This window comes from Sorex fumeus, unplaced genomic scaffold, assembly GCF_029834395.1.
Source record: "Sorex fumeus unplaced genomic scaffold, SorFum_2.1 ptg000054l, whole genome shotgun sequence".
NCBI classification, from domain to species: Eukaryota; Metazoa; Chordata; class Mammalia; order Eulipotyphla; family Soricidae; genus Sorex; species Sorex fumeus.
Window position 1 is genome coordinate 48571208 of NW_026606111.1, and position 72089 is coordinate 48643296.

The following is a 72089-nucleotide window of genomic DNA, read 5'->3' on the forward strand; positions in this document are numbered from 1 at the left end:
TGGGGCAATAAAATGAACAGAAAATTTCTCAAAGAAGAAATCCGAATGGCAAAAAAGCACATGAGAAAATGCTCTACATAATTAATCATCAGGGAGATGCAGATCAAAATGAGATACCACAATGAGATACCATCTCACACCTCAGAGACTGGCCCACATTCAAAAGAACAAAAGCAACCAATGCTGGCGCAGATGTGGCAAGAAAGGGACACTCCTTCACTGTTGGTGGGAATGCGGACTGGTTCAGTCCTTCTGGAAAACAGCATGTACAATTCTCAAAAAATTAGAACTTGAACTCCCATTTGACCCATAAATAGCACTCCTGGGAATATATCCCAGAGAGGCAAAAATGTATAGTCAAAGTGACATCTGCACTTGTTTGTTCATTGCAGCACTCTTTACAATAGCCAGAAACTGGAAGAAACCTGAATGCCAAAGAACAGATGACTGGTTAAAGAAACTTTGGTACATCTATACAATGGAGTACTATGTAGCTGTTAGAAAAGATGAAGTCATAAAATTTACATACAACTGGTACAATATGGAAAGTATAATGCTAAGCGAAATGAGTTAGAAAGAGAGGGATAGACATAGAAAGATTGCATTCATCTGGGGGATATAAAGTAACAAAATACGAGATTAATACCCAAGAATAGCTGAGATCAGCACCAGGAGCATTACTCCATAGCTTAGAGGCCAGCTGGGCATTCTAGGGGAAAGGGCAGCTCAGATTGAGAGGGAGCACCAAATAAAGTGTGTTTGAAGGATCCACCCAGGAGGGGAGATGCATGTTGAAAGTAGACTATGGACTGAACATGTTTGCCACTCAATGCCTCTTTTGCAGACCACAACACCCAAAAGGAGAAAGAGAACAAAAGGGAATGCCCTGCCACAGAGGCAGGGTGGGATGGGGTGGGGGTGGAGGTGGGAGGGATATTATCCACGGTGGCAGAAAATGGGCACTGGGGGAGGGATGGGTATTTGATCATTGTATAATAGAAACCCAGGCACAAAAAATTGTAAATCTACAACTGTACTTCATGGTGTTTCACTAATAAAAAGAAAAAAAAGGAAAAATATTGGAGCTTAATGATTTGTTCTCATATATTTTCCCTACATGGTATAATTTGGCATTGATCTAGGAAGGCCAGCATGAAAAAGTTGAGGTGTATATCTTAACCACCAATGCCAAAACCACTGTAAGTATGGAACCCAAAGTACAATAGTTAAACTTCAAAATATGTTCGTCAAGGAAATCGGTGGGAATGCAGGGCGAAATGGGTCGTTTGTTGGTCGAGGGATGAAGACACTGGTGGTGTGATTAGAATTGGAATATTGTATGACAAAACTCCATTATAAATGACTTTGTAAATCAAAATTGCCTAAATGTTAAAAAAAGAGAAGTCAAATTATGTAAATATCTCAAGAAAGCTTGTCTTAGCAAATTTTGGCATGGAAAGCATAGCTGGTAGAGAGATGGAGAAAGAAAGGGAGAGTTGAAGGTTGGGAAGAGAATCCTGGATATCATGGAAGAGATGAAAGTTGATCTTAGAAGATTTGGAGCCATCAGAGTTTAGAGAGTTAAATGGTGAGACCATAGCAGTTTAGATACTTAAATAGTGAGATTAGTTTAAGTCATCAGCAGTGTATACATAGAGTTCAAAGACCTCACAGATATTTGGGCTATATTAACTAACTAGGGGACCGTTTTTTTCCTGAAGCACTATTTAAGTATAATGTATTGCCAGAAAGAATGATAAGAAGCTGGTTCTCTTTTTCACAGATTGATACAATAGAGATGAAAACTTTTATACAAAGGAATCTATCACCTTGTCCTGTTGCTCTGCTTTCTTTTCATCATTCCATTCTCCCCCATGACCCTACCTAATCAGGGCTCTCCACATTTCTCAGCAGTGTCACCACATAGTTCAGAGCATGTGTTAACTGCCAGTAGCTCACAGCTCTCATGTTTTACCCACACCCAGGCCAGAGCTATCCTTCTGCAAAAGAAGATGTCTACTGAAGGCCCATTCTTCCATGAAGTGGCAGTCATGGTTTACCTCTTATTAATCATTGTTTACAAATTTCGATGAATGTCACTATACTAGTGACAGGGATTTTCCAAACTAAGGGAAGAATAAACATTTTTCATTAGCCCAAGAATTATGGGCAGTTATTTTCTATCCACTGCAAATAATATATGATAAGTAGTCAACAGCACTGAAGTAAAAACAGGGACATTTGTCAATTTGGTGCCATGACTAATCAGTCTTAGTATAAATATATATTTCTAATAAAAAAAAAGCAGAAGAAAACGAGTTGGTTGCTGGCAAAGAATGCCAAATCTCTGCCAAGAAATCCCTTGAAAATAAAAATTGTGACTATGTACAGAACATGATTGCCACTCAATGCCTCTTTTGCAGACCAAAAGACCCAAAAGGAGAGAGAGAGCAAAAGGGAATGCCCTGCCATAGAGGCATGGTGGGATGGGTGGATGTGTGTGGGAGGGATACTAGAATCCATGATGGTGGAAAATGGGCAATGACGGAGGGATGGGCATTTGATCATTGTATAATCGAAACCCAAGGACAAAAATTGGTAAATCTACAACTGTACCTCATGGTGTTTCACTAATAAAAATTAAAAATAAAATGAAATACAAATTGTTTTGTCTGCCAGAGATCAATAGATGGGAACCTGAGTGAAGGCAAAAGATTAAGTTGGTTGACTTTTATTTTTCCTTGAGTATATAAATTTGATTTTGGAATCAATTTATTTGACAGTTTATCAAGACAGAGAAATTTTCATCACTTCTCTTATTTAAAAGTATAGTGATACACCATATCTCTATCTCACTTTATTTTTATTTCTGATAGTTTGACACAATAGATATGTCAAAATCATAGATAAATGTCAATTATTTAAATACTTTTTGTTATGTATAATTACTTTATAGAACTGCTTAAATTTTAGGATTATGCAGAATCAACATGCATGTATCACATTACACTCACCACTGAAAGGCCTACTCTGTCATTCACCATTGTTCAATTTTTCCACTTTGATTACACCTTTCCTCCTGGTAACTAAATAGTCTTATAGTGCTATAGTTTGTTTTTATTGCTTTGAAAAGATCAAAACTATGCAATTTTCAACATTGGATGAAACTAGAGGATATCATGCATGTAAAGTTATCCTTAAGGAAAGGAACAGATACAGAGAGATTTTTCTCATATATGGGATGTAAAGACACACAGCAAAGTAGCAACAAAGGTTCAAGGGCAATGTAAGGGGAGAACTGATCCACACAATTGAGTCAGGGGATTGGGAGGGAGGGATTCTGGGGGTTTGGGGGAGAGGGAGTGGTTATTTTTTGAGAGAATGAGGAGTGTCATGTTGGAATTATGTGTATGACAAACCATAATTAATTGAATTATAAATCATAGAATATAAATAATGATTTAGACGTTTGTCTGTCCCATTTTATTCTTTTAATTTGTTTTCTCCATATGCTACATATGCATGAACTTGTATGATGCCTATCTTTCTCTGCCTGATTTATGTCACTAACCATAATATCCTCATGTTATCCATTTTTATCAAATAATAAGAAGATTTCACTTCATACAACTGAGTAATATTCCATTGCTTTACCACCTTTCATTTTCAAAATTTGTGGTTTAAAAGATACAAATATTGGTTTTAACATTGCTCTGGTGCTTTAAAATATTTAGTTTAGTGAAGCAAAATGGATTTTATTGAAAAACACTTAGAAACTTGTGAAACAGGTGTAGGGTGGAATGGAATATATGTTCAAGAGAGAACACTCGTTTAACAAGGCAAGCAAAGAGAGACATGGAGAAAGGAAGCACGGTATTTCTTCAAGGGAGAACACAAATTTGAGGACCAAGCCGACTCTGGTAGTTTAGGAAAAAGAACTTGGAGTGGTATGAACTTAACTTGTGCACTTTAGGGGAGAACCTGAGTGACACTATTAGAAGTATGCTCAGGATATCTTAAACGGGAGGCTGCACTTGTAGTGAGAAGGGTAGAGAGTTCTTTCGGGAGATCTGGACTATGGAGAACAGTAATATTATAACATTAATGATAGTATCTTACCGTGGGATTCCAAAAAAATCTTTAACAGTGGCGTAAGAAATGATAACATTCTTAGGTATTTGGATTTCCTGTGGAAACTACTGGGAAGCTGTGTTGACGCTCTGGATGTCTCCAACTGAAACAAGGTCAACAAGTCATGAATGAAAAATTACAAGTTAGATGGATCAAGGATTCTGATCCCAGTGGAAGGCTAGCTTTTGGTTGGACAATTTCTACTCATGGCCTGATGTAGATTCTGATCCTGGGATACGTAACAGACAGGGATCCTCAGAAGTGAAGCCTCTGAGACAGAATTCATTCATGCCAATTTATGGGTTATCAATGTTTGCTCATGGCTGCTACCATTATAGCATGCCATTCAATGGTTTTGTGGTATCAATTTACTGTGTCAATGTAAAGATGAAGTTTCTAAATCAAAGGTAAAAATCTGAGGCCCTCAAGATGATGAATTATGGGGATGGGGGGGGGAGCTGGAGCTATAGTGCAGCAGGTAGGGCATTTGCCTTGCACATGGCCTACCCAGGATAGATTCCCAGCATCCTGTATGGTCCCCCCAAGCACCGTGAGGAGTAATTCCTGAGTGCAGAGCCAGGAGTATCCCCTGTGCATCGCCAGGTGTGACCCAAAAACACACAAAAAAAAAGATGATGACTTACCTTTAGATATTTTGAAGTCAAGTAGAAACAGCCAGAAAACTCCCCAGAAAAGACTTCTCCAGGATCAAAAACATCATCACCTCTAGCGTGAGAGCATACAGAAAATAAGGTTTCCATTTATGCCAAGTTAAAGCAAGCCATACATGATCTTGGAAAGTCTGTCAAAGGAAAGCATGGATTTAGGAAGGATAAGGTGACAACTGGGTCTTATAATATACAAGATATATATTAAAATATACAATATTTTATAATTATTTATATATATTTATTTATATTAAAATATAATATGCATCTTAAAATATACAAGAGAAGCAAAGGTCATGAAGTAGGAGGTAAGGTGGCAATCAGGTCTACTACAAAAAGCATTTTTTAATAAAAAGAGAAAATGTAATGAGACATCAAATAAGACCTTTGTAAATATTTAAGAACAGGGTTATAACTCAGTGATTCAGAATTTGCCTTCCATTGTATGATGATCTGTGATTGATCCTTAGCACTGGAAACAACATTGTTTTTAAGTTTTAATTTCTTTCTTTCTTGCTTGCTTGCTTGCTTGCTTGCTTTTTTATTTTTTGAGTCTTACCTGGCTATGTATAGGCGTTATTTTTAATTTTTTATAAAAGTTATAATTTTACTTTTTTACCTGTAGTTTAAAACGAAATATAAATTATTTTAGAGTAAATATATGTGAAGAAGAATAAAATTTACAGGAACTATTTAGTATTCTTAATGATATTGCAGTCAGAACTTTGAGTATTATGAATGGAGAAAAGAGGCACTATTTTGTTGACGGTTACTCTAACTAGATGTTCTGATGATTATTGGTTCTTTGGGGACACATCCAGTCATGTTCTGGTGCTGCTTTGGCTCAAGGGTCTCTTCCAGTGTTGCTCTATGTTGTGCCAGGAAATGAGTCTGCTTCTTTTACAGGCAAAGTCCACAGTCGTTCCAGTGAGCTATCACTCCAGTCTGAAAGGCTCTTAAGAAAGACTCTCATTTCACAAAATAAGTGGGGAACCTTTATTGCAGATGCTTGTTTAAATTGTTTGGCATGGAACCAGAGACACCAGCTTTCATTCAAAAAGTGGCCAGTGAGATTAATACCAGGAGTTTTGCTCCATGGTTTGGAATCCAGCCACACATTCTAGGGGGAAAGGGAACTCATATAGAGTAAGGAGCACCAAATAAAGGGTGTTTGGAGGATCCTCCCAGGATTGGAGAAGCATTCTGAAAGTAGAGTATAGACCAACATGATTGCCAGTCAATGCCTCTTTTGCAAACCACAACACCCAAAAGGAGAGAGAGAACAAAAGGGAATGCCCTGCCACAAAGGCATGGTGGGATGGGGGGATAGGGGGTGGGAGGGACACTGGGACCCGTGGTGGTGGAAAATGGGCACTGGTGGAGGGATGGGTATTTGATCATTGTACAATTGAAACCCAAGCACAGAAATTTGTAAATCTATAACTATACCTCATGGTGTTTCACTAACAAAAATTAAAAAAATATATAAATGACAGAGAATGGGCACTGATTGAGGGATGGGTACTGGATCATTGTATAACTGAAACCCAAGCACAAAAATTTGTAAGTCTACAACTGTACCTCATGGTGTTTCAGTAATAAGCATTAAAAGAATAAAAAGTGAGGCAATGCATAAAAAAAAAAGTGGTCAGGTACCATCAATGCTGCTGCCCACACCCACACCGGGAGTGACAATGCTATGAGCAAGGGTTTCCATACTTGGATTCTCAAGATAGTGCCCCAGGAAATACTGACACGCAGAAGCATTTTGGACCCAACCTATTATAAAACTTGTTAGAGGTTAATTGATACCAAACAAGAAAATTGAGGACTGTTGTGTAGCTTCTTTGATAATTTATTTTTCTCTTAGTAGCTTGTAGTGGCAGTGGTATATTCTATAATAAACAGGATTGCGTTTTTAAAATGTTGAATGCCTAAGGTATATAAAAGAGGCAAAATAAAATGAGTAAATCTGTACACACATGAACACTTTTGTTGTTTCTTTAGGAATTGCTTGGATGAAAACTGTAGATGGGTAGCATGTATTTAAGTAGCTGGAGATAGGGATCAGGGGTGGTGTGGACTGCAGGGGAGGGTGGAAAAATGGGAAGAGATTATAAGTGTGTGTGTTTATGAGTGCTATTGTGTGAGAATGTTGAGTTTACAAGAATTCATGCATGCATGTGTGAGTAAGAAAGAGAGAGAGAGAGAGAGAGAGAGAAAGATAATGAGTGTGTGTGCATGTATCCGTGTGTGTGTTTTCTTAGAAAAATCCTATATTTCGCCTGAACTACTGTACCAAGTGATGCTATCATTCATTATGAGAATGTAATAAATAAATTTTATTAAATTCAGGTGGTGAAATATGTTGGCCTTTAAGCCCTTCCCCTCCTCCAATTCATCAAATTCTTCTTATAATTTTCATTTACTCCCTGACCTCTTCAGGACTCAATTGGATTCAATCTGCCACATCCAAATTTATCTCTTTTAGAAAAAGTAATTAGATTAAAATATAAATCACACTATTGTTAACATTCAAGTGGGTTCTAATGATAATTAATAATTTCTATTCATAGAAGTACTTATTCAGGCCACACAATAAGGCAAAATTCAGAATATTGGACAGAAGTCAATTATTTCTCAAGCAGAACTAGCTATATTATAGCCATTCTAAAGATGTTAGAAATTTGCAGTCCAGACATTAGAGGTTCATGCTATAAGTAAAATATTTCTTGTTTTCTCACCTGAATCCTATTCTCGATAATAATAATTGAATAAATAAATAAGTGACAGAAATAATTGAATGTCGTTTTCTTCACTTGAAGGTTTTATTCACAGATCTTGTCTCATAAAAATTATTCAGAAAACATTATATTAAACAAACATTCCATGGTGATTAATCAGAATTCTTATGTTTGAAAGTGACAAACTCATACCACACTCATTTTAAACTAAGAAGATACTTGATTCATGTACCTATAAAGCTGGAGTACCCTCTAGGTATGGTTGGGTCCAAAGAGTTGATTTTTATTTATTTACTTATTGATTGATTGAGTGATTGACTGAATCACCATGACTGGTTGACTGAATCACCATTGAGTGATTGACTGAATCACTGGGACATAAAGAGATACAAAGCTGTTCATGAGTAGGTTTCAGTCATACAGTGTTCCAAGACCCATTGCTCCATCAGTGAACATTTCCCACCTACAGTGTCCCCAGTTTTCCCCCTGAAATCCTTTCACTTCATCTCTCTCTCCTCACCCCCGCCCCCTGTCTCTCCCTTTCTTCTACCTATCTACCTATCTACCGATCTCTCCCTTTTGAGGCATCATGGTTTACAAGACAGGAACTGATAGGTTACCATGTTTCTTCCTTTACCTATTTTCACTTCACAGTTCTTTTCCAGCATCATCATTTCCAACTATCTTTGTCATAGTGGTCTCTTCTCGATCCCAACTGCCATCTCCCCCAGCCCATAAGGTAGGCTTCTAACAGTGGACCAATCATCCTGGCCCTTATTTCTACTGTCCTAAGGTATTAATCTAAAGTTATGTTTTTTCATATCCCACAAATGAATGTAATCCTATATCTGTCTGTCTCCTTCTGACTCATCACACTCAGCATGATACTCTTCATGTACATCCATTTATAAGCATACTTCATAACTTCATTTTCACTAACAGCTGCATAGTATTCCATTGTTTAGATATACCATAGTTTCTCTAACTAATCATTGAGAATTCTTGGGCATACAAGTTGTTTGCAGATTCTCACTATTGTGAATAGTGCTGCAATGAACATAGAAGTGCAGATAGCATTTCTGCTGTGTGTTTTGGGGCCTGGGAGTATATTGCCAAAGTGGTATTGCTGGATTCATGGAAGCTCAATTTGTAGCTTTCTGAGAAATACCCATATCGTTTTCCGAAAAGGCTGAACCAATCGGCATCCCCACCAACAGTGAAGAAGAGACCCTTTCTCCCCACTTCCATGCTGACATTGGTTGCTCTTGTTCTTTTTGATGTGTGTCAATCTCTGTGGTGTGAGATATCTCATTGCTGTTTGGATTTGTATCTCCCTGATGATTCGTGATGTAGAAAATTTTACCTCTGTTTTTTGGTCATTTGTATTTATTCTTTGAGGAAGTTTCTGTTCGTTTCTTCTCCTCATGTTTTGGTGGGGTTGGATGTCTTTTTCTCATAAAGTTCTACCAGTGCCATATATATCTTGGGTTATATACAATAAGGGGATAATTGTATGGGTATTGCATAAATAATTTTCCCCCATTATGAGGGCTGTCTTTTTATCATGGTCACCATTTTTTCTGAGTTGCAGAAACTTCTTGGTTTAATGTAGTCTCATTTGGTTATCTTCACTTCCTCTTCCTTGGTCAGTGGTGTATCATTCTAGAAGTTTCCCTTAGCTTTAATGTCATGGAGGGATCTTCCCACATTTTTCTCCATATATCTTAAGAACTCAGGTATGATATTGCGGTCTCTAATTCATTTGATCTGACTTTGTGCCTGGCACTATAAAGAGGTCTGAGTTAAACTTTTTTTGCATGTTGCTGACCAGTTTTCCCAGCAGCACTTGTTGAAGAGACTTCCTTGCTCAACTTCATATTTATTGAGCCTTTATGATACATTAGGTAATAATAATCTGAGGGCCAGCGTCAGGATATTTGACTATATTCCATTGACCTGAGGACTCTCTTTATCTGAATATCATGCTAATTTGATTACTACGACTTTCTAGTAGGGTTTGAAGTTGGGGAAGGTGTTCCCTTCTTCTTTTTACCAAAGATTGCTTTAGCTCATCATGGGAGTTTATTGTTGTGTATGAGTTTCAAGAGGGTTTAATCGATTTTTTTGAAAAATGTTATGGGTATCCTTATAGAAAGTGCATTAAATATTTATAGCGCTTTGGGGTGTATTGCCATTTTGACAGTGTTAATCCTCTCAATCAATGAACATGGGATGTGATTCCATTTCCTCATATCCTCTTTTATTTCATGAAGTAGTGTTTTGTAGAGTGTTTTTGGTATAGGTCCTTAACCTTTTTAGTTGATTCTAGTATACTTGATTTTCTGAGGTTATTGTGAATGGGTTTGTTTTTCGCCTATCTCTTTTTTCTCTTTCATTAATAGTATTTGGGAAAGCCATGGACTATTGGATATTGATTTTGTAATATGCTACTTTAGTAAACAAATCTATTCTTCCCAGGAGCTTTTTGGTAGATTTTTTGGGATTTTCTAAGAATACTATCATGTCATCTCCAAACAGTAAAAGCTTGAGTTCTTCCTTTTTTTATCTGGATGCCCTTGATATCTTTTTCTTACCAAAATCATATGGCAAATACTTCAAGTACTATGTTGAATAGGAGTGGTGAGAGTGGGTAACTTGTTTTGTGCCTGATTGTATTTTGGGAATCTAGCTCATTGATTTTTCTCCAAGCCTTTAGTTTTTCCCCGTTGAGAATAATGCTTGGTGTGGGTTTGTAGTAGTTTGCTTTGACTAGATGGAGGAAAGTACTTTCGACTCCCATTTTGTTGAGAGTTTTTCATCATGAATGGGTGCTGGATCTCATCAAATGCTTTATCTACATCTATTGATATTATCATATGATTTTTGTCTTTATTTTATTGAGATGGTGTATTCTGTTGATTGACTTGAGAATGTTAAGCCATCCTTGCATCCCCAAGATAAACCTACTTGGTCATAGAGTGTGACCTTTTGTTGAGTTTCTGATTTCTCTTTGCTGGTATAATCTTGAGGATCTTTGCATCTGTATTTATCAAAGAAATAGGTCTGTAATTTTCTTTTTTGTGGTTTCTCTGTCTGATTTGAATATCAGGGTGATCTTTTCTCATAGAAATTGTTTGGGAGTATTTCTGTTTCTTCAATTTCCTGGAAAATCTTAAAAAATGTTGGCAGTAGGTCCTCTTGAAAGGTTTGAAATACTTCATTAGTGAATCCATTTGGCCTGGGCTCCTGTTTTTGGGGATACTTTTGATTATCATTTCAATTTCCTTGTAGTGATGGGTTCGAGTTTTCAAAATATTCTTGGTTCAGCCTTGGGAGGTAATTGGAATCCAGTAATTTATCAATTTATTCAAGATTCTCTCATTTCCTGCTTTAAATATTCTCAAAATAATCTCTGATGATCCTATGGATTTTGTAGTTTCTATTATGATGTCCCCCTTTGCATTTCTGATTCGGTTTATTAGGATTCTTTCTCTTTTCTTCTTTGTGAGTCTTGCTAGTAGTTTATTGATCTTATTTATTTTCTCAAAGAACCATGTCTTGCTTTTGTTGGTCTTCTGAATTGTATTTTGGGATTATATCTCATTGATTTCTTCTCCAGGTTTTATTATTTATTTCCTCCTGGCTAGTTTGGACTCCTTTTCTTGGTCATTTTCCAAAATCTTGAGCTGTAAGTTATTTTTGTAGGCCCTTTCTTTCTTCCAGTTGAATTCTGGCGGAGCTATAAACTTTCCTCTTAGAACTGCTTTTGCTCTGTCCCACAAGTTCTGGTAGTTCCTCGTTGTCATTTTTTCTGGAATCTTTTTATTTCCTCTTTGATTTCGTCTCTACATCAATGGTTGTTTATTACTTCCCTCAAATAAAATATTTTCTTGCCAAGTTTTTGTCTGTTTGATCTATTGAGAAGTGAGAAAGTACTGTTGAAATCTCCATCTAGCATTGTGTTGCTATCAATGTTTTTCTTTAAGTCTATTAGAAGTTGTTTTTACGTATTTTGCTGATCTGTCATTAGGAGCATATACATTGAGGAGGGTGAGTTCTTTCTGATGTACAGATCCCATGATCATTAAGAAATGACCTTCACTGTCTCTTATAACCTTTAGCCTGAAGTCCATGTGGTCTGATACTAGTATTGCCACTGCAGCTTTTTGGAGGTGTTCTTTTCTTGAAGAATCATTTTCTAGCCTTTGACTTTGAGCCCATGGTTGCTTTGATTATTCAGATGTGTTTCTTCCAGGCAGCAGAATGTTGGGTTCAGTTTTCTATTTCATCCTGCCATCCTGTGCCTCTGAATTGGTGCATTTAGTCCATTGACATTGAGAGAGATCATTGTGATGGGGATTTTTGCTATCTTTATGTCGAAATTTGGAGTACTTGTGGGGCTTGTCTTAGCTTAAAGTAGCCCTGTTAATTCTTAATGCAACAAAAATATGGAACACTTTACAAGTTGGCCTGTCATCTCTGTGTAAGGATCATGCTAATCTCTATATCATTTCAATTTTAGTATATGTGTTGCCAAACTGAGTATAAGAGCTGATTTTTTTCCCCTATTTTTCTCTTCTGATTTCTTTGAGTGTTGTCCTTACTCACTCCTATGGCAGACAGTGATTCCCAATCTAGGAAGGTATTTCAAAGCAGCTTGAAGTGATAAATTTAGAACATTAATGTCCCAGAAGGAAAAGTATGGTTTTTACCATATTATCTTTTACCATACCCAGGGCATCAGTTTTGCAAAATAATCCTTTTGGAAGATGGAGAATCAGTGTTGTTTAATGCTCTTCCCTGAAATCTTCATTAAGAAAATTAAACTGGAGCCTTTTGCTATTCTCACCTCGGTCCCGTGTACATCTCCAGAAAACGGTGGATGACGTTGTCCGCACCTTGACCACCTTGAAAGTAAGTAGGATTTTTCTCCTGAAGGAAGAGGTGAGAAGCATATTGATGATTTCATTCCACTTTATTACAAGTTCAACTTGAAGGGAAGGTGAGACTCATAAGGCTCCTGTAAAGGACAGAAAAAGGGTCTCAATGTAATTTAATGGCCCAGACACATTAACAACACAGATGACTCAAAGTAACCTGTGTGCATCTTTGTGTGTATAGTGAGTTTTATATCTACTCATAGTGATTCTCAGTCATTCCACATGGGCAAAACAGACCTGTAATTAAAAATCTAGTTCTCTGAGCAGAATGAGCTTTCTTAGGTGATTGAACATGTGTGTAATATTTTATTACTAAGCACATACAACTGTTTGAATGATGTGTACTTTTCGATCAAAATTTAAGTCCAAATATCTCTGAAATGGCAGTCTCCTGATGCCGCACCTGGCTTTCCTCACTGGGGCCCCTTGGAGGGGGTGGGTTGAGTTTCCCTCACCACCCCGAGCAGAGACCTGGCAGCTGAAGATCTCTGCAACCAGCCATAGTTATGCTTAAGACCACTCTCACCACACTTGAAGGAGCCTCATGCATGAAGGAACTGGCAGAGGAACCCAGGTGTGCGGGACCCGGGGCTGAGATATTCAAGACTGCTCGGACCAAGAATGGGCCTCCTCCATCCAGATCCCCCATCTTCCAGTAGCTAAGTGTTACACCCACGGACTGCCTCTGGAGCCATGTAATCCCATCAATGGCCAAGATCCAGATACTGGATCTTGTTGATAAGATAACAACTCATATTGTCCAGTTCTCTTTCTCGGAGAACATGGCAGGTTACCAAGCGTATCTTGCCTACATGGCAGAGACTGGCAAGTTACCCGTGGTGTGTTCTATATGCCAAAACCCAGTAACAATGAAGTATCTCATTTCCCTGACCGTGAAAAAACCTCCAATGTGGCACTTGCTAAAATCTCAGGGCTAGGACGAATGGAGATGTAACTGGTGCATGATACCAGTATTCCTCCCACCATGCCCCCAAACATGCCTTTGTGGCAGGGCATTCTCTTTTGTTCTCTGGGGCCATGGCATGCCAGAGAGCCACTCGTGGTGGGCAACTCATGGTCTTGGCTGGCAGGACGAATGGGCTGGTTTTACCCCTCACCCCCAATCCCACGAGGCCGTAGTTGCCCTGTCACCCTAGCTCATACCTGGCTGTCCAATAATCTCTGAGGTGGTGGGCATCGTGCCGCCAGGGGGGAGAAAGGCAGAAGCGACAAATACCCTTTCCCACCTGAGGGAGAATGGTGCCGTAGCTTAATGCATAGTTTAGTCACTTTTCTGCCAAAAGCCTCTGGGTTCCGAATTGGATCCACGTGCCTCTGGTGCTGTGGTCGTGCCGGATAGCCTCTTGTGGGGGTCAAATCGTGATCTTGGTGGGGCAGAAAGAATGGCTCTATGGCCTACTTTTGGCATGCATCTCCCACCCAGAGCGGGTCCTCCAAATACCCTTTAGTTGGTGTTCTGGCCTCTATCTGAGCTGCCTTTCCCCCCAGCATGTGATGTCGGCTTCCAAGGCCTGGAGCAAACCTCCTAGTCCTTATCACTCTATTCTTGGGTATTAGTCTCTTATTCTGTTACTTTATATTCCACAGATGAGTACAATCTTTCGATGTCTGTCCATATCTTTCTGACTCATTTCACTTACTATGTTGATCCACTTTATGCAAATTTCATGACTTCTTATTTTCTAACAGCTGCATAGAATCCCACTGTGTAGATGAAACAAAGTGTCATTAACAAGTCATCTGTTCTTGGGCACTAGGGGTTTTTTTCCCCAGATTTTGGCTATTGTGAACAGTGCAGCAATGAACATACAAGTGCATATGTCATTTCGGCTGTACTTTTTTGCCTCTCCAGGCTATATTTCCAGGAGTGATATTGCTGGGTCAAATGGGAGCTCAATTTCTAGTATTCGGAGAACCGTTCATACTGTTTTCCAAAACGGCTGAACCTGTCCGCATTTCCACCAGCAGTGAAGGAGAGTCCCTTTTTCCCCACATCCACGGCAACACCGGTAGCTTTTGTTCTTTTGGATGTGGGTCAGTTTCAGTGGTGTGACGTGATATCTCTTTGTTGGTTGTACCTGCATTTCCCTGATGATAAGTGATGAAGAGCATTTTTCATGTGCCTTTTGGCCATTTGGTATCTTCTTTGAGAAAGTTACTGTTCATTTCATCATCCCATTTTCTGATGGGGTTGCATGATTTCTTCTTGTAGAGTTCAACCAGAGCCTTGTATATCATTGATATCAACCCCTTATTACATAGGCATTGGGTGAATATCCTTTCCCATTCTGTAGATTGTCTTTGTATTCTGGTCACTGTTTCTTTTGAGGTGCAGAAGCTACTTAATTTAAGATAGTCTCCTTTGTTCATCTCTGTTTTCACTTTTTTGGCCAGTGGCATGTTATCTTTGAAGATACCTTTAGCTTCAATGTCGTGGAGGGTTTTGCCCACCTTGTCTTCAATGTACCTGATGAATTCTGTTCTGATGTTGAGGTCTTTGACCCATTTTCATCTGACTTTTGTGCTTGCTGTTAGGTAGAGGTTTGAGCCCATTTTATTGCATGTCGCTGTCCAGTTTTTCCAGCACCGTTTGTTAAAGAAGTCTTTCTTGCTCCACTTCACATTTATTGCTCCCTTATCAAAGATTAGATGAACATATATTTGAAGGTGTGTGTCAGTATATTCAATGATGTTCCATTGGTCGGCGGCTCTGCCTTTGTTCCAGTACCATGCTGTTTTAATTATTATCGCTTTGTAGTAGAGTTTGAGGTTGGGGAAGGTGAGGCCTCCCATCGTCTTTGTCCCAAGAATTGCTTTAGCTATTCGTGGGCGTTTGTTGTTCCATATGAATTTCAGGAGTGATTGATAAACTTCTTTGAAGCATATTATGGGTATCTTTATAGGGATCACATTGAATTTGTACAATGCTTTGGGGAGTATTGTCATTTTGACAATGTTAATTCTCTCAATACATAAGCAGGAGATATGTTTCCATTTCTTCGTGTCCTCTTATTTTCTGTTGTATAGGTCCTTCACTTCCTTAGTTGAGGTGATTCTGAGATACTTGATTTTCTGAGGCATGACTGTGAATGGGTTGCTTTCTTCATGTCACTTTCTTCTCTCTCATTATTTGCATATAGAAAAGCCATAGACTTTTGGGTATTGATTTTATAGCCTGCAACTTTACCATATAAATCTATTGTTTCTAGGACTTTTTTGGTAGAGGTTTTAGAATACTCTAAATATAGTATCACATCTTCTGTGAATAGTGAGAGCCTGATTTCTACTTTTCCTACATGACTGCCCTTAATATCTTTTTTTATATAACTCCTATTGCAAGTACTTCCAGTACTATATTCAACAGAAGTGCCAAAATGAATTTTTTTCTTTTTGGGTCACACCCTGCGATGCTCAGGAGTTATTCCTGGTTCATGCACTCAGGAATTACTCCTGGCGGTACTCGAGGGACCGTATGGGATGCTGGGAATCGAACTTAGTTTGGTTGCGTGCAACGCAAACGTCCTACACCCTGTTTATTGCTCCAGCCCCCAAAATGAATTTTTACTAAACATTTTCTATCTGTAAATTTCTATGCTAAGAACAGTGGTATAAACGGTGATATCTGAGTAATTTACAAGTAGATTATGAAGACAGATAATATAAAGAATTTCTTTGTATGAATTTCCAAAATGTGTAGCTTTTATTAAATATGTTAAGAATGAACCGGAGGTCTTGATTATACCATGAAAATGATTTCCCTGTTAGAAGTTACCCTTCTAAAATGCAATAAAGTGACATATTTTGAAAATGTTGATTATTCTTTCATTAATTCAATGAATATTTGTTAGTCTGGGGGTGCAGTGCCTTCAGGAAGTCAACCTGCACCCTCGAGGTGAGTGCATCTACAGTCTAATGGTGCCATCATGCTGCCTGATAACCCCAGATTTCCACTGTGCCTCTGGCTGGATCCCAACACCTTAGGACTAAGTTTCCCAAGAAATTAAACTCCCAAAAGATATGTGGGAGTCATGTTCACAAACCACCCCTGGCTCAGCTATACAAGCTAATGTATTGGTCTTGCATAAGTGACCCATAAATAAATCTTGAAAGAGATCAAAAGTCACAGTTAACCTTGGACCTGCACAGGGCAGAACATACTAGGGTAAATCGGAGGGAGGCAGGTTAGTTTGTTGCCCACGCAACCAGAACTCAGGGCAGCCACTTGCTCCCACAAACCAAAATCTCCACCATGCCCTAGTCTCTTTACATTGACTCAGGATGGATTTCACTGAAATATAACAGCTGAAATTTCGGATATGCGGGTTTTGTGACTGAAATCTCTAGGCTTTCTCTGAGTCAGGATGGGCAGCCCACCCTCACTGCCCTGTACTTATGGAAGCCGCAGCAGTCATGTCCATACCTCAAAGCAACTCCAGCCTTACCTTCCTGATAAAAATACTCAATTCCGGGGCTGAAGCGATAGCACAGTGGGTAGGATGTTTGCCTTACATGCGGCAGACCCGGGTTCGAATATCAGCATCCCATATGGTTCCCTGAGCTCCGCCAGGAGTAATTCCTGAGTGCAGAGCCAGGAATAACTCCTGAGCATCGCCGGATGTGACACCCCCAATAAAAATACTAAATTCCTTGAACAAACATGATGACCTCTTAGTACCTGTATGAAAACAATAATGCAAAAAATTAAAAGGAGAGAGAAAGAATTTAAAGAGCCTGCCATAGAGACAGGCTGGGGGTGGGGTAGGGTGTTGGGGGATGTTGTAGGGAACCAGGGACATTGGTGGTGGGAAATTTACACTAGTGGAGAGAAGCATGTTGGATCGTTGTATGACAGGAAGCAAATTATGAATAGTTTGTAATGGTCTATCTCACAGATATTCAATAAAAATTTAAAAATATATATCCTTAATTGGTAGCTCAGACTATTGATAGAACTTTGAAAACCAGCATATCTATTTTTGTGTTCTCAGTAGGAAAAAAAAATGTTACTCACCTGTGTGCCAATAGCTTGAAGAATGCTAAACCGAAAGATGCATCAATGCTTGTCTCTGGCATGAGTACTGTAATTTCAGGTATGTTATGTTTCAGAATCAGTTCATGGACAAGAAGTCAAGAGAAGCAGTGGCAAAGAGCAACAATGTTGAATGGATAATGTTTGAGGAGCTTGCAAGGGAGACTAAAGATTTGGCATGAGAAGAGGGTAAAAAACGAAGAGTTAAGTATTAATAAGTATCATGACAAAAATGCAAGGGAGGACATTTTTTGGCAATCGTCACACTCTGTTGAGCTTTTGGTGAGGTAAGTATTAGAAAGTATCTTTCCCATTTAGTGGTAAAAAGGTAACTTTGATGGGTGCATTTAAAAAAATTACTTTAATAATTAGAATCACCAAGAGATACACAGTTACAAGGTTGCTCATAATTGAGTTTCAGTCATATAATGTTCTAGCACCCTTCCAGTAAAATGGGGGTGTTTTTGAAGGAATACCCCTGGTGCGAAGACTAGGGCATCTGAATCTTAACACATTTCACCAAATATATGATCTGTACTCACATGATTTACACTGTCTCCCCTGATCTTTGATTTACGTTTTCATGCAATATTTCCTTGTGAAACTCACCAAAAGTGAGGGTCCCTATTTAAGACAAGTACATGTTTCTCTGACATTATATATTTTTTGGTTGCTGAGAGAGTCTCTAAAGCAATGCTCAGGAGGTGTGGGGGCCCCACAGGCAATTCTCAGAAAACGTGTCCATGGTGCTTGGGGTCCTCTGAGGCTATACAGTCTTTGATACTCTGGCAATCAGGTGCTGCTGGGAGTCAAATTGAGAGCATGTGAGACAATTTCCATAAGCACTACATTATCTCCTGCGGCCCTGGGTATTAGATTGATGTCAGCATTCTGAGGTCCTCCCTTTTGTCAGAAAGCAGAGACTTGTGCAGGAGAAATTGGAAGAAACCTTAGGGTTTAGCTAGGTTGACTGAGTAGACGGTGATACCATTAAGATTGGAACATAAAGTAAAAATAAAACAAGAGAAAGATCTAACAATTATAAACAGGGCTATAGTACTCAAAAAGTTTAGAAACAGTCACATTGGCAAGTAGTTTTAAAAAGCATCCAGGAGAGAATATAGTATTGTGAGTGAACGAATCTACTATATGGATTCATCTCATCCTTGAAATGGAAAAGGACAATGTGTTACAGTTACAAATTTACAAATAAGATATATACCATCGTATATTTCATCATATATTTCTGCTGTGTTCCTATGCTTTACCAAGTATTATTCCAATTTTTAAATTTACTTTAATCATTAAAAGAATATTTCTCTATATTAATCTTTTTAATGAAATATTTCATTAAAAACGTTTTTTAAAAAAATTATTTAAAGTGTTTTATTGAAATGTTATTTAAAAAGAAACATATGGGCCACATAGTTAGTGCAATTTGTAGAGGGTTTGTATGCAGCGAATCTGAGTTCAATCCCCAGAATCCTGAGACTTCCAGAAGTGATCTCTGCATACAGAGTCAAAAGTGAGCCCGGAGCACATCTGGGTGCGCTCCCTTCGCCACAAAAAAGGAAGAAAAGAAAAACATATAACTGATACTTGAGTAACATAGAGGTTAAGGTTGCTAATTCCTATATAATTTTTGAAAGCCCCCAAAATTATTAGTTTGCTATTGACCAAGAAGATGTTTTTTTTTTTGAAGATGGTTTTTTAATAGTATTTACTTACATTGTCTAAGTAGTGATATGTGTGGTATAGAAATCTGTGCATTGTGATACATTTTAAAAAATTATAATGCATTTTATAATGGACTTTATAATACATTTGTATTTTATAGTAATAAGTGATAAATTATATTTCTGCTTTTGTGGGGTATTTGGGCCATAGTATGTGGTTCTTGGGACTTCTGACTCTGTTCTCAAGGGTCATTCCTGGTGGAGCCAGCCATTAATTTGGGTTGACTGTGTGCATGGTAATTGCTTTAATCCCTATACTAAGTCTGGGTTCCAATCAAATAAATTATCTGCATATATTTTATACATTCATGGCATACTTTTTCTTAGATTCTTTGATATATCTAGGATATATTGATCATCTTTAGGAAAAGATATTACCTGATTTTTAAATATTTGTAATTTGGGGGGACATTTTAATTTCTCATTTTAATTTGTGCTCTTTGTCTACTAGTGAGCTTGAAAATTGCTCTTGTGTGGTACTACATGGAAAATATTATGCTATGGGGAATGAGTCAGAAAGAGAGGAACAGATATAGAAAGATTGCATTCATCTGGGTAACATAAAGTAACAAAATAAGAGACTAACAACCAAGAACAGCTGTGATAAATATCAGGTTGTTCACTCCATGGCTTAGAGGCCAACTACATTCTCTAGGGGTAAAGGCAGCGCAGATAGAGAAGGGAGCACCCAATAAATGGTGCTGGGAAGATCTGCCCAGGAAGGGAGATGCCTGCTGAAAGTAGTCTAAGGACTGAACAGGATTGCCACCCAATGTCTCTTCTGCAGACCACAGCACCCAAAGGGAGAGACAGAACAAAAGGGAGTGCCCTACCAAAGAGGCAGGGTGGGATGGGGATGGGGGTTGGGAGGGATACTGGGATTGTTTGGAGTGGAGAATGGGCACTGGTGCTGGGATGGGTACCCGATCATTGTATTACTGAAACCCAAGCACAACAACTTGTAAGTCTACAGCTGTACCTCATGGTGTTTCACTAATGAAACAAAAAAAAAAAATTTAAAAAAGGAAATTGCTCTTGTGTTTACTAGTCATTTACACTTCTTTCAATACAGATTATATGATCATGGTTTATGCTTATTTTTTCTATACAAGTTTACTAGCTAAATACTGATTTATTTCACAGCACTGATTTATTAAAAACATTCATACTTTGACTATCATATTAATTGCCAGAATTTGTTGGTTTTACTTGTTTTTTGATCACGTAATTTGAATTTTAAATTTTTCTTTCAGATTCTAAAATTTTGACACAAATGAGCATATGTTTTTCTTTATCTTCTACAGTTTTGAACTGAGAACAACTGTTTGTTTTGTACAAATAAGATACCTGTGCATTTACAAGCAGTAGGGCGTTTGCCTTACAAGCGGCCAACATAGCCAACCTGAGTTCGATTCCCCCGCCCCTCTCGGAGAGCCCGGCAAGCTACCGAGAGTATTCGATTCGCCAAACACAGTAACAACATAGTCTCCAATGGAGACGTTATTGGGCCCGCTCGAGCAAATCGACAATCAACGGGAGGGCATTTACCTTTACCTTTACCTTTATATTTACATTTTAACACATCTCGATTCATCTACAACTTATCATAGTAAGTGTTGTCATATTGAAAGAAACCACCATTTTTTTTTCAATCATATCACTGTAGCACTATGCTCCCTCGATGCATCAATTTGCTCAAGCGGGAACCAGTAACATCTTACAAGAAATTGTGAGACTTGTTGCCACTGGTTTTGGCCTATTGAATACGTCATGGATAGCTTGCTAGGCTCTTGCTATGTGGACGAGATACTCTGGGTAGCTTGCCGGGCAGAGGAATCGGAATCAGGGTTGACCTCCTGCAAGGCAAATGCCCTACCCGCTGTGCTGTAAACGTTATATAAAATATACTAGTAATACCAAATGTTGTTTCTTTAACAGTGCAATATAAACGATTATTTCATAATTTTCTTGATGTGTTAATGAAATACCTAAGCTCTTGAGTATAATGGGAGTATTTTTCTAACACAAGAGTCTGACGAAGGTGAAACTGTTATAACTGTCTTGTAGGATTCCATCTCCCTAGCCTGCTTCATTCTACCTCTCTCTCTATCCAATCCGGTCTTCTTCTTGGGAATCTGACCTCATGATTGGCTAGCCTCTACCTTTCAACTGCCTACTTTATGACATCATTCTCCCACCCATCCAACTACCAACTTGTAGAATCTGGGGTGCCCATGCAATTGTTTGTAAACAAATTTGAATCATCATGGCAAGTGACCAGTGACCAATGACCAATCACCAGCGACCAGTCATCTGTACTGGACCCTTGTGGTCTTAAGCCGCTTCAGTGTTCAGACATACTCTCGTACCGTCTCCTCTTCTCGTCTACCTTTCATCGGTATTTCCTCTTCTCTGACCATGGCAGGTAAAGAATAATACATTTCAACGCTTTTTATTAGATATATCATCCCTAAACTTAGCAGTCAAGTAAAAACAACATGTAGTAATGAAAGAAAGTATTCAAGTAGAATTTTATAAGCCTCATTTTAGCTTGACTTGTACATTTGCTGTGTGATTTTTGACATTGGCTTTCGTTCTGTTATATACAAAGTGCTTTTCCTCATTGATTACATTATATTTTAGAAATGTTTACAAGCTCAAATACACATATATATGTATGAGTGTTGATTCTCTGTGTTTCTTTTTGTTTTTAATAGAGAATTTTACATGATATCCATTGAAAAAATATAAATCAGAGACAGTATTTTGACAGAAACAGAAAATGTATATGCTGTGGAAAACTGTTAATATATACTAGCATGTTTTCTCTGTAATGGTCTCTCCACTTGTATTTATACTTCAGTAGTTTAAATATAGTGCTATTACACAGTAATAATCCTTTATCTTTGAGTTTTCCAATTAAACCAGGTAATAAGAAAATATGGGGCATGGGGATAGTGTGGAGTGCTGAGCGGTAGAGAGGCAAGCCCTCAAAGGTAAGAAAGTTTGGGATCACTTTCTTCAAACATTGACCAATAGAACCAAGACGATATGTGGGAGAATAAAATAGGAAAGAAAGAAAGAAAGAATATGGACGGCGATTATCAAGGAAGGGGAAAACGTTTGGACAGAATGTTGAAGAGAACCAAAGATTTAAAATCAAAAAAGAAAGAATATATATTAAATATGCTGAGATAAATACACTGAGAACAAGTCAAAGCAATTTACTTCAAAAAATGCCAGGACTAGAAAGTATACTACGCCTTGATTAGGGTACCAGTAGGAAAAGCAGTTTATCAGAAAGCCATCCTTGCTGGCTTTTTTCCTTATTATCTCTTACAACACAGTACTTGGTACTTGACAATTTGGAATATAAACAGCTTTAGAGATGATGCTTCCCATATATAGCTAATAGTGGTTATCTAGGGGGGTTGAAGACAATAAATCTTCAATGTTTTTATTACATTCTGGTTTTTAAGTACACGTACAGGCAGCCTGTTAAAATTTTTAAAAAATGGTTTATTCTAACTTGAATCAGGAGAATTGTTGATTCATTTGTGTGGTAAGTAGGTTCCAGGTTAAAGCTGCTTGTCATCTTTACAAATGCTATTTCATGAGATTTTTTCTTCCTACTATGAGAGTATTTTGATAATAGTCAACTTCTGTTTTAGATCCTAAGAGGACATAGAAAAATCAAGTATCACATGTCTAATTACACATTTTTGTCATATTTGTGAATTCTGAGTTTTCCTACATTAAAGATATTTTATTGAATTTTGGTGCTCATTTATTAAACATTGAGAAGAACTTTTTCCTGACTGATAAAGATAATTCTAATCTAGGTGTTGAAAGTAAATTTGTAAAATATTTTATGATCACTTTTTAAATGGTCTTTTGTGTTTCTTGTGTGATAAAGTGAAATCCTATGCTATTTTAACAGGTGTTGTTTGCTGGTTAATATTCAAAGGTATTGATGAGAATAATTTTTTTTGTACTTACGAAGTTTCTTTCTGTATTTTACTCATTTAAAACATTTCTTGACTATGAAATACAATCACGTTTATTCCTATTTTCTTTTTGTTATGTAGTTACTGGTAAATCTTTTCTGTTTGATGGACTGGTACAGTGTGCACTCAAAAATCACCTTTTATTCCATTTTTTGGCTAGCATATTTTTCTAAAATAGAATATACTTTTCATATTGTATATGTGGAACAATTTATTAATAACCTTATTGGACTGTTTTATTTGGTTTTGTTTGAAACCACATCCACTGTTATTCAGGGCTTACTCTTGGGTCTGCTCTCAATAAATTACTGTACTATGCTGCTTGCTACAGATCCCAGATTTCATTGATATCTATACACTTCTTTTTCAGTTCTGTGATACATATTTTTCATTATGTTTTCTTTATACTTCCTCCTATGTAAACCATATGAAATGTAAAAATTATATTCATGTATGCATTATTATTCTTAGAGTTATTAGTAACTACATTTTAGAAAAACAACTTAAGTCACAGAGTTTCAATAAAGTTTTCCTTCCAAAAACATTTCTTGGGAAAAACCCAAGTAGTCAATTTATATGACAGTTCATCAAGACACAGAAATTTTCAGCACTTCTCTTGTTTAAAAGTATAGTGATACACAATATCTCTATCTCACATTATTTTTATTTCTGATAGTTTGACACAAAATATATGTCAAAATCATAGATAAATGTAAGTTATTTAAATACTGGTTTGATTATTTAAAATTACATTATAGAATTACTAGAATTTCATAAATTTTAGGACTATGCAGAATCAACGTTCATGTATCATATTACACTCACTACTGAAAGGCCTACTCTGTCATTAACCATTGTTCAGTTTTTCCACTTTGATTACACCTTTCCATCTGGTAATTAAATAGTCTCATGGTTCTAAAGTTTGTTTTTATTGCTTTGAAAAGATCAAAACTATGCAATTTTCAACATTGGATGAAACTAGAGGATATCATGCATGTAAAGTTAGCCTTAAGGAAAGGAACAGATACAGAGAGATTTTTCTCATATGTGGGATGTAAAGACACACAGCAAGGTAGAAACAAAGGTTCAAGGCCAATGTAAGGGGAGAACTGATCCACACAATTGAGTCAGGGGATTGGGAAGGAGGGATTCTGGGGGTTTGGGGGAGAGGGAGGGTTTATTTTTTGAGAGAATTAGGAGTGTCATGTTGGAATTATGTGTATGAGAAACCATTATTAATTGAATTATAAATCATAGAATATAAATAATGTTTTAGTCGTTTGTCTGTCTCATTTTATCCTTTTAATTTGTTTTCTCCATAAACCACATATGCATGAACTTGTATGATGCCTATCTTTCTCTGCCTGGTTTATGTCACTAAATATAATATCCTCATGTGATCCAATTTTATACAGATAATAAGATTTCACTTCATACAGCTGAGTAGTATTCCATTGATTTACTCCCTTTCATTTTCAAAATTTTTGGTTTAAAGGATAGAAATATTGGTTTAAACAATGCTCTGGTGGTTTAAAATTTTTAGTTTAGTGAAGCAAAATAGATTTTACTGAAAAACACTTAGAAACTTGTTAAACCGGTGTAGGGTGGAATGGAATATATGTTCAAGAGAGAATACTCGTTTAACAAAGGAAACAAAGAGAGACATAGAGAAAGGAAGCACGGTATTTCTTCAAGGGAGAACATAAGCTTGAGGACCAATCCCACTCTGGTAGTTTAGGAATAAGAACTTGGAGTGGTATGAAATTAACTTGTGCACTTTAGGGGATAACCTGAGTGAAACTATTAGAAGTATGTTCAGGAGCATGATAAACTGGAGTCTGCACTTGGAGTGAGGAGGGTAGAGAGTTCTTTGGGGAGATCCGGACTATTGAGAACAGTAATATTATAACATTAATGATAGTATCTTACGGTGGGATTCCAAAAATATCTTTCACAGTGGCGTCAGAAATGATAACATTCTTAGGTATTTGATTTTTCTGTGGAAACAACGGGAAAGCAGAGTGTATGCTCTGGATGCCTCCAACTGAAACAAGGTCAACAAATCATGAATGAAAAATTACAAGTTAGATGGATCATGGATTCTGATCCCAGTGGAAGGCTAGCTTTCGGGTGAACAATTTCTACTGATGGCCTGATGTAGATTCTGATCCTGGGATACGTAACAGAAAGGAGGTAGTGACAGGTATTCTCAGAAGTGAAGCCTCTGAGACAGAATTCGTTCATGCCAACTTATAGGTTATCAATGTTTGCTCATGGCTGCTACCATTATAACATGCCATTCAATGGTTTTGTGGTTTCAATTTACTGTGTCAATGTAAATTTCAAGTTTCTAAATGGAAGGTAAAAATCTGAGACACTCAAGATGATGAATTATGGGGATGCGGGGGGCGGAGCTTGATCTATAGTACAGCAGGTAGAGCATTTGCCTTGCACACGGCCTACCCAGGTTAGATTCCCAGCATCCTGTATGGTCCCCCCAAGCACCGTGAGGTGTAATTCCTGAGTGCAGAACCAGCAGTAACCCCTGTGCATCGGCAGGTGTGACCCAAAAACGCAAAAAAAAAAAAGATGATGAATTACCTTTAGATATTTTGAAGTCAAATAGAAACAGCCAGAAAGTTCCCCAGAAAAGAGTTCACCTGGGTCGAAAACATCATCACCTCTAGCATGAGAGCATACAGAAAATAAGGTTTCCATTTTATGCCAAGTTAAAGCAAGCCAGACATGATCTTGGAAACTTTTTCCAAGGAAAACATGGCTATAGGAAGGATAAGGTGACAACAGAGTCTTAGAGGTCAAATATAGAAGAGAAGCGAGGGTCAAAATGCAGGAGGTACATTGGCGACCAGGAATATTTAGAAAAGCATTTTTTAAAAAAGAAAATGCAATGAGACATCAATTAAGAACTTATTAAATGTTAAAGAACAGGGATATAACTCAGTGAAAGAGCATTTGCCTTCCATTGTATGATGATCTGGGATTGATCCTTAGCATTGCAAACAGCATTATTTTTTAATTTTTAATTTCTTTCTTTCTTTCTTGCTTGCTTGCTTGCTTTTTTGTTTTTTGGGTCGCACCTGGCTATGTATAGGGGTATTTTTAATTTTTAAAAAAACTCATAAATTTACCTTTTTACCTGTCGTTTAAAAGGAAATCTAAAATATTTTAGAGTAAATATATGTGAAAAAGAATAAAATTCACAGGAACTATTTAGCGTTCTTAATGATAGAGCAGTCAGAATTTTGAGGTTAATTGTATGGGTATTGCATAAATAATTTTTCCCCATTATGTGGGCTCTCTTTTTATCATGGTCACCATTTTTTCTGAGTTACAGAAACTTCTTAGTTTAATGTAGTCTCATTTGTTTATCTTCACATCCCCTTCCTTGGTCATTGGTGTTTCATTCTAGAAGTTTCCCTTAGCTTTAATGTCATGCAGGGATCTTCCCACATTTTTCTCCATATATCTTAAGAATTCAGGTATGATATTGAGGTCTTTAATACATTTGATCTGACTTTGTGCCTGGCACTATAAAGAGGTTTGAGTTCATTTTTTTTGCATGTTGCTGTCCAATTTTCCCAGCACCAGTTGCTGAAGAGAGTTCCTAGCTCAACTTCATATTTCTTGAGCCTTTATGAAGGTAAGGTAAAATTAAAGGTCCTCCCATTCTTCGTCGATTTGCTCGAGCGGGCCCAGTAACGTCTCCATTGGAGACTTTGTTGTTACTGTATTTGGCATATGGAATACATCATGGGGAGCTTGCCAGACTGTGCCATGCGGTTGAGATACTCTCGGTAGCTTGCCAGGTTCTCCGAGAGGGGCAGAGGAATCGAACTTGGGTCAGCCATGTTGGCTGCAATTTGCTTGAGCGGGCCCAGTAACGTCTCTATCATGAGACTTGTTGTTACTGTGTTTGGTATATCGAATACATCTAATAGGCTGGAGCTATAGCACAGCGAGTAGGTCGTTTGCCTTGGACGCAGCCAACATGTCCGATGCGAGTTCGATTTCTCCGCCCCTCTTGGAGAGCCCGGCAGGCTTAGAGAGTATCTAGCCCTCACGGCAGAGCCTGGCAAGCTACCTGTGATGTATTTGAGCCTTTATGAAAGATTAGGTAATAATAATCTGAGGGCCAGCGTCAGGATATTTAACTATATTCCATTGATCTGAGGCCTGTCTTTATCTGAATATCATGGTATTTTGATTACTACAACTTTGTAGTTGGGTTTGAAGTTGGGGAAGGTGTTCCCTTCTTCTTTTTACCAAAGATTGCTTTAGCTCTTCATGGGAGTTTATTGTTGTGTATGACTTTCAAGAGTGTTTAATCTATTTATTTGAAAAATGTTATGGGTATCCTTATAGAATGTGCATTAAATCTTTATAGAGCTTTGGGGTGTATTGCCATTTTGACAGTGTTAAACCTCTCAGTGCATGAGCATGGGATGTGATTCCATTTCCTCATATACTCTCTTATTTCGTAAAGTAGAGCTTTGTAGGTTTTTTTTTTGGTATAGATCCTTAACATTTTTAGTTGATTCTAATGTACTCGATTTTCTGAGGTATTATTGTGAATGGGATTGTTTTTCTCTATCTCTTTTTTCTCTTTCATTATTAATATATAGGAAAGCCATGGCGTACCAGATATTGATTTTGTAATATGCTACTTTACTAAACAATTCTATTGTTCCCAGGAGCTTTTTTGTAGATTCTTTCGGATTTTCTAAGTATAGTATCATGTCATCTCCAAATAGTAAAAGCTTGAGTTCTTCCTTTTTTATCTGGATGTCCTTGATATCTTTTTTTTTACCGAAATCATATGGCAAATACTTCAAGTACTATGTTGAATAGGAGTGGTGAGAGTGGGTAACTTGTTTTGTGCCTGATTGTATTTTGGAATTCTAGTTCATTGATTTCTGCTCCAAGCCTTCAGTTTTTCCCCGTTGAGAATAATGCTTATTGTGGGTTTGTGATAATTTGCTTTGACTATATTGAGGAAAGTACTTTCAACTCCCATTTTGTTGAGAGTTTTTCATCATGAATGGGTGCTGGATCTCATCAAATGATTTATCTACATATATTGATATGATTATATGACTTTTATCTTTATTTTATTGAGATGGTGTATTCTGTTGATTGACTAGAGAATGTTAAGCCATCCTTGCATCCCCAAGATAAACCTACTTGGTCATAGTGTGTGATCTTTTGTTGAGTTTCTGGATTCTCTTTGCTGGTATTTTCTTGAGAATTTGTGTATCTGTATTCATCAAGGAAATAAGTTTGTAATTTTCTTTTTTTGTGGTGTCTCTGTCTGATTTGAGTATTAGGGTGATCTTTGCCTCATAGAAACTATTTGGGAGTATTTATGATTCTTCAATTTCCTGGAAAATCTTGAAAAATGTTGGCAGTATTTCCTCTTTAAAGGTTTGAAATATTTCACTATTGAATCCATTCATCTGGGCCAGGGATTCTGTTTGGGGGGATACTTTTCATCATCATTTCAATTTCCTTGGAAGTGATAGGTTCAAGTATTCCAAATCTTCTTGGTTCAGCCTTGGGAGGTAATTGGAATCCAAAAATTTATCAATTTATATAAGATTCTCTCATTTCCTGCTGTAAAGATTCTCAATATAATCTCTGATGATCCTATGGATTTCTGTACTTTCTATTAGGATATGCCCCTTTGCATTTCTGATTTGACTTATTAGAGTTCTTTCTCTTTGTTTCTTTGAGAAGCTTCTCATAGTTTATTGATCTTATTTATTTTCTCAAAGAACCAGCTTTTGCTCTTATTGGTCTTTTGGATTGTATTTTGGGATTCTAGCTCATTGATATCTGGTACAAGTTTTATTATTTCCTTCTTCCAGCCTAGTTTGGACTACTTTTGTTGGTCATTTTCCCAAATCTTGAGCTCTAATTTATTCATGCTGGCCCTTTCTTTCTTCCTGATGAATTCTGGTAGAGCTATACTCTTTCCTCTTAACACTGCTTTTGCTGTGTCCCACAAGTTCTGGTAGCTCGTGTCCTCATTCTCATTTCTTTATGGAAATTTTTATTTCCTCTTTGATTTCTTCCCTAAGCCATCGGTTGTTCATTACTTCCCTTAAAGAAAATATTTCCTTGCTGAGCTTCAGTCTGTTTGATCTATCGAGAAGTGACAAAGAAGTGTTGAAATCTCCTACTAGTATTGTGTTGCTATCAATGTTTTTCTATAAGTCTATTAGAAGTTATTTTTAAGTATTTTGCTGGTCTGTCATTAGGAGCACCTACAGTGAGGAGGGTGAGTTCTTTCTGATGTACAGATCCCATGATCATGAAGAAATGACCTTCACTGTCTCTTATAACCTATAGCCTGAAGTCCGTATGGCCTGATACTAGTATGTCCACTCCAGCTTTGTGGAGGTGTTCTTTTCTTTCTTGAAGAATTGTTTTCCAGCCTTTGACTTTGAGCCCATGGTTGCTTTGATTGTTCAGAAGTGTTTCTTCAGGCAGCAGAATGTTGGGATCAGTTTTCTAATTCATCTTCCCTTTCTGTGCCTTTGAATTGGCACACATTTAGTCCACTGACATTGAGGAGATTGTTGTGATGGGGATTTGTGCTATCTTTATGTAGAATTTTTGTACTTGTGTGGATTTTCTTAGCTTAAAGTCGCCCTGTTAATTCTTCTTGAAACAAAAATATGGATCACTTTACAAGTTTGCATGTCATCTCTGTGCAAGGACCATGCTAATCTCTGTATCATTTCAATTTTAGTATATATGTTACAAAACATAGTATGAGTTAATTTTTCCATATTTTTCTCTTCTTATTACTTTGAGTGCTGTCCTTACTCACTCCTATGGCAGACAGTGATTCCAAATCAAGGAATGTATTTCAAAGCAGCTTGAATAGTTAGATTTAGAACTTTAATGTCCTAGAAAGAAAAATATGGTTTTTACCATATTATCTTTTACCATACCCAAGGCATCAGTTTTACAAAATAATTCTTTTGGAAGATGGTATATGAGTCTTCTTTAATGCCCTTCCCTGAAACCTTCATTAAAACCATTAAACTAGAGCCTTTTGCTGTTGTCACCTCAGTCCCGTGTACATCTCCAGGAAAAGGTGGATGGTGTTGTCTGCAATTTGACCACCTTGAATGTAAGTAGGATTTTTCTCCTGAAGGAAGAGGTGAGGAGAATATTGATGATTTCATTCCACCTTATTACAAGTACAACTTGAATGGAAGGTGAGACTCATGAGGCTCCTGTAAAGGACAGATTAAGGGGTCTCAGTGAAGTTTAATGGCCAACACACATTAACAACACAGATGACTCAAAGTAGCCTGTGTGCATCTTTGTGTATAGTGAGTTTCATATCTACTGAGAGTGATTCTCAGTCATGACACACAGGCAAAACAGCCCTGTATTTAAAAATCTAGTTCTCTAAGCAGAGTGGGGTCTCTGAGGTGATTGAAAAGTGTATAGTAATTTATTACTAAGCACATAAGTACTTTTCGATCTAAAATTAATTCCAAATATGTCTAAAACGACAGGCTCCTGACCCCGCACCTGGCTTTCCTTACCGGGGCCCCTTGGACGGGGAGGGGTGAATTTCCCTCACTGCCCTGAGTAGAGCCCCGACAGCTGAAGACCTCTGCAACCAGCCATAGGTACGCTTAAGACCACTCTGCCCAATCTTGAAGGAGACTCATGCATGAAGGAAGTGGAAGCAGAACCTGTGTAAACACACAAAAAATAAAAGGCTGGCGGTCAGGCCGTTTCCCCACTCCATGGAGGTCGATGGCGATGGTCAGGAGATGGAAGGAAACGGGGGTCAGGCTGGTTGGTCGTGGAGCAGCAGGTTATTACACGGAAGAGATGTATGTCATAGAGGCCTCAGGAATCCTCAAGCACGTGCTGGCACTGAGATCCAGGAAGATCCCCTTATATAGATCATAGAACCTCTAAAAGGGGCATTACAGTGATGTCATCAAAAGGAGTTACAGAAAGAACATTGAGGCAGCAAACCATATATTGTTTCTTTACATCCACATTGTTTCCTTACATCAGCAGGCCAGTAGTAATACTGGCCTCAGGAAAGAAGATACAAAGCCAAACTGAAACCTTCCACAATCACTTTCACAAGCTGCAACCACCTTGATTTGCATCCCAAAGACCAGCCTGGGTAGAGCTGGGAATCTACATCCCAAAGATCAGTCCTGGCTAGCACCTGATATCTGCAGATCTAAGACCAGCTAGGTTTCTGAAAGAAAAGGAAAACTGTCTCAGTATACTGAAATCATTTACTGAAGGTGTAAGGGACAGGCCCAAAATGGACTACCACCAGAATTATTTTAGCTTAGCTTAATAGGAACCTGCATTGCAAAATAACTTGTTTTTCAAGAAACAGGTCTAGATAAGCTTTTTCAGATCTGCTTTATAGGAGCCTGCACTGCAAAATAACTGGTTTTTCTGCCCCTGAGCAAGGAATTCAGATACAGGTACTCGAAGGGTGGGGGTCAGACCAGATAACCGGATATCTCTCACAAGACCCATGTTGCAAGACCCAGGACTGCCTTAAAAACCTGTCAGTTCCTAGGCACCAACCCAAAATGCTGATCTTTAAACTATAGGCTAAGAAGTGATTTACCCTTAATTGGATTGGTTAAGAAAGCATATGTTGTTACAAATCTATTGGCTATGAAATGCGCAGGCTTTGCTGTAACAGCCAGTGAAGGCCTATATAAGATCCCCTTTGAAGAAGTTCGGGGTCTTGCCTCACCTAACTGACCTGCGTGTCTGTGTAGGCGGCTTGACCCTGGCTAGCCAGTCTTACAATAAACCTTGCTTGATGTTTGCAGTCTCTGGAGTCTCTTTGTCGTTAAAGGGAGATCACGATCTGCGCCCCAACAAAGGCAGTTTGAAGGGGAGAAAGCAGTTTCATCCAAGCAGGTCAGGACACACAGGAAAACAGCTTATAGGAGGTCTTTCTCCTCTCCTTGTCCAACCAACATATAAGCATATATAATATTAATTATTTTGTATGGACACAGTAAGAAATACTTTGAGCTTGTAGAATTGCTCTCCTAGGGTCATCTCGATCTCAGACTGCAGTGCTCAGGCAAGATATCTTTCCTATTCCTAGCAGCAGGGCCCTAGTGTTGTCGTTACTTTTGGATCATGACATCATTTGCCTATGATCAACCTCTTAACTTATAGTTAAGAATTGTGGCACCTTGGCCTGGCCCATCGCGATGCCAGGTTAGCACATAACTTACCGGCTTGCCCTGGTAACATCCAGGCCCACGTCGGGACCCTGCCCTTGGGGTGCTAGGAAGTGAGGGCAACTGAGGCTTAAGTTGAGAAGACAGAAGCCCAGGAGTGAATAATATTCAAAGCCAATCAATTCCTAAGTTACAAAGCATATGAATTCATTGTCTTCCTGTATCTATACAAAAGGACATTGCATTAAGGTAAACTGCTCAAAAGACATAAGGAGAGGAGGAAGGCAATAACTTACAGTACAGCTTCAGTGTCTAAGAAGGATGAGACCTTACAAATTGGTTGGGGCAGAGAGCATAGAAGTGGTTACAGACAGACAAAGTAATGGAAGTGACTCGGGAGCACTGTGATGGGTGCAATTGGATAAACCTAAGCCCCGTGTACTTCAACAGAACCCAGGTGTGTGGGACAGGGGGATGTGATCTCCAAGGCTGCTCAGATCAAGACTGGGCCCCCTCCATCCAGATCCCCCATCTTCTAGTAGCTAAGTGTTACAACCACGAACAGCCCCTGGAGCCATGTAATCCCATCAATGGCCAAGATCCAGAGATTGGATATTGTTGATAAGATAACAACTCTTATTGTCCAGTTCTCACTCTCAGGGAACTTGGTAGGCTTCTGTGAGTATCTTGCCCGCATGGCAGAGTCTGTGCTTCTGGTCACTGTTTCTTTTGAAGTACAGAAGCTACTTAATTTAAGATAGTCCCCTTTGTTTATCTCTGTTTCCAGTTGCTTTGCAAGTGGAGTGTTATCTTTGAAGATACCTTTAACTTCAATGTTGTGGAGGGATTTGCCCTTGTCTTCAATGTACCTGAGGGATTCTGGTCTGATTTTGAGGTCTTTGACCCATTTTTATCTGACTTTTGTGCATGGTGTTAGGTAGAGGTCTGAGTCATTTTTTTTTTTTTTTGCATGTAGCTGTCCAGTTTTTTTTGCACCGTTTGTTAAAGAGGACTGTCTTGCTCCACTTCACATTTCTTGCTCCCTTATCAAAGATTAGATGATTATATATTTGTGGTTGTGTGTCAGTATATTCAATCCATTTCCAATGGTCTGCGGCTCTGCCTTTGTTCCAGTACCATGCTGTTCTCATTATTATCACTTCATAGTAGAGTTTGAGGTTGGGGAAGGTGAGGCATCCATCGTTTTTTCCCCAAGAATTGCTTTAGCTATTAGTGGGTGTTTGTTGTTCCATTCGAATTTCAGGAGTGCTTGATCAAGTTCTTTGAAGAATGTCATGGGTATCTTTATAGGGATCACATTGAATTCGTACAATGCTTTGGGGAGTATTGCCATTTTGACAATATTAATTCACCCATTCCATAAGCAGGAGATATTTTTCCATTTCCTAGTGTCCTTTGTTATTTCCTGTTGTATAGGTCCTTTACCTCCTTAGTTAAGCAGATTCCAAGGTTCTTGATTTTTCTGAGGCACGATTGTGAATGGAATTGCTTTTTCATGTCACTTTCTTCTCTCTCATAAGTTGCATATAAAAAAGCCATACACTTTTGGGTATTGGTTTTATAATCTGCAATTTTACTATGAAAGTCTATTGTTTCTAGAAGCTTTTTTGGTAGAGGTTCTAGTATTCTTTAAATAGAGTATGATATCTGCTGTGAATAGTGAGAGTTTATTGCTACCTTTCATACATAAAAACCCTTAATATCTTTTTCTTACCTTATTTCTATTGCAAGTACTTCCAGTACCACCTTGAACAGAAGTGCCAAAATGAACTTTTACGTAGCACTTTCTGTCTGTAAATTTCTATGCTAAGAACAGTGGAATATACAGTGATATCTTAGTAATTTACAAGTAAATTATGAAGACAGATACTATAAAAATTTCTTTGTATAAATTTCCAAAATGTGTAGCTTTTATTAAACATATTAAGAATAAATCCTATATCTTGATTATACCCTGAATATTATTTCCTTGTTAGAATTACCCTTCTAAAATGCAATAAAGTGACACATTTTAAAAATGTTGATTATTCGCTTATTAATTCAATGAATCTTTGTTAGTCTGGTGGTGCAATGCCTCCAGGAAGTCCACCTAGACTCTCAGGTGAGTGCATCAACAGTCTGATGGTGTCTTCATGCTTCCTGATAACCTCAAATTGCCACTGTGCCGCTGGCTGGATCCCAACACCTCAGGACTAAGTTTCCCGAGAAATTAAACTCCCTAAAGATATGTGGGAGCCATGTTCACAAACCACCCCTGGCTCAGCTATACAAGCTAATGGATTGGTCTCGTTTCAGAGACCCATAAACAAATCTTGAAAGAGATCAAAAGCCACAGTTAATCTTGGACCTGCAAAAGGATGAACACACTAGGGTAAATTGAGGGAGGCAGGTTAGTTGGGTGCCCACCCAACCAGAACCCAGTGCAGCCACTTGCTCCCACAATCGAAAATCGCCACCATGCCCTCATCTGGTTTCCAACTTCTCAGGATGGCTCTCACTGAAATATAACAGCTGAAAATTCGGATATGCGGGTTTTGTGACTGAAATCTCCAGGCTTTCTCTGGGTCACAATGGGCATCCCATCCCCACTGCCCTGTACTTATGGAAGCCTCAGCAGTCATTTCCATACCTCAAAGCTACTCCAGCCGTAGCTTCCTGTAAAAAATACTAAATTCCTTGAGCAAACATGATGACCTCTTAGTACATGTACGAGACCCATGATGCACAAAATAAAAAGGAGACAGAGAGAAAGAATCAAAGATCCTGCCATAGAGACAGGCTGGCGTTGGGGGTAGGGTGTTGGGGGATGGCTTTAGGGAACCAGGAACATTGGTGGGAAATGTACACTAGTGGAGGGATGGATATTGGATCGTTATATGACTGGAAGCAAATTATGAATAGATTTGTAATGGTCTATCTCACAGATATTCAAAAAACATTACAAATATATATCCTTAATTTGTAACTCAGACTACTGATAGAACATTAAAACCCAGCATAACTATTTTTGTGTTCTCTGTAGGAAAATAATGTTACTCCCCTGTGTGCCAATAGCTTGAAGAATGCTAAACCCAAAGATACATCAATGACTGTCTTTGGCATGAATATTGTAATTGCAGCTATGCTATGTTTTAGAATCAGTTCATGGACAAGAAATCAAGAGGAGCAAGTGGCAAAGAGCATCAGTGTTGAATAGATACATAATGTTTGAGGAGCTTGCAAGGGAGACGGAAAGATTTGGCATGAGAAGAGGGAAGAAACAGAAGAGTGAAGTACTAATAAGTATCATGAGAAAAATGCAAGGGAGGACATTTCCTGGCAAGTGTCACACTCTGTTGAGCTTTTGGTCAGGATAAGTATTAGAAAGTATCTTTCCCATTTAGTGGTAAAAAGGTAATTTTGATGGGTGCATTTAAAAATTACTTTAAAAATTAGAATCACCAAGAGATACACAGTTACAAAGATGCTCATAATTGAGTTTCAGTCATATAATGTTCTAGCACCCTTCCAGTATAATGGGGGCATTTTTGAAGGAATATCCCTGGTGGGAAGACTAGGGCATCTGAATCTTAACACATTTCACCAAATATATGATCTCTTCTCACATGATATATCCTTTCTCCCCTGCTTCTTTGATTTATGTTTTCATACAATATTTCCTTGTGAACCTCACCTCAAGTGAGGGTCCCTATTTAAGACAAGTACATGTTTCTGGGGCATTACATATTTTTCGGTTGCTGGGAGAGTCTCTATAGCAATGCTCAGGAGGTGTGAGGGCTCCACAGACAATTCTCAGAAAACGTGGCCATGGTGCTTGGGGTCCTCCGAGGCTATACAGCCTTTGATACTCTGGCAATCAGGTGGTGCTGGGAGTCAAATTGAGTGCATGTGAGGCAAGTTCCATAAGCACTACACTATCTCCTGCGGCCCTGGGTATTAGATTGATGTCAGCATTCTGAGGTCCTCCCTTTTGTCAGAAAGCAGAAACTTGTGCAGGAGAAAGTGGAAGAGACCTTAGGGTTTAGCTAGGTTGACTGAGTAGATGGTGGTAGCATTAAGATTAGAACATAAAGTAAAAATAAAACCAGAGAAAGATCTAACAATAGTAAAGAGGGCTTTAGACGTTACTGGGCCTGCTCGAGCAAATCGATGATCAACGGGAGGGCCTTTTCCTTTACCAATCTCCAAAAAAGTTTCAAAATATAATTTTTGACAAAAAAATCATACAGAAGTCCAAATTTTTATTGTTCATGGGATAACTATATTAAAAAGAGAAAAGAACCACAATAAACATACAAGTAAAATGAAGGTACATTTCTTTGGAGTCTTTCAATTATGTATTTATATTAGTATATATACAAGTATAATCTTTAAAAAATAAATTTCAGTTACTATAACATTTTATTGAGTTTTTTATAATTGTAATGTTTTACTGTTAAGATGATATTGTTGTGAACATTTATATCTATTTGTCTACTTTTCTGATTGTTAACTTAAGATCTGATATTAAAAGCTAACTTACTAGGGCTCGAGCCATAGCACAGCTGGTAGGATGTTTACCTTGCAAGCGGCCGACCTGGGTTCAATTCCCAGCATACCATATGTTTCCCTGAGCACCGCAAGGGGTAATTCCTGAGTGCAGAGCCAGGAGTAATCCCTGTGCATTGCGAGGTGTGACCCAAAAAGAAAAAAAAAGCTAACTTACTTATGACTGGGTATGTAGCTCAGGGCTAAAGCACTTGGCTTGCAAATATGAAATTTTGGGTTCTATCCCTCACACTATAGAAAAAAAACCAAAATCACTGACTATGGTTGAAAACATATCTCAGTGGTAAAATATTTGCCTCACATTTGTGAGGTTATGGGTTTGATACCTGAATTTCCATATACGCACACAAAAGCTAATTTACTTAAAGAATATTAAACTGCTTAAAACTAAGTATATATTGCCATACTATTATACAGATTTAATTATCAGTAAAATAACTTGAAAAGGTCTATTTTTAGCATCTTTGCTAGGAAAAGATGTTACCTGATTTTTAAATGTTTGTAATTTGGGACACATTTTAATTTGTCATTTTAATTTGTGCTCTTTGTCTACTACTGAGCTTGAAAATTGCTCTTGTGTTTACAAGTTATTTACACTTCTTTGAATATAGATTATATGATCATAATTTATGCTTATTTTTTCTATACAAGTTTAATAGCTAAATACTGATTTATTTCACAGCACTAATTTATTATAAACATTCATCTTTTACCTATTATATTAATTGACATTAGTTGTATGTTTTCCTTGTTTTTTGATCACTTAATTTACTTTTTATCTTTTCTTTCAGATTGTAAGATTTTCACAGAAATGAGCATATGTTTTTCTTTATCTTCTACAGTTTTAAACTGAGAACAACTGTTTGTTTTGTAAAATAGAGATACCTGTGCATTTAAAATTTCTTCTCATTATTTTTATATTTTAACACATCTCAATTCATCTACAACTTATCATAGTAAGTGTTGTCATATTGAAAGAAACCACCATTTTTTTCAATCATAGCACTGTAGCACTATCCTCCCGTGGTTCATCCATTTGCTCAAGCAGGCACCAGTAACATCTTACAACACATTGTGAGACTAGTTGTTACTGGTTTTGGCCTATCGAATACGTCATGGGTAGCTTGCCAGGTTTTTTCTATGAGGGCGAGATATTCTGGGTAGCTTGCCGGGAGAGGAATCGGAATCAGGGTTGGCCTTCTGCAAGGCAAATGCTGTACGCGCTGTGCTGTAAACGTTATATAAAATATACTAGTAATACCGAATGTTGTTTCTTTAACAGTGCAATAAAATGATTATTTAGTAATTTTCCTGATTTATTAATGAAATATGTAAGCTCTTGAGTATAATGGGAGTAGTTTTCTAACACAATAGTCTGAGGAATTTGAAACTGTTATAACTGTCTTGCAGGATTCCATCTCCCTAGCCTGCTTCATTCTACCCCTCTCTCTATCCAATCCGGTATTCTTCCTGGGAATCTGACCTCCTGATTGGCTAGGCTCTACCTTTAACTGCCTATTTTATGACATCATTCTCCCACCAAACCAAGCACCAATTGGTCGAATGTTGGGGTTCCCATACGGTTGTTTGTAAACAAATTTGAATCATACTGGAAAGTGACCAGTGACAAATGACCAATCAACATTGACCAGTCATCTGTACTGGACACTTGCGGTCTTTAGCTGCTCCAGTATTCAGACTTACTCTCCTACCGTCTCCTCTTCTCGTCTACCTTTCATCGGTATTTCCTCTTCTCTGACCATGTCAGGTAAGGTATAATACTTTTTAAAGCTTTTAATTAGATTTATCATCACTAAACTTAAAAGAAGTCTAGTAAAACCAGCACGTAGTAATGACAGAAAGTGTTCAAGTAGAATTTTATAAGTCTCATTTTAGCTTGACTTTGATATTTCCTGTGTGATTTTAGACATTGGCTTTCTTTCTCTCACATACAAACTGTTTTTCCTCATTGATTACTTTATATTTTAGACGTATTTACGAGCTCAAATACAAACATATATATATTTATATATGTTGATTCTCTGTGTTTTTTTCTTTTAATCGTGTATTTTATAAAATATCGATTGACAAAAGTAAATCAAAGACAGTATTTTTACAGAAACAGAAAATTTAGATGCTGTGGAAACCTGTTAATATATACCCGCATGGTTTCTCTGTAATGGTCTCTCCTCTTGAATTTATACTTCAGTAGTTTAAATATAGTGCTATTACACAGTAATAATCATTTATCTTTGAGTTTTCTATTTAAACCAGGTTATAAGAAAATTTGGGGCATGGGGAAGGTGTGGAGTGCTGAGCGGTAGGGAGGCAAGCCCTCTAAGGTAAGAAAGTTTGGGATCACTTTCATCAAACATTGACCAATCGAAACCAAGACTATATGAGGGAGAATAAAATAGGTAAGAAAGAAAGAATATGGATGGCAATTATCAAGGAAGGGGAAACCATCTGGATTGAATGTTGAAGAAAACCAAGGATTTAAAGTCAAAAAAGAAAGAATATATGTTAAATATGCTGAGGTAAATACACTGAGAGCAAGTCAAAGCAATTTACTTCAATAAATGCCAGGACTAGAAAGTATACAATTCCTTGAGTAGGGTACCAGTAGGAAAACCAGTATATCAGAAAGCCATCCTTGGTGACTTTTTTCCTTATTACCTTTTAGAACACAGTACTTGGTACATGACAATTTGGAATATGAACATGCTTCAGAAATGATGCATCCCATTAATAGCTAATAGTGGCTATCTAGGTGGGTGGAAGAAATAGAATCTTCAATGTTTTAATGACGTTCTAGTTTTTAAGTACATGTACGCGTTGCCTGTTGAAATTTAAAAAAAATGGTATCTTCTATCTTGATTCAGGAGATTTGATTCATTTGTGTTGTAAGTAGGTTCCAGGTTAAAGCTGCTTGTCATCTTTACAAATATTATTTCATGTGATTTTTTTTCTTCCTAACATGAGAGTATTTTGATAATAGTCAACTTCCGTTTTTAGATCCTAAGGGGAAAGAGGAAAATCAAGTCACACATGTCGAATTACATATTTTTGTCATATTTCTTCATTTTGATTGTTCCACATTAAGAATATTTAATGGAATTTTGGTGCTCATTTATTAACATTGAGAAGAACGTTTTCCAGGTTAATAAAGATAATTCAACACTAGGTTTTGAAAGCAATTTTCAATATTTTGTGATCATTTTATATGGTCTTTTCTATTTGTGTGATAAACTGAAATCATATGCTAAGTTTAACACGTGTTGTTTGCTGTTTAATATTCAGAGGTATTGATGAGAATAATTTTTTGTAATTACGAAGTTTCTCTATTTTACTCATTTAAAACATTGCTTACCTATGAAATACAATCAAGTTTATTCCTATTTTCTTTTTTTTATGTAGTTACTGGTAAATCTTTTCTGTTTAATGGACTGGTAAAGTGTGCTCTCAAAAATCACCTTCTATTCCATTTCTTGGCTAGCAGCTTTTTCTAAAACAGAATACACTATTCATATTGTATAAGTAAAAGGCCCTCCCGTAGATCATCGATTTGCTCGAGCGGTCCCAGTAACGTCTCCATTGGAGACTTTGTTGTTACTGTGTTTGGCATATCGAATACTCTCGGTAGCTTGCCGGGCTCTCCGACAGGGGCGGAGGAATCGATGTGGAACAATTTTTTAATAAACTTATTGGACTGTTTTATTTGGTTTTGTTTGAGACCACATCCACAGTTATTAAGGGTTTACTCTTGGGTCTGCTCTCAATAACTTACTGTACTATACAGCTTGCTACATAGCCCAGATTTCACTGATATCTATATACTTCTTTTTCAGTTCTGTGATACATATTTTTCATGATGTTTTCTTTATACTTCCTCCTATGAAAACACATGAAGTGGAAAAATTATATTTGTGTATGCATTATTATTCTTAGAGTTATTTATAAACAACTTAAGACACAGAATTTAAATAAATTTTTCCCTCCAAAAACATTTCATGGGAAAAACTCAAGTAGTCATTTTTGAAGTGGATCAAAAATCAGGGTAACTTTCAATGCATCAACATGATTAAGTCATAAGTGAACCGTACTAGCACATATTCATTGCACAAGTCAAATGGAAACCTGATGATTACAATGGTAATAGTTGTAAAGACCCCAAATGCCTATATTAATGTAAGGTATCTTCCTAACCATTTCTGCATTGTAGTGATCATGCAGAGTCCTGGAAAAAAGTCCACATGCTTAGGTTCCATAACTTGGAAATTCATAAGGGACAGAGAGAGAGTACTGGAGGAGATAAGGCACTTGCCTTGTACACAGCCAATCAGGTTGGACCTCTGTCACTGCATACACTCTTCTGAATGTTACAAGGGGTCACTCAGAGTGCAGAGCCAGAAAGAGCCCAAGAACACTGTAAGTTATTGGTCCAAATTATACTCCATAACATGACCAATAAAAATTATTGGAAAACATGAAGTCTCTTTGTCATTTCTGGCCCTCAGGTTTCTTCTTGTCCAAAGAATGTTACCCATTCTCTTAGACTTCCTAGTTTGGAAAAGCTTCCCTTATAGGAAATAACATATGAATCAATAGGAGAGCCAGCTACAGGCATTGCTAGGGTAAGGAAAAACGATCTGTAACCAAGAAATCCAGATACAGAAAAGATCACCTGGTGGCTCTACAGTTCTGTGTTCATTTGGGAGCACGATACCAAATACACAAAGTGCCAAAATGTTCCAGACTTTGAATCACCCCATATTGTTGGAATTTTGGAAACTCACTTGACTGTTGGTACTAGAAGCATCTCAATGGCTTAAATTTTAAGTTTATATTGTTCCTCTCAGCGTTGAAGGAGATTATTAGTCTCACAGATTTCTTTCATCACCTTATTGTTCCTTACAGAAAAATTTCAAAATCCATCTGTATTTGGAACTTCACATACTCGGCAGCATTCCCTTCCCATGGTGAACTATGCAGCTTCCCTAACAGGAAGTGCCTGCAACTACTCCAGAGAATCTGCTCCAGCTGGTAGTTCTGCTTGGCTCCTGCCCTCAGCCTCTGGCACCTCTTTCCAACCACTGATGGGTAGTGTCTAACTTTACCAACATTTCAGCACAACAATGCTATCTGGAGTGTTTAAACCAGAGTCATATATCCACCTCAGCTGCTTCCTACCCGAGTGTTTTGGAATGGGATATTGCAGGAAGTTTCCATGGGAGACTTTTCTGTGACTGTCCTTGACCAAGACACCGCTGTCTCTTCCATGTCTAAGGCAGCTTGCTATGAGAGAACCCTAGATACCTACAACACGGTGTCTGTGTACCCATCACTTTCTGCCAGTCTTGTTGAGAGAACACCGTCTCGGTATCCATATCAGAGTCAAAGTCTGTCACTTCCTTACCAGGACCGAAGCCAGGTGTATTACAATCATCAAGGAGGTCTGGGAACTCTCCTTTCGGCCTGCAGTCCTATGACTCCATTTCATACACAGGACAAAATGGCTCTGCCCCCCAAGCTTACAGGAACTCATCTAGAGAAATGGTTATTGTGCTGAAGGAGGTCCTGCCCCCAAATAACCAACCTCCAGCCACCTCCTCTGGAATCCACTTCTCTGTGTCTGCTCAACCCATCACAGAATCGAGTTATCAAGGTGAGATAAACTGAGAGAAGGGAAAGAAAACTCAAAAATTGGGGTCAAAGAAGAGGAAAACTGTCCATAGACAGGTGGTATTTAAATACACTGAGATTTTTAAGTTTATGAAATGAAGTTAACTAAACTCAGTTCATGTTTACTCCCCTCACCCATTTTATAGCATATTATTTTCACACTCAACATAAGAGCTCCGAATGCACGTTGGAAGGTATGATAGTATATTGGAAAACTACTTTTCTTATAATGAACTTCAGGAGCACACAAAAGAATGCCACATTTTTTCCCAAGTTATTTCATTTATTTTTTAATTTTTATTAGTTAAACATCATGAGGCAGAGTTGTAGACTTACAAATTATTGTGCTTGCCTTTCATTTATACAATGATGGAGAACCTATCCCTCCACCAGTGCCCATTCTCCACCACCACGGATACTAGTATTCCTGCCACCACCCATACCCCCCATCCCACCCAGCATCTGTGGCATGGAATGCCACATTTTTCACTCTTCTAGTTCAGCAGTCCTCCAGAATTACCACACTAAAAGTTAAATACAAGTCTTAAACTAGTATTTTGTTATTTTCGTAAGAAGTTTCAGAACTCTTATTGTAATGGTACCACTTTAACTTTTCCTTCCATTAATGAGCAGCAAGGTTCTGAATACACTTGTGGTTTAGAGATTCTGTCTCAAATCATGAAACCTAGAATCTGTACTTCAGCACAAATATCATGCTGAAGGAGTGCTTCATTCATACTCTTATTCTATGATATTAACGTCCTTTTATTTTTCTATGAAAGTGAATAAATTGAGAGTAAAATACATTACAATGCTAAGCTCTGTATGGCATTTATTAGTTTAAAAGACTGTAAGTTTTCTTTTAAAAAAAGCTTTTGTTTGGAGGAGGTTGAATCTGTGTCACAGTCCGAAGTGCTCAGGGATTAGTCCTGGGTCTGTGCTAGGGATCACTGCTGAAGATGCTTAGGAGATCATCCGTGATACAAAAGATCTAACGGAGGTCAGCTGTGCGTAGGGCCAGTGCCTTACCAAATGTACTATCCCTCTGTCCACGTCTCTTATTTTTTAAGTTAGTTTACACAGAAACTCTTTCAAATACAAAGAAAACCAAAAATCAACAGCATCACAGGACCAACAGTAACAACTATAACAGTTACCTCCAATCTTCTAGCACAGGGCCTTGTCCATTATCCGTAGAATACTCAGTAACAATGCTTCCCCTATGGCTGGTAGGTGCACAGATGTTGCAGCACTAGGTTTGTGGAGGGAATATCTCATTTTGCAGGGACTGAATTCTTCCTTGGTTCCTTTTTAGTGATGAATTTCCTGGGGATGGAGACTTCCCTGCCATCGCAACCTTCAGGTCAGACATTTGGTTTCACACAAATTTCCGAATTGCCCACATTTGCAGTAGCAGGATTCAAAGACCTTTGAGTAATCCACCACCTGAGATTGGGAAAGTTCCCATAATATCTCCAGCCCAAAGTAACCTGGCGCTGACCCCTACTCCAACTCAGGAACAAAAAGGTATAAATTTTGATCAGATGAACCATGGGCTTTCAAAAGCTCTGGAGACCTACCAGATCCCAGTCGACGTAGATCAATGCAAAGACCTGCAGGTAATGAACACCAGTGACACCATCACTCTGAAGCAGGTGCAAGAAAATTCAAGTGGCACCAAGGGGACCTCCCATGCAAAACGGAAGAACAAAAAGGAGGCTTCTGAGCCTCTTGAGGGAGAACCCAAGGCCAAAATCCAGCCAAAAGTCCGAGATTGCTTGCTAGGGGGAGCGGGGATTGTTCATAATGCTGCAGTCAGTGATAGGTGTCCTGTGACCATTGCCATAACTAACAGCAAACCTCACAAAGCTGCATCCAGCAGGATCAGCAAGACAAAGAGCCGTGGGCAAGAGAAGATAAAAAACACCGGAGAAAAATCTAAGAAATCTAACGAGTGTAAGCATCCAGGGAACAAGGTCAAGGTAGAAGAAAAGCCCACCATTGGCAAGATGAAACACAAGAAAAGTCAACCCAATGCTTGCCAAGATGCTGTTAAAAAGCCCCACCGCTACCTAGGCATACACCTTCTGGATTCTGTCAAAGTTTTTCATGCTCTGGGAAGAAGAGTGATCCAAAACCTGGAATCTCTTCCTCACAGGTCCTGAGTAGCTCAAAGAAGCCTACAGATATCAAGCCACCCACAGCTGTCAAGCCATGGCTAGGTGCTGCACAGGATGGAAAAGTCCTTGAGAAAACGCAGGTCAAAGCTCAGAAACCAAATAGCAGTGCTGAAAAACGCTCATCTCCAACCCAGTCTGAGCTGCCACCTCCTTGGATAGGTCAAATTGGTACCTTTGCCTTTTCTTAACATGGAGACACTGCAAGCTCGACCTGTTCCTCAGAGGCGACAATCTGTGGCCTCACATCATCCTGCTGCAGCTGACCCTGCCAAGCTGGATCTACCAATGCAGCTCAGTCAACTGCTGCCAATTCTTCCCGTTCAACCACTGCATATTTGTCTGGTTCTGCCAAACCTGCTCAGTCCATTTCAACCAAACCATCTCGACCAGGTTTGCATAAACCCAGTAGCCAGCCTATTCGTCACCCTGCAGCTTCAATACCTGCTCCCTACAAGACAGCAGCTGGCACATTTCTCCAGTGGGAGGCTCCTCCTGTCTCTGTGAACAAGCGGCAGTCGCCACCCAAACGTCAGAGTCACTTTCTCCTCCAAGACTTCCGTTTCCAACAGATTCCATGGAGAAAGCCCAATGTTCCCGAGCAAGTCATGTCAAAGCCCATCACCAAAGAGCAGAGAACAGAGCCTGAGGCTATGAAAAGGAAGGTTCAGCAGGAGCGTGAGAATGCTGCCAAGCACACCTCGTTGGGGGAAAGTGCAGTTCTTTATTGAGAGGGAAAAAGCGATGAACATCTCCCTCTACTATGGCTACGTAATTAGAGAGCTGGAATGGTAGGTTCCAATTTATGTACCAGATGGTTGCCCTAGGCAAACACTGAAATGCCATACACCTTTTATTTATTCTAATATATTTTTCAAATTAAATAGATGTAACATAGTTAATTGGTTCTTAATAAAAGTTCAGAATTTTGAGATGCAGTCCACTATGGTTGATTTGGGAGTGGCTGGGGATTGAAGGATTTGATGGGAAAGAATGGGAAGTTAGAGAGAGGAAAAAGAGGGAATAGGCAAGACTCCAAGAAATACAAACTTTGTCCAGGGTTATAAAGCCCATAAGAGGCGAGAAATTGCATGGACCTGAGGAAGATTGGGGTAGGGTCAGAGGAAGAATATAGCTGACAGGGCATTTGCTTTGCAAGTAAGAAGGAATCAGTTCATTTCTTGCAATCTTTTATGGGCCCCAGAGACCCACCCGATGTGAAACTTTAGCACTGAGCCAGGAGTAAGGCCAGAGCACAGTTAAGTATGCCCCATCCCTGTTGTCCTCCAAAAAAAAATGGGAGAAATGGCACAGTCTGCGGTTTTCGGTTAAAAAAATAAATTTGGAATAGGCTGAGGTAGGCAGATGAGTCTAATATGACCAGTAGAAAAGTTTAAATTCTTCCATAGAGGCTGTGTTTACGCCTCATGGTCACCTTTGGAAGATAACCAAATTTGAGACACATCACTAAAATGTTTGGTTGGTCTATCCATAAATGTTGGCTGGGGGATGCGAACACTTACACTGGGTAATAAACCTACCAGATGAGTGATCAACGCCCTCAGAGTCATTCAATGATGACTCTGAACAGTGACAAAGCCAAGAGAACAGTTGCAGCATGAAGCCTGAAGATAAGCTCCTGGGAGATTCAAAATAAGTCACCATGTCCTCGGGCCCTCTGTTCAGCACCCCTAGCTGCATCATTTCACTTATTCCCAACAATATTCATAGTTTTTATCACGGTGACACTTTACTAGCTAGTTTCAACAATGACATCCAGTGCCGATTTAAGTCTTTGGATTTGTAAACTCCCCAAGGTAGCCAAGCCAGCTTTCAGGAAATTTCTGGTGGCGGGAGCTCAAATTATATTAGCTTCAGCGGGCTGGTCTTTGGTCTTCCATGGTCCCTGGTGCCTGTAGGTTTCTCTAAACATCGCTTTAAAATGTAGCTCACACAAGATCCAGCTTTATAAATGGTGTTGTGACTGTGTTGCGGTAGGTACCGTACTAAAACATGTGTCCTAGGTCACCACTTCCAAAGCAGTTGGTACCGGTTGACCTTGAGCCTGGAAGGTGATGGTGGAAAGAGATCATCCTAGGAGAGTTAATGGGGTGATGGATGGATGGAAAGGAAACCGGGAAGAGTAGGGAACTGGAAATCTGGTGATCATCATGGGATAGTTGGTGGATGTTTTTCAAATACGTTAAAATATATTTTGTAAATGAGATTCAAGACTTAATCACTTAATCACTTAACTTCCCGTTAGTCGTCGATTTGCTCGAGCGGGCGCCAGTAACGTCTCCATTTGTCCCTGTCACGTGCTAGTGTAGCCCAATGGCATCTGTTCGCTCCGGGAACATGAAGGGCCTCAAACCGATCGTTCATGATCTTGACGAAGAAGTCTGACCATCTGGTAGGTGGTCGGCCACGCGGTCTCCTGACATCCCGTGGAATCCAATCAGTAACAGCTCTAGTCCAACGGTCGTCTTTAAATCTCATTACGTGACCAGCCCATCTGATTTTCGACACCTTGGCAAATGAGACAGCATCCCTGATCCTTGATTGTCGATGGATGTCAGAACTCCGGATTCTTCTCTCATTTGAGTGAAACGTGATATTCCAAGCATAGCTCTTTCTATTCTTCTTTGGGAGACCTGGATGGCGTTCTCATCTTGTTTGCGTAGGGCCCAGGTCTCTGAGGCATATGTTAATGCAGGAAGAACAGTGGAATCAAAGAGATGTGCCCGGAGCCGAAGGTTCTTCGTCCTCTTAGCTATTTCTTCGACGTTCTTGAAGGCGTTCCAAGCCGCTCTCTTCCTCCTGCGCAGCTCGGGTGCCAGGTCATTTGTCATGTTGACCTCTCGACCTAGGTAGACATAGCTGTTGCATTCGGAGATGGTCGTTCCATTGAGAGCGAATGGGGCATCAGGAACAAGGCTGTTTCTCATAAACATTGTCTTCGTAAGATTCAGCTGTAGTCCTACCTTTCCACACTCACGGTCAAAGTCGGCCAGCATTTGTGCCGCTTGGCTGATGTTTGGTGTTATTAAAACAATGTCATCAGCAAAGCGGAGGTGGTGTAATTGCCGACCATCTATCTTCACTCCCATTCCTTCCCATTCCAGTCGTCGCATGATGTTCTCGAGGGTGGCACTGAAGAGTTTCGGTGAAATGTATCACCCTGCCACACCCCTATCTTGACATCAATGATCACTTCTTTGTAGAATGGTGAGATCCTGGTAGTGAATCCGCAATAAAGCTCAAGGAGGATCCTGTTGTATTGGGCTTGAACGCCCTGATTGGCTAGGGCTTCAATGACCGCTTCCGTCTCAACAGAATCAAAGGCCTTCTCTAAATCAATGAACGTTAAGCAGAGCGGCATCTTGTACTCCCGAGAAACCTCAATAAGCTTGGTTATCGTGTGGATATGGTCGATGGTGCTGAATCCTTTGCGGAACCCTGCTTGCTCGCATGGTTGTCCTTCATCTAATGTTCTGCCAATCCTATTCAGGATGACTCGAGTGAATAGTTTGTAGATGACAGACAATAGGCAGATTGGGCGATAGTTGCCAATGTCATGGATGTCTCCCTTCGTGAACAGTAGTACGGTTCTGCTGGTTTTCCATTGGGACGGAACCTGGCATTCAGACAGGTAGCGAGTGAAGAGCCGAGCCAGTGTATTGATGAGTACTGAGGGCAGGTTCTTCAGGTGTTCAGGTCTGACCTTGTCTGGGCCGGGTGCTGTTTGTTTCTTTACCAACGAAATGGCGTGTCGGATTTCGGAGGGGAGAACATTGGGAAAAACTTACCCATCCTGTGGAATTTGGTATGCTGGCAAGTGGACATGGCTGTCGAAGAGATTTGAGTAGAAGTCATGGATAATCTTCTCCATTGCCGTTCTGGAGGATGTGATGGATCCATCAGGGCGTCGGAGGGCAGTCATCTTGGTCTTATAGTTGGCGAAGGACAGGTGGGCCTTACGAATACTTTTCCCGGCTTCTGCCGCATCTATCAGTACTTCTGCTCTTCTCTCTTTGAGGTCTTCCTTGATCGCATCTCTGCACTGCTTTGCGAGCTCGGACGTTAGCTTGCGGTTGCCTGAGGCATGCGCCAAACCACGCTAGCAAATTAGCTCAAGAGTTTTCGAAGATAGGCGACTTTTTGTGGCTATCTCTCTCTTGGCGTCCCTCGCACATTCATGGAGGTGCTGAACAAGTCGATCGTATTCCTCGTCAATGTTGTCGACAATGGCATCTTCCCATGTTGCCGCAATAGTACCAAAGAGTTCCCAGTTGGTGGTCATTCTGGGAGTTCTCTTTTTGAACTTTGCAGCCCTTTCTCCCCGCTCTGTGAAGTAGAATTTTGCACGAAGGAGATGGTGGTCCGATCCCGTTCGAAATTTTGGGACAACAGCGACATCAGTCAGGCAAAACCATCGATTGAATATGATGTGGTCCATTTCGTTGTGGAATCGTCCACCGGGAGACTCCCATGTCCATCGTTTAGATTCTGCCTTCTGGAACTGTGAGTTACCATGGATGGTCTTGGTCGACATGATGAACTCTGACAGTCTCTCACCCTGTTCGTTCCATTCTAGGCCATGGGTCCCGATGTGAAGTTCTTCAACTGATCTTCTCGGTCCTATCTTGGCATTAAAATCACCCACAATGATCTTGTAGAAGGTGTGGTCTTCTTTATAGAACTTCTCTAGCTCCATGTAGAACTTCTCGATTTCTCTTTCATCATAATGAGATGTTGGTGCGTAGACAACGAAGATAGAAAATGCAGGCAGTGAGCTACATCTATTCAAATGTAAACGTCCGATTCAGGTTGTTAGGCATTCGAATGAATCAATGCTCTTGGCCAAGTTTGTGTTGACAAGGACACCGACGCCTCCAACACCTCTTTTATCGCATGTTCCGAGGAACAATTCTTCTCCAGTGTCAAAAACGGCATGATGAGATTCGTGCCTTCTTGTCTCGGTCAGACCAATGATGTCGTACTTGATCAAGTACGACAAAATACGAAAATAAGATAGCTTCCAAAGAACAGGTTACATATAAGACCGAGATAGCTGATAAGGCTGGCATTCCTTCTGGGCTTTCAATCATACCATTTACTAAATATGTTATTTTCACATCACTTTAGCTGTGGAGAGGAATAGTGAGAAACAAAATGCCACCAGAAAAGCAAACTGGATGACCACCTTCAATAAAAGCCAGGTGGAAGGTGTTCCCATGGATCCCAAGTACAAATATATGTTAACAGGAACATATATTTAACTAACTCTGCTTGGTACCAGTAACTAATTTGTTGAAAATGGGGGGAAATGAACGCAGTTTCTGATTGACCTGAGACTGTCCTGTTAATAGATTTTCCCAGGCAAGGGCAGTTGACTGGCTGGGAACAAAAAAACGTGAAACGTGTTTTGCTACCTTAATGTATGGCTGGAGGGAATTGATCCCAGTAATCTCTCAAAACTAACAAGCTTCAACTCTCTTGAAGTAATGTTGTATTCACTAAGGAAAAAATGTTGGGAGAAAAGTCTGAAATGATGGGAAAAGAGACAATAAGTGCAAAAGGAAGGGCTTGAAATTGGGGTTCCTCTGAAAACAAAGCTTGAAACAAGATCTGGTGGGAACATGGTTTACTGGAAATGGGATCTGAGGAGGAAAAGAGTGATATCAGGGATGTGAACAAGGAAAATCCTAGTTAACGAAGACTTATCTAGCTGACTACCCCATGGGAAACATGGTTCCAAGACTAGCAGAACTTACCAAGTAATTTACTTTAATTTTCTTTCTTATATATGGTCAATTACAACACGTATTCTTAGCCTTTTTCAAACACAATTTGGAGTATTCATTTCTTTCTCAATATTCTGTTCATTTGTGTAAGCATTTTAAATAACTGCTCGATAACAGAATTATTTGATTAGACTTATATTTTACTTTAATGTTTAGTTGAGATTACTGAAAACTAGGTCTAATGTGAAGTTTGTCTTGATTGGTACAAGTAGAAATGGGAGGACTAGGAATGGAATTAGACATTATAGGGTACCACATTCAGTTCCTAATAATACTAGTAAAGGACATTGTCCCAAATAAACTATCGAAAAAGATATTCTTCACTATTTAAACTGTAAATTCAACATTTTCTATATTAAATTAAAATGAATTAATATTCCTGTATTTGGTCTTTTAAAGACATTCCAGGTTGGTTAAGGAAACTAACACTGGGTATGAAATCATAACAACTTAATCATAAAAACCTGATTACTACTTAAGTTTCCACGAATGTCAGTGCTAAGAATTATTTCCCTGGATCTCACTAGTGTACGTGATAGTCATATGAATACACCTGTGTGGATACATCACTGGTATCTAATTTAGAGAATAGATATATAGAGATTAGATCACATAGCTGAGTGTGATCGGAACTTTTCTAGACATTCCCTTTATCACACTCCCAAAGACTTGTACTGATCCTTATGGGTCCATGACTTTTCGTCCTCCCCACTCCCAGAGTCTTTTAAAATTTGGGGTTTGGAGTTGGGAGAGAGAGTGGTGGGAGAGAAACTGGGGACAGTAGCAATGGAACTGTATACTAGTGGAGGTTGGTTGTTAAAATATCCTATGATTAAAACTGAATCATGAAAAGGTTTGTAATATGTGTCTCTTGCAGATTCAATACAAAGACATGATATTTAGTTTCTACCACCGTGACTCACTTATGAGTTTGCTGAAATTTATTTTTATCACCTTGGCTGGGCTCATTACATAGGTGCCTGTGTGGTAAAACATTTTTCATTTTATGCAGACTTAAGAGGCAAAACTAAAAGGGTTGGGACTTCTGGTGGAAGGGGAAAAGAGCACAAAACACCCTGTTGACCACAGCTCAGCAGGGTCAACTAACATGCTTTATGACTGACCTCCTTCACTGATTTCCTCTTTTTAATGTGGAAAAATGAAAAGACTTTTCAGGCTGCCAGAGGGTAGTCCAGTCCAGTTCACACTATTTTCTTTTCGATCAGAATTGTTTAAAGATTATTTGATAAATTTGGAGCTTGATGATTTGTTCTCATATATTTCCCCTACATGGTGTCAGTGGGCATTGATCCAGGAAGGACAGCATGAAAAAGATGAGGTGTATGACTTAACCACCAATGCCAACACTACTGTAAGTATGGAACCCACAGTACAATAGTTAAACATCAAAACGTGTTTGTCAAGGAGATCGGTGGGAATGCAGGGAGAAATGGGTCATTTGTTGGTGGAGGGATGCAGACACTGGTGGTGTGATTAGAATTGGAATATTGTATGACAAAACTCCATTATAAATGACTTTGAAAATCAAAATTGCCTAAATTTAAAAAAAGAGAAGTCAACTTACATCTATATTTCAAGAAAGCTTGTCTTAGCAAATTTTGGCAGGGAGACCATATTTGGTAGGTAGAGGGAGAAAGAAAGGGAGAGATGACAGTTGGGAAGAGAAGCCTGGATATCATGGAAGAGATGAAAGCTGATCTTAGAAGATTTGGAGCCATCAGAGTTTAAAGAGTTAAATGGTGAGAACATTGCAGTTTAGATAGTTAAATAGAGATTCGTTTAAGTCATCAGCAGTGTATACATAGAGAGATTTCAAAGACCTCACTGATATTCAGGCTATATTAACTAACAAGGGAAGCATTTTTTTTTCCTGATGCACTATGTAAGTACGATATATTGCCAGGAAGAATGATAAGAAGTTGGTTCTCTTTTTCACAGATTAATAAATTAGACGTGAAAACTTTTGTACAAAGGAATCTATCATCTTGTCCTGTTGCTCTGTTTTCTTGTCATCATTCCATTCTCCCCCATGACCCTACCTAACCAGGGCTCTCCATATTTCTCAACAGTGTCACCACATAGCCTCAGAGCTGTGTTAACTGCCAGCAGCTCACAGCTCTCATGTTTTACCCACACCCAGGCCAGAGCCATCCTTCTGAAACCAAGGATATTTGCAGAAGGCCTGTTCTTCCTTGAATTGGCAGTCATGGTTTACCTCTTCTTAACCATTGTGTTTACAAATTTAGATGAAAGTCGCTATATTAGTGACAGGGATTTTCCAAACTAAGGAAAGCATAAACATTTCCCTTTCCCCCAAGAATTTGGGGCTAGTACTTAACTATCCACTGCTAATCGTATGTGATAATTAGGAAACAGAACTGAAGTCAAAACAGGGACATTTGTCAATTTGGTGCCATGACTAATCAGTCTTAGTCACTTAATCAATTAATCACTTAACTTCCCGTTAGTCGTCGATTTGCTCGAGCGGGCGCCAGTAATGTCTCCATTTGTCCCTGTCGCGTGCTAGTGTAGCCCAATGGCATCTGTTCACTCCAGGAACATGAAGGGCCTCAAACCGATCGTTCATGATCTTGACGAAGAAGTCTGACCATCTGGTAGGTGGGCGGCCACGAGGTCTCTTGACATCCCTGGAATCCAATCAGTAACAGCTCTAGTCCAACGGTCGTCTTTAAATCTCATTACGTGACCAGCCAGCCCATCTGATTTTTGACACCTTGGCAAATGAGACAGCATTCCTGATCCTTGATCGTCGACGGATGTCAGAATTCCGGATTATCTCTCTCATTTGAGTGAAACGTGATATTCCAAGCATAGCTCTTTCTATTCTTCTTTGGGAGACCTGAATAGCGTTCTCATCTTGTTTGCTTAGGGCCCAGGTCTCTGAGGCATATGTTAATGCAGGAAGAACAGTGAAATCAAAGAGATATGCCCGGAGCCGGAGGTTCTTCGTCCTCGTACCTATTTCTTGGACGTTCTTGAAGGCGTTCCAAGCCGCTCTCTTCCTCCTGCGCAGCTCGGCTGCCAGGTCATTTGTTATGTTGACCTCTCGACCTTGGTAGACATAGCTGTTGCATTCGGAGATGGTCGTTCCATTGAGAGCGAATGGGGCGTCAGGAACAAGGCTGTTTCTCATAAACATTGTCTTCGTAAGATTCAGCTGTAGTCCTACCTTTCCACACTCACGGTCAAAGTCGGCCAGCATTCGTGCCGCTTGGCTGATGTTTGGTGTTATTGAAACAATGTCATCAGCAAAGCGGAGGTGGTGTAGTTGCCGACCATCTATCTTCACTCCCATTCCTTCCCATTCCAGTCATCGCATGATATCTCGAGGGTGGCACTGAAGAGTTTCAGTGAAATGGTATCACCCTGCCACACCCCTCTCTTGACATCAACGATCACTTCTTTGTAGAATGGTGAGATCCTGCTAGTGAATCTGTAATACAGCTCACGGAGGATCCTGATGTACTGGTCTTGAATGCCCTGATTGGCTAAGGCTTCAATGACCACTTCCGTCTCAACAGAATCAAAGGCCTTCTTTAAATCAATGAACGTTAAACAGCGACATCTTGAACACCAGAGAAACTTCAATGAGCTTGGTTATCGTGTGGATATGGTCCATGGTGCTGAATCCTTTGCGGAACCCTGCTTGCTCGCATGGTTGTCCTTGATCTAGTGTTCTGCCAATCCTATTCAGGATGACTCGAGTGAACAACTTGTAGATGACAGACAATAGGCAGATCGGGCGATAGTTGCCAATGTCATGGATCTCTCACTTCGTGAACAGTAGTACGGTCCTGCTGGTTTTCCATTGGGACGGAACCTTGCATTCAGGCAGGTAGCGAGTGAAGAGCCGAGCCAGTGTATTGATGAGTACTGAGGGCAGGTTCTTCAGGTGTTCAGGTCTGACCTTGTCTGGGCCGGGTGCTGTTTGTTTCTTTACCGACGAAATGGCGTGTCGGATTTCGGAAGGGAGAACATTGGGAAGGACATATACATCCTGTGGAATTTGGTATGTTGGCAAGTGGACATGGCTATCGAAGAGATTTGAGTAGAAGTCATGGATAATCTTCTCCATTGCCATTCTGGAGGATGTGATGGATCCATCAGGACATCGGAGGGCAGTCATCTTGGTCTTATAGTTGGCGAAGGACAGGCGGCGTTACGAATACTTTTCCTGGCTTTTGCCGCATCTACCAGTACTTCTGCTCTTCTCTCTTTGAGGTCTTCCTTGATCGCATCTCTGCACTGCTTTGCGAGCTCAGACGTTAGCTTGCGGTTGCCTGAGGCATGCGCCAAACCACGCTGGCGAATTAGTTCAAGAGTTTTCGAAGATAGGCGATTTTTTGTGGCTATCTCTCTTTTGGCGTTCCTCGCACATTCATGGAGGTGCTGAAACAGTTGATCGTATTCCTCGTCAATGTTGTCAACAATGGCATCTTCCCATGTTGCCCCAATAGTACCAAAGAGTTCCCAGTTGGTGGTCATTCTTGGAGTTCTCTTTTTGAACTTTGCAGCCCTTTCTCCCCGCTCTGTGAAGTAGAATTTTGCATGAAGGAGACGGTGGTCCAATCCCGTTCGAAATTTTGGGACAACAGCGACATCAGTCAGGCAAAACCGTCGATTGAATATGATGTGGTCTATTTCGTTGTGGAATCGTCCACCAGGAGACTCCCATGTCCATCGTTTAGATTCTGCCTTCTGGAACTGTGAGTTACCATGAATGGTCTTGGTCGACATGATGAACTCTGACAGTCTCTCACCCTGTTCGTTCCATTCTAGGCCATTTGTCCCGATGCATCCATCGAGGACCTGATGGTACTAGCACGAATGATCAAATACGACATCATTGGTCTGACGGAGACAAGAAGGCACGAATCTCACCATGCCGTTTTCGACACTGGAGAAGAATTTTTCCTCGGAACATGTGATAAAAGAGGTGTTGGAGGCGTCGGTGTCCTTGTCAACACAAACTTGGCCAAGAGCATTGATTCATTCGAATGTCTAACAACTGGAATCGAACGTTTACATTTGAATAGATGTGGCTCACTGCCTGCAGTTTCTATCTCCGTTGTCTACGCACCAACATCTCATTATGATGAAAGAGAAATCGAGAAGTTCTACATGGAGCTAGAGAAGTTCTATAAAGAAGACCACACCTTCTACAAGATCATTGTGGGTGATTTTAATGCCAAGATAGGACCAAGAAGATCAGCTGAAGAACTTCACATCGGGACCCATCAGACTTAGTATAAGTATATATTTCTAGGGGAAAAAAGCAGAAGAAAAAGAGTTGCTGCTATCAAATAATGCCAAATCTTTGCCAAGAAATCCTTTTAAAATAAAAATTGTGACTATGGACTGTACATTATTGCCACTCAATGCCTTTTTTGCAGACCACAACACCCAAAAGGAGAGAGAGAAAAAAAGGGAAACCCCTGCCACAGAGGCAGGGTAGGATGGGGGGGATAGATGTGAGAGGGATACCGGAATCCATGGTGGTGGGAAATGAGCACTGGCGGGAAATAAGCACTGGCGGAGGGATGGGCAATTTATCATTCTATAATAGAAACCCAAGAACAAAAATTTGTAAATGTACAACTGCACCTCATGGTATTTCACTAATAAAAATTTTAAAAAATAAAATAAAATAAAATTTGTTTTGTCTGCCAGAGATCAGCAGATGGGAACCTGAGTGAAGGCAAAAGATTAAATTGGTTGAGTTTTATTTATCCTTGAGTATATTAATTTGATTTTGGAGTCAATGTATATGACAGATTATCAAGACACAGAAATTATCAGCACTTCTCTTGTTTAAAAGTATAATGATACACTATATCTCTACCTCACATTCTTTTTATTTCTGATAGTTTGACACAAAAGATATGTCGAAGTCATAGATAAATGTAAATTATTTAAACACTTTTTTGATTATTTAAAATTACATTATAGAATTACATTACAGAGTTTCATAAATTTTAGGATTATGCAAAATCAACATGCATGTTTCATATTACAATCGCTACTGAAAGGCCTACTCTGTCATTCTCCATTGTTCAGTTTTTCCACTTTGATTACACATTTCCATCTGGTAACTATATAGTCTTATAGTTCTACAGTTTGTTTTTATTGCTTTGAAAAGATCAAAGTTATGCAATTTTCAACATTGCATGAAACTGGAGGATATCATGCATGAAAAGTTAGCCTTAAGGAAAGGAACAGATACAGAGAGATTTTTCTCATATATGGGATGTAAAGACACACAGCAAGGTAGCAACAAAGGTTCAAGGGCAATGTAAGGGGAGAACTGAACCACACAATTGAGTCAGAAGATTGGGAGTGAGGGATTCTGGGGGGTTGGGGGAGAGGGAGGGTTTAGTTTTTGAAAGAATGAGAGTGTCATGTTGGAATTATGTTTATGAGAAACCATTATTAATTGAATTATAAATCATAGAATATAAATAATGTTTTAGACGTTTGTCTGTCTCATTTTATTCTTTTAATTTGCTTTCTACGTATGCCACTTATATATGTACTTGTATGATGCCTATCTTTCTCTGCTTGGTTTATGTCACTAAACATAATATCGTCATGTTATCCATTTTTATACAAATAATAAGAAGATTTCACTTCATACAACTGATTAGTATTCCATTGCTTTACCACCTTTCATTTTCAAAATTTGTGGTTTAAAAGATACAAATATTGGTTTTAACAAGGCTCTGGTGTCTTAACAGATGTGATAAATACCAGGTTTTTCACTCTATGGCTTAGAGGCCAGCTGCACTCTCTAGGAGTAAAGGCAGAGCAGATAGAGAAGGGAGCACCAAATAAATGGTGCTGGGAAGATCTGACCAGGATGGGAGCTGCCTGCTGAAAGTAGTTTATGGACCGAACATGATTGCCACCCAATGTCTCTTCTGCAGACCACAGCTCCCAAAAGGAGAGATAGAACTAAAGGGAGTGCCCTACCAAAGAGGCAGTCTGGGATAGGGGCTGGGGGCTGGGAGGAATACAGTGATTGGTGGGAGTGGAGATTGGGCACTGGTGGTGGGATGGGTACTCGATCATTGTATAACTGAAACCCATGCACAACAACTTGTAAGTCTACAACTGTACCTCATGGTGATTCACTAATAAAACAAAACAAGACAAAAAACTTAAAAAAAAAAGAAAATTGCTCTTGTGTTTACTAGTCATTTTACTAGTCATTTACTAGTCATTACTAGTCATGGACATATCTCTCTATTATGACTACCTAATGTGAGTAGCTGGAATGGTAGTTTTCACTTTAGGTACCAGAGGGTTGCCTTAGACAAACACTGAAATGATATACACATTTTATTTATTCTAATATATTTTTCACAAATTGAGGAGATTCATCGTAGTTAATTGGTTGATAATAAATGTTATGAAGTTTGAGATGCTGTCAAATGTGGTTGTTTTGGGGAGGGGCTGGGGGTTGAAGGATGGCATGGGAAAGAGTGGGAAGTTATAGAGAGGACAAAGGGGGAATAGACAAGACTCTGAGAAAGAGAAACTTGGTCCAGGGTTATAAAGGCCATAAGAGGAGTAATTGCATGGGCCTGGTGAAGAGTGGGTTAGGATCAGAGGAAGAGTATAGCTGATAGGGCATTTGCTCTGCAAGCACGAAGGACCCAGTTCAATTCTTGCAATCCTTTAGGGTCCCCAGAGACGCACCAGATGTGAAACTTGAGCGCAGAGCCAGGAGTAAGACCAGAGCACAGTCAAGTATGCCCCATCCCTGGTGTCCTCCAAAAAAAACAATGGGAGAAATGGCACGGTCTGGGGGTTTGGATTAAAAGAACAAGGTTTACACATCAAGGTTCAGTCCTCCTGAACCTTGTTTTTATTGCCTATGGGTATTATTTTTACACTTGATCACTTGACATCCCCTTACTCATTGATTTGCACGGGCGGGCACCAGTAACATCTCCATTCGTTCCTCTTGGTTGCTAGTGTAGCCCAATGGTGTCTGCTCACTCCAGAAACACAAAGAGCCTCAAACCATCGTTCAGGGTCTTGATAAAAAAGTCTGACCGTCTCATACATGGGCGACCACATGATCTTTTGACTTCCCATGCAATCCAGTTGGTAATGACTCTAGTTCAGTGGTCATCTCCAAATCGCATTACATGTCCAGCCCATATGATTTTCAAAGCCTTAGCCAACGGGACAGTCTCCCTGATTCTCGATCACCGACCAACGACTGAACTTTGGATTCCTTTCCTCACTTGAGTGAAGCCTGATAGTCCAAGCATAGCTCTTTTGGTTCCTCTTTCCTTTTTCTTTTTTTCTTTTGCTTTTGGGTCACACCGGGCGATGCACAGGGGGTTGCTCCTGGATCAGGCACTCAGGAATTACTCCTAGCTGTGCTCAGGGGATCATAATGGATGCTGGGAATCGAACCCAGGTTGGCTGCGTGCAAGGCAAATTCCTACTGTGCTATTGCTCCAGCCCCTCAATACCTCTTTGGGAGACCCAAATAGCGTTCTCACCCTGTTTCCATAGGGACCACGTGTCTAATGTATGTTAAGGCAGAAAGAATAGTGGAGTCAAAGAGATGTGCCCGGAGCTGGCGGTTCTTCATGCTCTTAGCTATTTCTTTGACACTCTTGACGGCATTCCAAGCTGTTCTCTTTCTCTTGCACAACTCAGGTGCCAGGTCGTTTGTCATGTTGAGTTCTCGACCTAGGTACATATAATTGCTGCATTCAGAGATGTTCTTTTATTTGAGAGTGAATGGAATGTTAGGAACGAGTTCCTTTCTCATGAACATTGTCTTCGTGGGATTCAGCTGCAGTCCGACATTCCACACTTACGGGCGAAGTCGGCCAGAATTTCTACCACTTGTCTAATATTTGGTATTATGAGAACGATGTCATCAGCGAAGTGGAGGTGGTGTAGTTGCCAAACTTCTTTCTTCACTCCTGTTCCTTCCCATTCTAGTCATCTCATGATGTATGTGAGTTTGAACGACCTGTTTGGCTAGGGCTTCTATGACTGCTTCCATCTCAACAGAATCAAAGGCCTTCTTTAAATCAGTAAATGTTAGACAGAGTGGCATCTTGAACTCCCGAGAAACCTCAAGGAGCTCGGTTACTGTGTGGATATGGTCGATCATGCTTATTCCTTTTCAGACTACGGTTTGTCTCATGGTTGTCTTTCATCTAGTGTTCTGCCAATCCTCTTCTGGATAACTCCAGTGAACAACTTGTAGAGGATGGACTATAGGCAGATTGGGCAATAGTTGCCAAAGTCGTGGATGTCTCCCGTCTTGTACAGTAGAACAGTCTTGCTGGTTTTCCATTGGGTCAGAAACTTGCATTCAGACAAGTAGCGTGTGAAGAGCCGAGCCAGTGTATGGATGAGTACTGATGGCAGATTCTTCAGGTGTTTTGATCTTACCTTGTGTGGTATGGGTCCTGTTCGCTTCTTTACTGACAAAATGTCCTGTCAGATTTCGGAAGGGAGAATGTTGGAATCACATATCCTTCCTGTGGAATTTGGTATGTGGGCAGGTGGACATGGGTATTGAAGAGATCCGAGTAGAAGTCATGGATAATATTCTCCATTACCCTCACGGAAGATGTGATAGATCCATCAGGACTTTGGAGGGCAGTCATCTTGGTCTTGTAGTTGGTAAAGGACAAGCGGGTGTTTTGACTACTTTTCTCGGCTTCTGCTGCATCAGCCAGCACTGCTGGTCTTCTCTCTTTGGTGTCTTCCTTTATTGCTTCTCTGCACTGCTTTGCGATCTTGAACATTAGCTTAGGGTTGCCTGAGGCTCCTGCCAAGCCACATTGGCAAATGGGTGCGCTCCCTTCCCGAAAAAAAGGAAGAAAAGAAAAACATATAACTGATTCTTGAGTAACATAGAGGTTAAGGGTGCTAATTCCTATATAATTTTTGAAAGCCCCAAATTTAATGTATAGTCTGCTATTGACCAAGCCCCGCATCTTTTCCCGCTGAACTCGACACCCTCCACAGTGGGACACCTTCCCCAGACACCTAGAGCAGCTCCATGGGACTGTCCATCACCTAATCAGCCCCTCCCCTCCAGGTGGGTAGGGGGAGCATAAGCCAGCTTCACTGCTCCTCATCCTAATCCCCGCGCATTTTCCTGCAGAACTGGACACCCTAAATCAGGGGACACCTGCAGCAGCTCCATGGGATTTTTCCATCGGCCCTCCTACATTCCAGGATCCTGGGTGGGAGTGACCCTGCGATGGGCCAGGGGCGTGGCCACCATGTAGGGGGCGTGGCCTCCCAGAAGTGGGCATGGCCACCTCCTGGATGGGCAGCCACAATTATATTTTCCAATTTGGGCACTCAGGACTTTCATCCCTCACTTTGTCGCCTAATATGACTAAGAATGTCTGACCACCTCTACTAGAATACAACAACATCCCACTCGCCTACTCCATTTCTAATAAAAGACCAGTATGAAATGTGCTGTACAAGCACAAATGTAAAAAATACCTCCTCCAAAGCTTCACTCAATGTCGGTTTTAAAACAAAGAATAAGGCCTGATTGAGAAGAAGGTCGGAATATAGAAAGGGAGAAGGTTGGCTACCATCGACAAACCTTATCCAAAATCCTTTCCCATGATAAGAGAGAACAGTACCTGTGATTTCAGGGGTCTACCTCTAGGATACCATAAAAACATGAAGAAAGAGCGCAAATCTCCACCACAAGGAGAATATGAAGAAAAGAATCCCGAATCCTCAAACGAGGTTGTCCACAATTGCGCTCTCTTTGATAAGGAATTCCAGGATAAAATGCAGAGGGTGTTCAAGGATCTACTCAAAGAATCAATGGAAGAGATACCCAAAGACTAAAAGAAGAAATGAAAGAAACAATAGAACAGATAGTCAAGAAAATACAGGAAGAAAAGAGAACAGAATTTAAAAAAAGCTACAAAAAGGAGAGTCACAAATAAAGGATTCAGTGGATGGAATTAAAAAGGCAGTAAGTGCCCTAAACAATAGGATAAGTGCAGATGAAGAGAGGATCAGCGAGCTTGAAGATGAGCAAGAGAAATCCCATCGGGAACAACAAGCAATAGGAAAAGACCTCAAAATGACTCTAAGGAGAATCAAAGTACTAGGGGATGACGCCAAGAGGAACAACATTAGAATCATTGCAGTACCAGAAGGACAGGGAGAAAACCCCAATGAAAAAAGCTAGAATCAAAGAAACCATTGCTGAAAAGTTCCCAGAGTTAAGGAAAGCAGACATCCAGATCGAAGGAGCCAGAAGGGTACCAGCTAAAGGAGACCCCAGAAAAAACACTCCAAGGCATATCATAGTCAGAACGATGGATGCTGTGGACAGAGACACAATATTACAAGCAGCAAGGTCAAAGAAGGAAATTACATACAAAGGAGCACCCCTTATATTCACAGCTGACCTATCAGTGGAAACACTCCAAGCCCGAAGGCAATGGTGGGATATAGTGAAAAAATTCAATGAAATGAACGCCTCACCGAGAATACTCTATCCAGCTAAACTCTTACTCAAATTCGATGGAACAATACACCAATTTTTAGATAAACACAAGCTGAGGAACTTCATACACTCCAAACTAAATCTAAAAGTAGGACTAAAGGGGCTCCTGTAAGATAAGAAGGAAAACACGTGTAAATCAACTCCTACAGGAAGATGGCACAAAACCCCATGACCATAATCTCCCTTACTGTCAATGGTCTAAATGCACCTACCAAGAGACACAGAGTGGCAAAATGGATCCAGAAACAGAAACCAACATTCTGCTGTCTACAAGAAACTCATCTGAACAATCAGAGCAAACACAGGCTCAAAGTGAAAGGATGGAAAACAATCCTGCAAGCAAACAGCTCCCTCACAAAAGCTGGGGTGGCCACACTAGTATCCGACAACATTAATTTCAGGCTGAAAAAGATTAGAAGGGACAGCGAAGGCCACTTTCTCTTCATCAAGGGGTACATTCCACAGGAAGAAATCATACTCTTAAATGTATACGTACCTAATGAAGGAATAGCTAGATACTTAAAACAACTGCTAACAGAATTTAAAGAGGACAGTGGTAGCAACACAATAGTAGATGAGACTTCAACAACACCTTATCACCTCTGGATACATCAACAAGAACAAAACTCAGCAAGGAAACATTGACTTTGAATGAAGAAATAGAAGAGAAAGGACTTATAGACCTATATAGGGCTTTACACCCCCCAAAGAAAGAATACACATTCTTCTCCAGTGCCCATGGAACATTTTCCAAAATAGACTATGTGCTAGGCCACAAAACATACCTCAATAGAATCAGGAAGATAGAAAGAGTATCAACAATCTTTTCAGACCATGATGCACTCAGGATAGATGTGAATCACACACAGACACGGACACCTGAAAACTAAACAAGTCACTGCTGAACAATGAGTGGGTCAGGAAGCACGTCTAGGAAGAAATCAAAAGATAACTAGAAACAAATAAGAACGATGGCACGAACTACCAGAACTTATGGGATGCAGCTATATCCCTATTAAGGGGAAAATTTATAGCTCTTTAAGCATATCTAAGGACGAAAGAAAGGATGCACATAAGCAACTTGACTTCATAGCTCAAGATCTTAGAAAAGGATCAAGAGAAGGAGCCTAAATCAGGCTGAAGGAAAGAGATCATAAAACTTAGAGCAGAAATAAACGACATGGAAACCTAAGAAACAATCCGAAAGATCAATGAAACCAAGAGCTGGCTCTTAGAGAAAATAAACAAGATAGATAAACCACTAGCAACACTCACAAAGAAAGAGAGAGAGAACACTAATAAACCGAAACAAAAATAAAAATGGAGATATCACAACAGAAACCAAAGAAAATCAAAAGATCATCAGAGACTACTTTGAAAGTCTGTATGCCAAGAAAAAAGAGAAGTTAGAAGAAATGTATAAATTCCTGGATTCCGATAATCTCCCAAATCTGAGTCAAGAAGATATAGAATACCTGAATACACCTAGTCACATCAAGGAAATAGAAACTGTAATTAAAATTCTTCCCCAAAACAAAACCCCAGGTCCAGATGGATTCACTACCAAATTTTTCCAAACATCTTAAGAGGATCTACTGCCAGTCCTTCTCAAACTTTTCCAGGAAATTGAAAAAACAGAAACTCTTCCAAACAGTTTCTATGTAGCCCATATCTCTCTAATACCAAATGGAAACAAAGACACCATGAGAGAAAAAAACTACAGGCCGATATCACTGATGAACACGGAGGAGAAGATTCTGAACAAAATACTAGCAAATAGCATTCAACAACTCATCAAAAAGATCATACACTATGACCAAGTGGGATTCATCCCGGGCGATGCAACGATGGTTTAACATTCGGAAATCAATCAACATAATCCATCATATCAAGAAAACAAAGGATAAAAATCATATGATCATATCAATAGATGCAGAGAAAGCAATTGTCAAGATCCAGCATCCGTTTATGATGAAATCCCTCGCCAAATTAGGGATAGAGGGAACTTTCCCAAATATAGTTTAAGCCAGCTACCACAAGCATACGGCAAGCATCATCCTCAATGGGGAAAAACTGAGAGCGTTCCCCCAATATCAGGAACGAGATAAGGATTCCCACTCTCTCAACTGCTGTTCAATATAGTACTGGAAATACTAGCAATAGCAAGTAGGCAAGAAAAAGAGATTAAGTCCATCCAAATAGGAAAGGAAGAAATCAAGTTCTCACTATTCGCAAATGATATGATACTATACTTAGAGTACCCTAAAAACTGTACCAAGAAACTTCTAGAAATGATACACTCGATTGTAAATTACAGGTATAAAATAAATACCCAAAAGTCCATGGCTTTACTATATACAAATAGTGAGAGAGAACAAAATGACAAGATGAAAACAATCCCATTACAATTGTATGCAAGAAAATCAACTACCTAGGCATTAGTTTAACTAAGGAAGTAAAGGAACTGTATAAAGAAAACTACAAAACGCTGCTTCTTTAAAATAAAAGAGGACGCGAGGAAAAGGAAAAATATCCCCTATTAATGGATCGGGAGAATTAATATTGTCAAAATGGCAATACATCCCCAAGCACTGTACAAATTCAATGTGATCCGTATTAGGATACCCACGACATACTTCAAAGAATTGGAACAAACACTCCTGAAATTTATATGGAACAATAAGCCCCCACGAATAGCTAAAGCAATTCTTGGGAAAAAGAAAATGGGAGGAATTAACCTCCCGAACCTCAAGCTCTACTACAAGTAGTAATAATTAAAACAGCATGATACTAAAACAAAGGTATAGCTGCAGACCTATGGAACAGGGTTGAATATACTGACATCTCCCCTCAAACATATGATCACCTAATCTTTGAGAAAGGGGCAAGAAATGTGAAGTGGAGTACGGAAAGTCTTTTTAACAAATGGTGCTTGCAAAACTGGATGACTACATGTGAACTACTGGAATTCGATCTCTGCCTAACACAATGTACAAAATTAAGATCAAAATGGATCAAAGACCTAAACATCAGACCGGAACCCATAAGGTACATTGAAGACAAAGTTGGCAAAACCCTCCATGACTTTGAAGCTAATGGCATTTTCAAGGATGTCACGTCACTGGCCAAGCAAGTGAAAACAGAGATAGACGAATGGGAATATCTTAAACTAAGAAGCTTCTGCACCTCAAAAGAAACAATGACTAAAATACAGAGAGAGTCTACAGAATGAGGAAGGATATTCTCCAAATACACATCTGACAAGGGGGTGATATCAAGTATATACAAAGCACTGATTGAACTCCACAAGAAGAAAACATCCAACCCCATCAAAAAGTGGGGCAACGAAATGAACAGAGACTTTCTCAAACAAGAAATCCGAATGGCTAAAAGGCACATGAGAAAATGCTCTACATCATTAATCATCAGGGAGATGCGGATCAAAACAACAATGAGATATCATTTCACACCACAGACACTGGCCCACATTTAAAAAAACAAAAGCAACCTGTGTTGGCATGATGTGGTGACAAAGGGACACTCCTTCACTGCTGGTGGTAATTCTGACTGGCTCAACCATTTTGGAAAACAGTATGGATGATTTCGGAAAACAGTATGAATGATTCTCAAAAAATTAGAAATTGAGCTCCCGTCTGACCCAGCAATACCACTCCTGGGAATATACCTCAGAGAAGCAAAAAATTAGAGTGAAGTGACACCTGCACTTATTTGTTCATTGGCGTACTATTTACAACAGGTAGAATATGGAAAAAAAAAACCCGATTGCCTGAGAACCGATGACTAGTTACAGAAAATTTGGTACATCTACACAATGGAGTACTATGTAGCAGTTCGAAAAAAATGAAGTCATGAAATTTACTTACAAGTGCTACTCCGTGGAAAATATTATGCTAAGCGAAATGAGTCAGAAAGAGAGGGACAGACATAGAAAGACTGCATTCAACTGGGTAACATAAAGTAGCAAACTAAGAGAATAACAACAAGAACAGCTGTGATAAATATCAGTTTGTTCACTCCATGGCTTAGAGGCCATCGGCACACTCTAGGGGTAAAGGCAGCTCAGATAGGGAAGGGAGCACCAAATAATGGGTTCTGAGAAGATCCACCCAGAATGAGAGATGCATGCTGACAGCAGTTTATAGACAGAACATCATTGCCACCCAAAGTCTCTCCTGCAGATCACAGCACCGAAAAGGAGAGATAGAAGAAAAGGGAGTGCCCTGCCACAAAGGCAAGGCAGGATGGGGGATAGGGGGGTGTGAGGGATACTGGGAGTGGTAGGGGTGGAGAATGGGCACTGGTGTTGGGATGGGTACTCGATCATTGTATAACTGTAACCCAAGCACACAACTTGTAAGTCCACAACTGTAACTCATGGTGTTTAACTAATAAAACAAAACAAAACAAAACAGAAAAACAAAACAAAACAAAATAAAACAAGAGAAATATCTAACAATAGCAAAGAGGACTGTAGTACTCAAACAGTTTAGAAACAGGAACATTGGCAAGTATTTTTGAATAAGCATCCAGGAGAGAATATAGCATTGTGAGTGAACAAATCTAATCTATGGATTCATCTCATCCTCGAAATGGAAAATGACAATCTGTTACAGTTACAAATTTCGAAATAAGATATATACCATCCACTTTTTTGCTGTGTATCTATGCTTTGACAAGTATTATTTTAATTTTTAAATTTACTTTAATTATTAAGACAGTATTTCCCTGCATTAAACTATTTAATTAAATGTTTTATTAAAAATGTTTTTTTTGCGCGATTATTTTTTTTTTATTAGTGAAACACCATGAGGTACAGTTGTAGATTTACAATTTTTTGTGCTTGGGTTTGATTATACAATGATAAGATACCCATCCCTCCACCAGTGCCCATTTTCCACCACCATGGATAATATCCCCCCCACCCCCATACCCCCATCACCCCCTACCTCTGTGGCAGGGCAATCCCCTGTGTTCTCTCTCTCCTTTTGGGTGTTGTGGTCTGCAAAAGAGGCATTGAGTGGCAAACATGTTCAGTCCATAGTCCACTTTCGACATGCATCTCCCCTCCTGAGAGGGTCCTCCAAACACCCTTTATTTGGTGCTCCCTTCTCTGTCTGAGCTGCCTTTTTCTCTAGAATGCCCGACTGGGCACTAAGCTATGGAGTAATCCTCCTGGTGCTGATCTCAGCTATTCTTGGGTATTAATCTCATATTTTGTTACTTTATATCCCCCAGATGAATGCAATCTTTCTATGTCTATCCCTCTCTTTCTGACTCATTTCGCTTAGCATGATACTTTTCAAGTTGTACCACTTGTATGTAAATTTCATGCTGCATCTTTTCTAAGAGCTACATAGTATTCCATTGTATAGATGTACCAAAGTTTCTTTAACCAGTCATCTGTTCTTGGGCATTCAGGTTTCTTCCAGTTTCTGGCTATTGTAAAGAGTGCTGCAATGAACAAACAAGTGCAGATGTCACTTCGACTACACTTTTTTGCCTCTCTGGGATATATTCCCAGGAGTGGTATTGCTGGGTCAAATGGGAGCTCAATTTCTAATTTTTTGAGAAACGTCCATACTGTTTTCCAGAAGGGCTGAACTAGTCGACATTCCCACCAACAGTGAAGGAGTGTCCCTTTCTCGCCACATCCGCACCAGCATTGGTTGCTTTTGTTCTTGTGAATGTGGGCCAGTCTCTGAGGTGTGAGATGGTATCTCATTGTGGTTTTGATCTGCATCTCCCTGATGATTAATGATGTAGGGCATTTTCTCATGTGCTTTTTTGCCATTCGGATTTCTTCTTTGAGAAAGTTTCTGTTCATTTCATTGCCCCATTTTTGGATGGGGTTGGATGTTTTCTTCTTGTGGAGTTTAACCAATATTTTGTATAATCTGGATATCAACCCCTTGTCAGATGTGTATTCGGCGAATATCCTTTCCCATTCTGTAGACTGTCTTTGTATTTTGGTCACTGTTTCTTTGGAGGTGCAGAAGCTTCTTAGTTTAAGATAGTCCCATTCATCTATCTCTGTTTTCACTTGCTCGGCCAGTGGCGTGGCATCTTTGAAGATACCATTAGCTTCAATGTCATGGAGGGTTTTGCCAAGTTTGTCTTCAATGTACCTTATGGTTTCTGGTCTGATGTTAGGGTCTTTAATCCATTTTGATCTTACTTTTGTACACGGTGTTAGGCAGAGTTCTGAGCCCATTTTTTTGCATGTAGTCGTCCAGTGATGCCAGCACAATTTGTTAAAGAGGCTTTCCTTACTCCACTTCACATTACTTGCACCTTTATCAAAGATTAGATGATGATATAATTGAGGGGAGATGTCAGTTTATTAAACCTTTTCCATTAGTCTGCAGTTCTGCCTTTGTTCCAGTACCATGCTGTTTTAAATATTACTGCTTTGTAGTACAGTTTGAAGTTCGGGAGGTTGATTCCTCCCATTTTCTTTTTCCCAAGAATTGCTTTAGCTATTCGTGGGGGCTTATTGTTCCATATAAATTTCAGGACTGTTTGCTCCATTTCTTTGAAGAATGTCGTGGGTATCCTTATAGGGATTGCATTGAATTTATACAATGCTTTCGGTAGTATTGCCATTTTGACAATGTTAAGTCTCCCTACCCATGAGCAGGGGATATCTTTCCATTTCCTCATGTCCTCTTTTATTTCCTGAAGTAGCGTTTTGTAGTTTTCTTTATACAGGTCCTTTACTTCCTTAGTTAAGCTGATTCCTAAGTACTTGATTTTATGGGGCACAATTGTGAACGGGATTGTTTTTTTCAAGTTGCTTTCTTCTCTCTCACTGTTTGCATATAGGAATGCCATGGACTTTTGGGAATTGATTATATAGCCTGCAATTTTACTATACGAATCTATTGTTTCCAGGAGTTTTTTGGGGGAGGTTATTGGGTTCTCTAAGTAGAGTATCATATCATCTGCGAATAATGAGAGCTTGATTTCTTCCTTTCCTACCTGAATGCCCTTAATATATTTTTCTGGCCTAATCGCTATTGCAAGTAATTACAGTACTATATTGAACAGCAGTGGAGAGAGTGGGCATCCTTGTCTCGTCCCTGATCTTAGAGGGAAGGCTCTCAGTTTTTCCCCACTGAGCGTGATGCTTGCTGTAGGCTTGTGGTAGATGGCTTTAATTATGTTGAGGAAGGTCCCCTCTATACCCATTTTGGCTAGGGTTTTCATCATAAAGGGGTGCTGGATCTTTTCAAATGCTTTTTCTGCATCTATTGATATGATCATATGCTTTTTATCTTTTCTTTTGTTGATATGGTGGATTACGTTGATTGATTTCCGAATGTTGAACCATCCTTGCATCCCTGGGATGAATCCTACTTGATCATGGTGTATGATCTTTTTGATGAGTAGTTGGATTCTATTTGCTAGTAGTTTGTTGAGGATCTTTGCATCTATGTTCATCAGGGATATCGGTCTGTAATTCTCTTTCTTTGTGGTATCTTTGTCTGCTTTTGGTATCAGTGTGATATTTGCTTCGTAGAAACTGTTTGGAAGTGTTTTTGATATTTCAATTTCGTGGAAAAGCTAAAAGCGGATTGGGAGTAAGTCCTCTTTAAAGATTTGGAAGAATTCACTAGTGAATCCATCCAGACCAGGACTTTTGTGCTTGGGGAGACTTTTTATTACCATTTCAATTTCCTTGATGGTGATAGGTCTGTTCAGGTGTTTCAGGTCTTCTTGGTTCAGCCTTGGGAGGCTGTAGGAGTCTAGGAATTTATCCATTTCCTCGAGGTTTTGATGTTCCGTGGCATACAGTTTCTCAAAGTACTCCCTGAGGATCCTTTGAATTTCTGTAGTTTCTGTTGTAATGACCTCCTTTACATTTCTGATTCGGTTTAGTAGGGTTTTCTCTCTCCCTTTCTTTGTGAGTTTTGCTAGAGGCTTATCAATCTTGTTAATTTTCTCGAAGAACCAGCTCTTGGTTTCATTGATCTTTCAGATTGTTTTTTTGGTTTCCATCTCGTTAATCTCTGCTCTGAGTTTTAGTATTTCCTTTCTCCTGTTTGGGTTGTGCTCCTTTTTTTAGTCCTTCTCCAAGCTCTTAAGCTGTGAGGTTAGGTTACTTATGTGTGCTCGCTCCTCCTTCCTGAGGAATGCTTGTAGAGCTATAAACTGTCCTCTTAACACAGCTTTCGCTGTGTCCCATAAGTTTTGGTACCTCGTGTTCTCATTTTCATTCGTTTCTAGGAATATTTTGATTTACTTTTTGATTTCCTGTCTAAGCCATTCGTTTTCAATAGAGCACTGTTTAATTTCCAGGTGTTTGATTTAGTTTTCTGTTTTTGTGTGTGATTTGCTTCTAATTTCAGCGCATTATGGTCTGAGAAGATTGTCGTTACAATCTCTATCTTCTTAGTTTTTTGGAGGCATGTTTTGTGGCTCAGCATGTGGTCTATCTTGGAGAATGTTCCATGTACAGTTGAGAAGAATGTGTATTCAGCTTTTTGTGGATGAAGTGTCCTGTATATATCTACTAAGTCCCTTTCTTCCATTGTTTCCCTCAGATGAAGTATGTCCTTGCTAAGCTTGAGGCTGGTTGCTCTATCAAGAGGTGACAAAGCGGTGTTGAAGTCTCTCACTACTATTGTGTTGCTATTGATGTCTTTTTCCAAATCTATGAGTAGTTGTTTTAAGTACTTTGCTGGTCTCTCATTAGGTGCATATACATTTATTATTGTAAGTTCTTCCTGTTGTACAGATCCTTTGATCAATAACAAATGGCCTTCACTCTCTCTTATGGCATTTTTTCACTCTGAAATTGATGTGGTCTGATATTACGATGGCTACCCCAGCTTTTCTACAGGAGCTGTTTGCCTGAAGGATTGTTTTCCAGCCTTTGAGTCTGAGTCTGTGTTTGCTTTGACTATTGAGATGTGTTTCTTGCAGGCAGCAGAATGTTGGGTTCAATTTTCTAATCCATCCTGCCACTCTATGTCTTTTAATTGGTGCGTTTAGCCCATTGACATTGAGAGAGATTATTGTTATGGGATTTTGTCCCATTGTTCTGTTGAAATTTGGTGTATTTGAGGGGCCTGTCTTGCCGTAAAGTAGCCCATTTAGTTGTTCTTGTAACCATGGTTTTAGTTGTTCTTGTTAACCATGGTTGTTCTTGTAACCATGAAGTTCCTGAGCAGTTGTTAGTCTGTGAAACTGTGTGCTGTTCCTTCTATTATGAATGAGAGTCTCGCTGGTAAAGTATTTTTGGAGAAGCATTTATTTCACTGAGTTTTTTCACTATGTCCCACCACTATTTGCGGGCCATGAGGGTTTCATCAGAAAAATCAGCTGTGAATTTTAAGGATGCTCCTTTTTAAGACATTTCTTTCTTCTATCTTGCTGCATTCAGAATTTTGTCTCTGTCTAAGGTTTTGGTCATTTTGATAAGAATGTGTCTTGGGGTATTTTTATTCTGATTTCTTTTAGCTGGTACTCTTCTGGCCTCCTGAATGTGGTCACAAGTTTTCTTCAGTTCTGGAAACGTTGGAGCAATGATGTCTTTGACAGTTTCTTCTTCATCAAGGTTTTAAATGTCTTTCTTTAAAAGAAATATTGAGGCCAAAGAGCTAGTGCTGTACGTAGAGGGTGTTTACCTTGTAGCAGCTAACCTGAGTTCAGTCCCCAGAACCCTGAGCCTGCCAGTTGTGATCTCTGGATACAGATTGAGAAGTGAGCCCGGAGCACATCTAGGTGCACTACCTCCCCACAAAAAAGGAGGAAAAGAA

The 72089-nt window shown here is 39.4% G+C and overlaps 2 pseudogenes; both read right to left on the minus strand.

The window, feature by feature from the left end:
* Positions 1 to 11985: 11985 nt before the first annotated feature.
* Positions 11986 to 12082, minus strand: LOC130033773 (uncharacterized; annotated as a pseudogene).
* Positions 12083 to 29968: 17886 nt separating this feature from the next.
* LOC130033681 (uncharacterized) lies at positions 29969 to 30067 on the minus strand (annotated as a pseudogene).
* Between the last annotated feature and the right edge of the window lie 42022 nt (positions 30068 to 72089).